The sequence below is a fragment of the Choloepus didactylus genome, chromosome 6 (genome assembly GCF_015220235.1).
Source record: "Choloepus didactylus isolate mChoDid1 chromosome 6, mChoDid1.pri, whole genome shotgun sequence".
Classification (NCBI taxonomy): domain Eukaryota; kingdom Metazoa; phylum Chordata; class Mammalia; order Pilosa; family Megalonychidae; genus Choloepus; species Choloepus didactylus.
In genome coordinates, this window is record NC_051312.1 from 1304504 (window position 1) to 1376233 (window position 71730).

The following is a 71730-nucleotide window of genomic DNA, read 5'->3' on the forward strand; positions in this document are numbered from 1 at the left end:
GGATGTTGTCTCCTGACCGGTGCTGTAACTGTCCACCTTTAATCAGGCCAGTGGCTTATGTGTGACTTGGTACGTGGTAAGGCCAGTTAACTCATGGTCATGAGCTCATTGCTCAGCTCCCTTTGCGATAAAACGAGTTCTCTGATGAGGTGCAGTACCATGTAGAATGCTGCGATGGTGGACACGCATTCTGCAAGTCCAGGAATGGTGATGCTGGCACAGGCATTCTGGCAGGGAATGCAAGTCCGTACCCAGAGTATCGCAGAACCACGGCTGTATGGAGAAATCTATGCCACCTCCATGAGGGATGAAGTCCAATGTAACCGAAATCCCACCAGGAAGCTGGCCACGCCCATCGGGAACAGAGGCACGTCAGGGGCTCGATGGTGGTCTCTGCCACCGGCCGATGAGGCACCCAGCAGCAGCATTACCAGGTCGGACACGCTGCTGAGCCCGTGGTGACCTTCCGTTCCCACCACCACGGCCACTTGATTCATGGGCCCGCTTCGTAAGCACTGGCTGAGGAAACAGGTGAATGACAGCCAGAGTGTGTCCACCTGTCCATTTGACGAAGAGTCTCCTCGGCAGTGGACGCACTGTGGTGGGGGGAGTCACATGAGATGCAAATGGCCTTCACTGTGTGCCCATTTAGAGGTCCATCACGTATCTCCTGTCCGGACTTCCTCGTCACCCACCTTCGGGCAATGCAACAGGAGTGAATGTTGAAGGAACCCGAGAGAACCGCTCATGCGACTTACTGCGCCTTCTGGATGTTCCGGGCTTGGTCTCATGGTCCATTTCCATTTGATGAGAGATGGTTGCAGCCCAGGCCCACCCTCATGACCAGGCGGGTCAGTCAGCACTCAGCACTGGAAAGCTCAGGCTGCATGGTCACTTGATGGTAAATGATCATTCAGTCTCTGCCAAGGCCCAAAAGCAAATCAAAAGCTGTTTCTCACATGGAGAATAGTTATCTGCAGAAGAGGGCACAGCTTTGCTCCAAAATTCTAGAGGCTGTTACTGAAATTCTCTTATTGGTGCTTGCCAGAGACTCCTTATAGCATCATTATTTGCCACAACCTCTTCAAGTGTCATTGGATCTGCTAGATCATAAAGCCCAAGTGGGAGAGTTGTTTTAATGCAGCCTGAACTTGCTGCAGAAACTTCTCTTGTTCTGGTCCCCATTTGAAACTGGCCGTTTTACAAGTCACTCTGTAGATGGGTGTTTCAGTTTGGCAAAGCTGCCGAAAAGCAGTATACCAGAAAATGGGTTGGCTTTTAATAATGGGGATTTGTTAAGTTACAAGTTACAATTCTAAGGCTGTGAGAATGTCCAAATTAAGACATCAACATGAGGATACCTTCTGTGAAGAAAGGTTGCTGGCATCTGGGGTTCCTCTGTCACATGGTGATGTCTGCTGGTCCTTCTCTCCTGGGTTCTGGTTTCAATGGCTCTCTCTCTCAGGTCCTGTCCTCTCTTAGCATCTCCAAGGGCATTTCTCTTTCTAAACTCTCTCCAAATGTCTTGACCTTTTATCCTCTCATAAAGGACTCCAGTAAAGGATTAAGACCCACCTTGAATGGGTGCAGGGTCACATCTCAATTGAAATAACCTAATCAAAAGGTCCCATCTACAAGAGGTCTGCCCCCATAGGAATGGATTAAAAGAATATGGCATTTTCTGGTGTACGTAACAGGTTCAAACCAGCACTATGGGTCAAAGTAAAATGTGGTATTAGTTATCTCATTAAGCCAAAAAGTCTACCAGTTTATGGTGCCTCATTTTTCGTGGTAGGTGGTGTGAGAAGGAACCACAGAAACCTCAGTGAGATGGTGGGCCCTGAATTTCTGTGGGGTTAGAAATCTCCCACCCTCTCATTCACATGTCTTGCTAAGCCAGGGTTTCTCAACGGCAGCACTACTGATGCACTGGGTAGTTCCTGGTTCGGCAGGCGGTGGGGGTGGAGGTGGGGGTCTTATGCATTGCAGGATGTTTAGCAACACCCCTGGCTTCTCCCCAGCAGATGCTAGTACCACCTCCCATCCAAGTTGTGACAACTGAAAATATCTCGAGACATTGAGAAATGTCCCCCCTCCGGGCAGGGGGTGGAGTGGGAAATCATGCCTGATTGAGAACGCCTGAACTAGGACAGCTGAAGAACTTGCTACTTCCTCTCATCAGACCCAATCCGCACAGTCGTCAAGGGAGCGGACCGTGTGATGTTCCGTGAGACGCCACGAGGGTGAAGGACTCGGTGGATACTGTGGCAGAGAGCAGGAGAGCTGAGGCAGCCCTCAAGCAGCATCGTGAGGCCCTTCCAAGGAACAGCCCACTGCCCCAGGGAGGCCCTGTAAACGAGCCAGTCAGCAGCTGCACGCCGAGCGCCAGGTGCTGTGACTGGTTCCAGTGAGGACCCTCCCGGGGACGCAGCTGCAATCGCAGTCGCACCTGACGACGTCTGCAGTAGCCCCCAGTCATTCTCCGAGACGCAGGTGACCTTCACACAGGCCGTGGTGCTGGTGAGATGGCAATGGGGTGGGCCCCACCACTCCTCCACCTTCCTCTTTCTTAGCGGCATTCATCTCTGTACCCCCACACCCGGGGTGCAAGTAATGGCCCTAACCCCACAAAGCAGCAGACCAATGGGGGGCTCTGCCAGCTCCTAACAGCACTATTTCAATCACACATTTGGGAACTGGGAAAAGAAACACGGGGTGGGACCCTGGGCCCAGAGTCTGGCCCGAGCTAAGATTCCACCTCTCGCCTGAGCACCAGAGGCCCTGCTTGGACTGCTGGGCCACAGAACATTCTGGATCCCTGCACATCAGCATCAGTTCACAGCACGTCTATCTAGCAGCCCTTACAAGGCACAGGCATCTACTTGTCCCCAGTGCACAAGGACCCAAGCAAACGGCTGCAGGTGTCTCTGGGGAAGGCCTGGAGTTAGACTGATGATGTGCATGTGCCCGTGTCCTGGCGGCCATGGAGCAGGGTTCCCTACCAAAGGGGCTGGCCTCCCTCCAACCAAGGGCTGAGTCTGTGAACTGCCTGGGGTGCGGAACGGTGAGAGGCGGTGACTTTCCACTGTGATGACTCTAGTCAGGTTTCTCCATTCTGAGACACTGTGATTGACTGGCCAGCAAGGATCCCTGCAGGCCTGAGCCTGCCGGTTTCCTGTCCCTGCTGCCCTGCAGTGCCCACCCCATCACTGGCAGGTAAGAGCTAGCCCGTGGTCTCCACGGCTCCAGGGCCCAACACCCCGCTGAAAGCAGGGAGCCCAGCACAGAGGCAGCAGCCCCCCGATTCCTCCCTGGCCCACGAGGGGCTGCCCTCCGGAGGCCTGTGTTGATGGAACCCGCTGCACATTTTATCTGAAATCCAGGCTGACATCCTGAGCTTTGGATCCTTCCTCCCATCACCCCAGCGGCCTGGCCATTGAGCCCAAGCTCCCGTCAACCAAGGAAGCCGTCAGAGCCTCCTCCCTGGGCCCTGGGGCCAGGCCAGCGTCACAGTCCACTCTCCTTAGAATCTCCCCGCTCCCACCCGGTCCCAGGTTCCTGTGATTCTTTGGGTGTGTAAATTGCTTCCTCCCGAATCTAAGCCTTGCCCCGGAGCATGGGGACTGGACGCTAGTGCAGCTCCAGAGGCCACGGGATGGCGTGGCGGGTTTCGAGGAGCACGGGCACACCTCTTCAGAAATAACGTGCTTTTGCGTCTATCAACCCGGGACCACATGAACACACTTCTCATCCTGCGGTTTCCAGAAGCGTGTGGGCAGTGTGACTTCAAACCCAGCACAGGAAAGGTCTGTGATCACGAATTCTCACTTTTCACGCTGACAGACCAGTGTCCTCGTCTCCTCTTTCCCCAGCAGGTGAGTCTTTTCCAGCCCACCCTTCCCAGGAAGGACCGGGCCTCACAATGCTCCTCGTTCTCAAGCCAAGGCCACGTCCCAGCTGCCAGGATTAAGGACCCAGGCGTCCCGGCAGCCAGCCCTCCGGCGGCTGAGCGCATTGGGCAGCTGCAGCTGCTAAGTTCCGGGGAGACCAGTGGACAGAAAGGCACATCTCCCTGCCCCGCGGGGCTGACACTCGGTACAACTCCCCCCACCTTGGGGATCCTCCCTTCCCCATGTGCTCAGCTGTGCATTGTACAGGTCCTCATGTGGTTTATTCCGGCATTTTTTGTATTTGGGCATCGAAGAGTTTCGAAGAATCAGAAGAAAATTACCTTTGTTTCTCTGCATCACACCCAGCACCATCACATGCACGATTTTCATCAGCTGTTTTGGGCAGAAACCATTTTAACAGAGACCAAGGGGCATCAAGGTCACCGTGGACTAAGTGCACCCTGCAGGCAGCAGCCCCGGGCGAGGCGCTGGGTGCCCTGTGGCTGACCAAGGCCCACGTGTGTCCACTCGAGGGGTGCGAGGGCTTCAGAGAGGTCAGAGCTGCACAGACAGCCACGTCGGTGACAGCTGTTCCTGCGGTAAATATTTGTTGAAGAAATGCAGGAAGACATGAGGCAACATGAGTCTGGAGCATCTAGAAGCAAGTGTGTATTGTATTAACTCGACCTACAGTGGAGCAGCCCCTGGACCTGTGTGGACTCACGTGCACGCACACGCTCGTCCGGGAGAGAGAGAATATCCGAATGTGTCCGCAGACATCCCACCAGCTGGCACCAGCCTTGGAAATGGGGGGGGGGGTCTCAGTTCCCGAATACGGTGAGCACGTGGCCACACCCGGTGTGACGCAAGGGCTTAAAGGTGAACTGCTGTCCACTCGACTTGCTTCCTGAGTGTGAGCCGACGACTCCACGAGGCACTCGCCCCAGGAAACAGGCCAAGGTGGACCTCCTGCGAGGGGCAGCAGTCCCCTTAGAGAGAGACACCACTTCACGGCAAAGGCTCTCTTCCCACTCCCAGGTCAAAATGGCCTGGAAAATACAAGTTAAATGGGATCACAAGGAAATGAGAAGACGAACACCGTGACTCCTGAGCCATATAACATCACTGAAATCCACAGCACCGGACTGGAGTCCCTGGGGCTTTTCTGCCATAGTTTTAAGTGGGAAAAACCTCACCTGGTACAAACAGTTAAGGTCAGTGCTCTGAATCTTCCCATTAGGTCTCACTTTCCCTTCCATTTTGGGATTTGTTCTACTTACACAACCTTGTCACTAGTTTTGTGAGGATGAGGTTAAGTTTAGCTTTCACACAGGACAGGTGTGCCTCGCAGGGTGGGGCAGTTAAGGAATTGGCAGAAAGTTAAAAAGACAAACTGTAATCCACAGTCAGTCCCCCTGCTTATCCGCCCACTATCCACAGTCAGTCCCCCTGCTTATCCGCCCACTATCTACAGTCAGTCCCCCTGCTTATCTGCCCACTATCTACTATACTTGCAAGGTGGAGACTCAGACATAGAGGTTCCCCAAATAGCCTCATAACTTGTTACCAAACTAGCCCAGACTGGCTCTAAAGAGGCCTGGGCATAACCATTACAGTCAGGGGTGGAGATTTGTTCCAAGGGTTCCTAATGTTGCAAATTTGCCCGGGGAAACATATTTCAAATGTTTCTAATTTGGGGGGGGCTGCATGTTTCAAATCTGTGCGGGCTAGTTAGGCTTGTGGAATAGAATGTCACCTCTGGAGTATCCAGCCAATGGAGAAACAGGGGAGGGCCTTGCAGTTAGGTGTAGGGAATAAATACGCTGGGTCTATTGTTCTGTGCGCCAACCCCCACATTTGGTTGGGTGCCCGCTCTTGCAAGATCGTGAATAAATTCTTTTCTTCTCCACAATCGCGTGAGCGTTTATTCCTTTTTAGGAACAGTGCTTGTTTCTCACAGTTTATTAGCAAGTAAATATATTTATTATGATTGATTCATTAACTCTGCATATTATGCACTTAAAACATACTCGGGAACAAAAAATGGTAAATTTTGTCTTCAAGGACATTAATTCTCTATTTTTATATGAATCATTTATTAAATCAGAAGGCTGGAAAGTAAAAATACATTTAACAATGAAAAAAAAATCTGGACACTGGACCCCAACAAAACCACCTGAAACTCCAAGTTCCATGAACAGGGGGGCTGCGGGCTGCGCTGCAGAGAATGTGGGGGGAATCCCAGGTGAGACTGAGGCCAGGGCAGATGGGACCAGCAAGGCCAAGCAGGAGCCTGCCCAGGCCAGGCCCACCGAGGGCAGGGGACGTGTCCAGGAGGGCCGCCGAGGGCACAGGGACGCGTCCGGGAGGGCCGCTGAAGGCAGGGGACGCGGCTACAGGGCCTCCATCCCCGGCCCCCAGGCTCCCCCCGGCTGTGGCCTCCCTGCCTCAGGCTGGGTGCCAAGCCTCTCCTCAGGAGCGTGACGAGCCTTTCAGGGGGAAATAATCCGACCCTAGCCAGGACGCAGGTGAGGGCAGAGGAGCGTGCGAGCAGCACCCCCGCCAGGGAGGATTCTGATGAACACAGCTTCAAACGGATGAACAAACACACTGCTTATGGGATAATCCAAACACGAAACAGAGCACACGACGATGAAAAGAACCTTAACCAAAGGCCATACGAAACGTGCTCTTTCTTTGCTCTATAAAAAAATAAAGTGTTCATGAAAAAGGAAAATAAGAGGTCACCGTCAGTTCAGAATCCTAAGACGACCCCTCCCCGTCTGACAGCGCCCTGGCCGCCTGGCTGGGTCACCACTGCCCAGCTGGGCCCTGCAGAGGGGGAAGGAAGCCCCCAGCACGCCACGCCCCCACCCCCACCTCCCCGGGGAGGCCTCGAGGCTGCGAGCTCCGGTGGTTTTCCTGTCCCGAGCTTGCTAATGTCACTAAGCAAAGAATCTAAAACGTTACCATCTTACTTAACATTTTCTCTCCCATTTTAGAAGAAATCTGCTGCACGGGCACAGTATCAAGCAGTCTGGAATGGAGAATGAGTGATCTACAGGAAAGAGAAGCTGACTGTTCAAAGTCACTGTTTGAATCGTACTTAACAGATGTCAATGACTCCTCCATGACATAAAACCTTTAAAACCCACAACTAAAGAAAAGCACTCGGTACAATATTAAAATGGTACCATCCGCTCACCACCAAAACCATCACTTGTTTCCCCAGGTTTACAAAAATAAATACCTTTCTGACTTGACCAAAAAAAAGGAAAGAAAAGAAAACCCCAAAAGGTGGCAGAATGCAGCGTTTTCCAGCTGACATTAAAACTTGTATTTTTAGAGAGGGAAAAAGACTGAAATTTAAGTACTAAGTTCCTCACTCTAAATCTTCCATACAAGTCCAGGCTGTTGGGGATTTCTGTTTTTGTCCACGGTGAAGTTTTGTACCAAAAGGCTGGGTGCAAACACACGGAAGGAAACAAAGTTACTGCAGCTTAATGCAGAACCGGACACACCACAAGCATGCAGCAATGCATATTAGGTTTTCAATGGTATGCGTATTATTTAAAGTGCATCACTGTTGAGAGAGAGACTTCTCAATTTTCTGATTTTCACAACTAGAGACCTGGTCGGTCCCTAAATTGAAGCTTGCAGTCTGCAACGCCACACGTGGCGGCCAAGTGGCGAAGAGCACACGCAGCCTCAGGCTTCTTGGAAAGATCTTACAAATGCTAATGTTGATCGGATTTCTATTTCTATCACCCAAACGGAATTTACAGTACTAGTGCACAAGTGTCCTTGAGTTACATCAGTAGTAAGCCAGTGGTTCCTAAATACCCTTAATAAACAAATACAAAACACTGTATCTACCATTTTTTACCCCTAACTTTAGGTTCTGTCCCAAGAGTCTATCGATGGGGCTGAAACCGCCCCTCGGGTTAACACCTCCCCAAGTGCACGAGAAACAGCGATCCCCCCACCAGCTGGGGCCGCCCGGATTTGAGACGCCCTGCGGACCCCAGGCCTCGCTCCTAACAGGATGGGATCTGCTCTGCGCTCACGCTGAAGTCCGAGGCCAGACCAGGAAGGGAGAGGCCAGGCACGAGGGCAAACCCGCTGGCCACCGACAGGAAACACGGCAAGGGCACTGCAAAGCAACGACCTGCTCCGCTCACCGAGGGCAAGACGACGCTGGCGTGAAGCCCAGGTTCACAATCACAGGAAGTTAAGGGAAGGGCACGAGTGAGCCGCTGGATGGTTCTAAAAATACCCCCGTCAACCGCCCACAGGTCCTGGGTGCCGTGAAGGAACAGATCTACCCAGTTAAGGAACCAGTCGCCACCCATAGCAGCACCAGGCTGTGCAGTCAGGCCCACGCCCAGCAGACGCAGGCTGCTTCCGCAGGAGGCACCGAGGGACCGGGGGAGAAGGAACGGCACACGGCACCGGACGACGCACGTCTCCAAGGGCCCCCCAGGTCTCATCATGTCCCGAAAGAAGGAAAAGGATGCAAAGCCTGCCCCTGCCCTCCACCAGGACCGGCGATCAAGGATGGCTGCTGGGAACGGGAACCCACATGCATTTGAAAAAGACAGGTGTGTGCAGAGACTCAACAAACACCTAAGGGGGTTACGCAAGTGTGCAGGGACTCAACAAACACCCGAGGCGGTTACAAAGGTGTGCAGGGGACCCTATAAATGCCTAAGGGGGTTTAACAGAAGTGTGCATGGGGACCCTGAAACACCCAAGGGGGTTTAACACAGGTGTGCAGGGGACCCTAAAACACTCAAGGGGGGACACAGGTGTGCATGGGGACCCTGAAACACCAAGGGGGTACACAGGTGTGCAGGGGACCCTGAAACACCCAAGGGGGTACACAGGTGTGCACGGGGACCCTAAAACACCAAGGGGGGTGGCGGGTTACACAGGGGGACTCCTTCACAGGAACCCTCAGGACATTGTCCCTGAGGGAGCCCTGGGTTGGCGAGTCCAAAGAGCAGGAGGCGACGAGGACAGCGCGGGGGGCTGGCAGGCAGCCTAGGACTCCTCGCCCATCTGCAGCAGCGAGTTGATGGCGGCATCCTTGTCCCCCCTCTGGGCCTCCAGCACGGAGCGGATCACCTCCTTGTCCATATTGGGGAACATGTCCTGGATGGCCTTCAGGTCCTCTCCGCTGCAGCGGGGCTGGGCGGCCGGCGGGGCCACAGCCACAGGCACCACGCCAGGGCTGCACACGGCAGGCATGCCTGGAAGCAGAGAGCGCAGGTGAGAACGCAGCAGGCACACGAGCGGGCAACGGCCACCCGCGGGCTCCTGGAGGGGCAGAGGCTCTCGGCCAGCAGGGAAGGGGCGAGCAAGCCCCCACCCTGGTTCCTGTTGCATTAACCCACACCACAGTCCCTGTGGAGTGTCAATGGGGCCACCACACCGTGCTGTCCGTTGAGGACTCACAGCTTATGCCACAGAGCTTAACACACTTCACCTAAGAACGAGACAGCAAACAGAATGCCAAACGCTCATTTATCCAAACACCTGAAATGCTCAAGCCTTCTCCCCCTGCCAGACGTCCAGATGCTCTCAGCCTGGCCAGTGCCGTCAGGGGCACACACCAGCCAACAGGAGGGAGGCCACAGCAGCCACTGGGCACCAGCGCTCACACCCAACCCAACACAGACCTTAAAGACAGAGTCACAAAACATAAAAGATCTAAGAGACTGGGGGGTGCATGTGGGCTGGTCGTTTTCTTTCCAGGGGTTTGAGTAGTGGACGGGACTGGGGACCCCAGATGCTCATACCCGTGGGTACAGTGGGTTCCTGGCATCGCCTTCTGGGGCCAGGGGGCTCCACTACCTCTCTGCGGTGCTGAGGGTCGGCAGTGACCGAGGAAGCTCCTCATGGCGTCTGAGCTGGCAGAAGAATAGCCAGGTGCAGGCTCCCTTGGCACCTTAACCGTCTGGGGCAGAGCCCACCCACGCAGACCCCAGACCACGGAAAGCGTTAGGAAGACTGAGCAGCTAACACGCTGCGGACTTCCCATTTAAATACCTCTCTAAAACAGGATTAAAATCACTAAGTATTTTGGATAAGAAAACAGTTTTAGGATATAACTTTTTCTTTTTAAATTCAGAAGATCCAAAAGGCAGGAATGCTATCTCTAACACTGGGCGAGATCAAAGGCACCAGAGAGGGTGGAGCCACCACTGCTGGGTTCTGCCAGCTGGCCTCGGCCCAGCACACTCCCTCCTACCCAGCACGTCTGCCTTCTGCCCTCACCCCGAGACAGGCTGTCACCCAACCCCCAAGAGAGCAAGGTCCTCCAAGGCCCTGGGGTGGGCAGACGACGGCATCCAAGTGCTCCCACCGCATGAGCTGGCTTTTGATAATTAAGAAAAAGGAAAACAAACCACGGCCCTATGGGGACGACAGATTGTTCTTGCTAAACTGCAAGGGTAGATGATCTTTCCTTTCTTTTTAACAAAGAGCTACAGACACTTACTACAGTGTTCACACTGTGTGACTGTGCAGCTGATATTCTTACAGACACTTACTAGAGCGTTCACACCGTGTGACTCTGTCCTGCTGATATTCCTACAGGTGCTTACTAGAGCGTTCACACCGTGTGACTGTGTGCTGATACTCCTACACTTACTAGAGTGTTCACACTGTGTGACTGTGCAGCTGATATTCTTACAGACACTAACTATAGCGTTCACCCTGTGTGACTCTGTGCTGATACTCCTACACTTACCAGAGCGTTCACACTGTGTGACTGTGCAGCTGATATTCCTACAGACACTTACTAGAGCGTTCACACCGTGTGACTCTGTCCTGCTGATATTTCTACAGACGCTTACTAGAGTGTTCACACTGTGTGACTGTGTGCTGATGTTCCTACAGACGCTTACTAGAGTGTTCACACTGTGTGACTGTGTGCTGATGTTCCTATAGACGCTTACTAGGGTGTTCACACTGTGTGACTGTACTGCTTTAGACGCTTACTAGAGCATTCACTGTGTGACTGTGCAGCTGATATTCTTACAGACACTTACCAGAGTGTTCACACTGTGTGACTGGGCAGCTGATATTCCTACAGACGCTTACTAGAGCGTTCATACCACGTGACTGTGCTGCTGCTGCTCCTACAGTCAGACTTACTGGGCTGTTCACACTGTGTAACTGTGCTGATATTTCAGCAAAACCAAATTCTCTCTGTATAAGCAGACAGAACACTACACAGAAGAGCTGATGCTTTAGCACGTGTGCACTCAGAACACGCAGCGTAAGGTGCTGGACTTTCACTTTGTTGTTCCTTTTGCAATCCCACCGACGTGACTTCTCTTTAAAATCTGGCTTGATGACACGACGATCATTTGGGCGGTGCTTTAGCCCCAGGAAAATTCCAAAGCACACCAGAGTGCCTGCGGCTGCCGCTCCCCTGAAAGGTGTGAGCAGACACCCCCTCCCAGGGCTGAGGAGGTGGCGCCCGCAGAGCGTGAGGTGCATCTGCACCCCAGGAAGGCAGCCCAGGACAGCCCGAGGCACGGCCGAGCCTGGGGCCAGGCCTTTCCACTCAGAGAAAGCGCGGCAGCCAAATCATCGCCAAAATGCTTCTCTCCTTTCTGCTCTGCAGTTTCCATTTAAAAAAAGAAAGAAAAAGAGCATCTTGAAGTTTTACATTTTTCCAGATGCTTCACACTTAGAGGTTTCTTTTAAAATTAAGAAAAAAACCCTATAATCATATGACAGTTATCAGCTAATTTTCTGAAATCTATTAAAATTCTAATTAATGTGGTAATCAAAAATGATCCTGTACAAAAAAAATCACAATAAACATTATCTCTGGATTCTCCTGATGGCATGGAAGCTTTAACAAATGAGTTCGTATTTTCTCTCCTCACCTCCTTCGTATTACCATGACAACCCATTGTGGTTTGTGGTGGTTATGCTTTTATGTTTCATGTTTTCTATCCCTATAAGCAAACTGGAAACAAAAAGCAAAAACCTGAAAGGAGAAACGCTGGCCGTCACCAGGGCCGTCGCCAGGGCATCCAGTCACTGAGTCACTCTGGGGGAAAGGAGGAGGCTCCGGCTCTACCTTCGGGGAAGTGGACAACCCCCGCAAGGTGCCCCCCGCCCCAGCCCAGGCCGCTGCTGCCCCAGCCCCTCTGAAGGCAAAAACCTGCCTGGAGGTCGCAATCACCAAAAAGGCAGCAGCCACGACTCTACACAGACACCGAGAGGGGCTTCAGGGACCGTTCCCACCGGAAGCCCAAACACACCAGTGCTCCGCTTCCACTCGTCCTGCTGGAGAACAGAGGCAGCCCACGCTGGTGCCGCAGCCCCTCCCTCCTGGGCAGCCTGGCGCGGCCCTGCGGGTGCTCGACAGGGGCCGGCTGAGCGCACGGCCAACGGAAGAGACGATGGGAGCCCCTCCCTGCAGCGGGCCCTGAGAACTGCGGGCCAGACCGCTCAGCTGGTCACCAACGCACGCCAGAGATGCCAGCGGTGAACTTCCACAGCAAAGAGAGCTTGAAAGGTAGAAACAGACCGTCAAATGTCAAAGACCAAAGCTTTGTGTTATCAGGATGGTAGGTGAGGAACCAAAAATACTTTGGTAAATATGACTTTCAGATTAACTTTTGAGACAGAAAACGCTGATTTAAAGACTGCAGGTACCACCCAGTTCAGCTGCAAAACAACTTCCCAGAACATGCCAGCAGCTGGACCTCCGGTGTCTCTGCAGACTGCACCTTCCCTCCCACAAACGAGCTTATGATGCGCTCTGGAAGGCTGGTGTTCCCATTGTAAGTACTCGGGAATTACATTACTCAAAGGGAAAATTTTTACGACATCAAATTTCAGTGATGCGGGATGCTTTCTTAATATTCCAAACAAGTTCCATCAAGACAATTAAAAAGCAGCTCAAAGACTCCTCAGAGCTTTTCTCCACCAGAAGGAACCAGGCTCCTTGCGCAGCGGCTGGCCCCGGACCGCGGCAGGAAACGTACAAGCCTGGGCATCGCTTACCAGAAGGCAACAAGATGCTCAAAGAATGATGGAGAAATGTCAAAAGGACAAAGAACTGAGCCGGAAGGGCTCCCATGGCCAAATCTGGGATAAATTAAGCAACAAAATAAATAATATTAGTGACAGATTAAAACCCACTGGCTGAAACAGAAAACCCCAGGTTCACACCGACGACGGTGAATCAACAAGTAAACAGGAGTCTGACAGGAAACTGGGCGCTGACCTGGTTTTAAAGCACCTCCACGCACGATGCTTGGTAATTCCAGAGGAGGGGCTGCTTCCCAGTGGAGGCCGGGAGACACCACCACGATCACGACCCCCCAGGACTGGGACAAACGGAAACCGGGGGCCCCTGGCAGAGGCAGACCCTACAAAATCACCGGCCCGCGCTATCGTAGCACAGGGGGTTGCAACCTGAGGCATTGTCTCAGGCTGACGGAACCCACCAACTGAAGCCACGAGCGATCCTGACCCAGATGCTTCTGCTACACAGAATCACCCGGGCAACCAGGACGCCGCTGGGGCCTGAGGACATGAGGGCACCAGCGGAGCCGGGCCCACTTCCCGGTCTTGACGGCTGTGCCCCGGCTGGTGGGAGAACACCCTCGTTTACAGGAGATGCACCCCACGGTGTGGGGGACGGGACAGGCAGCAATTTGGCAACCAAGTCTCAGAAAGTTCAGGCAGAACATTCTTTACTTGCTTCACAACTTTTAAGTTTGAGAATAAAGTTTCAAAATAAAAAACGTGTATCAAAAGAAAAACTTGTCACTGTTTATAGAGAAATCTAGTCTTTCCCAAAATAAACATTATAAGGCAAATGTAACGGCACTTACAAAAAGGAATTCAGGGGCCAAATAGCTCGAGCCTCTCTCCGAAAGCTGCCCTTCCACCCACCAAGCGCGTCCCGGCGTCGGAAACCTCTGCGGTCCCTCCCGGGCCCTGCTCCCCTCCTCGGACCGGCCGGTCAGGACGACAGGCAGAAGAGCACCCAGGCGGCAGGGGCGGGCTGGGGGGAGGCACCACGAGGAGCCCCGGGCGTGAGGCCCTGTCACGGCAGGCCAGGAGGGTGGAGCGGGAGCTGAGTATTTCTCACCCCAATTGCTTTATGTTTCAGTTTGAGAATTTCCATTCGGTTATTCTTAACGAGTTTCCATTGCTCTGCTGAGACTCCCTTTCTTTCACTTACTAAAACATTCCCCTTTAGTTCTTTGATTGTGGTCTTCTTAGATCTTTACCTGTATTTATACGCACTACGGTAACGCTTCAGGGTTTCTGGACGGTCGGGGCATTTCCTACGACTGGTCTTCCTGACTGTGGTGACAGCCCGTTTCTCTACTGCTCAGGGCAGATGTTACTGTGCATCAGACGCTGCGGATGGTGCACGGCACAACCCTGGATCCTGTCCCTCCCCTCTGAGGAGCGCTGCTTTTGGTTCTGGAGAGTAGTTTAGCTAAGGCCACTGTGAAGCCCTGCGGACGCCCTCCTAACTTCATCGGGCCAGGGCCTGGGCTCTGCTCAGTGGGTCTCGAGCAGGCCTTACTCCAGGGGCGGCCTTAAGCCTGGGGCAGGCCTTCCAGAGCCCCGGCTGGGTGCCTGTGTCGCTCAGTGGGTAACAAGGCCCTCTACCCTGGCCGGGCTGGGCGACCCTCAGCCCCTCCGCCCTGCTCTCCACAGCCTGAGCATGAGGAGCCCAGGGACCCCATGTGAATTCCTGCTGCCCCCACAGCCCTGCACACCTCTTTTCTCTATAGGGCCTGGCCCCACGGAGTCCAGACACTTCGACTACCCCAGACACGACGGGCCGCAGCTCCCTGTGCCCCAGGAGACAGTGTCTCCAGCAGACACCTGGGGCCACCATGGGGTTCACCTCGCTTCTTTCTCTCAGGTGTCGCTGCCCAGTGCCTCGGGTCCTCTGCCCAGTGTGATGGATGTTTGCAGCGGGAGGGTGGTCAACTACCAGGAGAGGAAGGGCATGAGGTTGACACTAAGATTTGAAAACTCAAAAGTCACGCCAGCTATAGTCCAATTTGACTCCACTGTGCTGCCACGGGCTGCTAATTTATAAAGTTATTAAACATGACAAACAGTAGTAGAGCACATGGTTTGCTTCATCAAACAGGAACATCATCTTTGACTGAGGAATTCCTATACTAGAATGTTGAGGAATTAAATCTCCACATCTCCAAAAGTTTCAACTCACCTCATTGTGCCAACAATTAGGGAAAAAACAAATCCTATTTTCTACATCCGCATACTAAAGTTCAAATGTAACACCAGACCCTCTTGCTTTTACAAGGACTGCCACGAAAAATCAGCATGTTTACATAAATTTAAACTGAGGTTAAATCCCTAAACCAGTCCTCAAAGCTGTCTGCCTCCTCCCTTCTCTGCTCGTTCAAGAAGGGTTTTCTGATACCATCAGAGGAGGGGCTGCCACACACCTGGGACGGGGCGGACCCCCCACGCCTGGGAAGGGACGGACGCTACGCACCTGTGATGGGGACGTACCCCACGCCTTGCTGGTACACGGTGGGCATCAGGACCACGGGCTGGGGAGGCATCACCATGGCAGCAGGCAGCGACTGGAACAAACCAGAGAGGACCGTGGCGTCATCACGAGCACACCACCCACCCTAGCCCTTTGCTTCCAGCCTCACGCCAGCGTCCCGAAGGAGCAGCGCTGGGTCACAGCTGGCTCCCAGACCTGAGCACAGGGCCCCGGGCGGCCGCCCCCAACACAACTTCCACCTCAGCCCTCCTGGGCTACAGAACCATGACAAACTGAAGTGCAGTGGGTGGGAACATGGTTTGAGAAAGTGAAGGAGAAATGGTACTTCAGGATCTGTTTCCTAACAGAAGCCACGTCAACGCCCTTCCACTACAGCACACCTAAGGTTTTATTCGAAAGACTTCTTACTTGTAGAATCTTACTAAGAATGACAGTGGCTTCGTGTGTATGTAAAATGTCTGCTGAAAATCATGATGAACTATTTATGAGTAAAATCAATCAAGCACCAAGATTTGCTTTAAAATACCCCTGCAGTGGGAGCCATTGGTGATGATGGCTGAAGCTGGTGATCAGCACACACAGGTTCACAAGGCACCACCACTCGGTGTGCTGGGAATTCTCTATATCGACAGCAAATCTGATTTGCTTTTAAAACAGCAAATCTGATGACAGTAACGGAGATGGCAGGAAACCAGGATCCTAGATTCCCTGATCCCTTCCCCCACTCTCCATCACCTTCTGGAAGTTTCCCAAGAGAGCTGCAGATGCACTGGGGCCAGCGTGCCCAGGGGTCCCCCTGCCTGGGCCCCCACAGGCCTCTTGCTCACAATCCAAGAGGGTGGACCGAGCAGCCCCTTCCCTCGAGCCCACACATCGGCTCCCAACCATGACGCCTCACTAGTTTACGGCAAGAAACTGCTGCTGCGAGGAAGAGCCTGGCAGACGGGAGGGTCCTGGGCAGCCCTGGGCTCTGAGCCGAGCCTCAGGCCCCCGTCCGGTGAGGCCGGCCCCCGGCTCCTGCACGGCTCCTTGCAGGGCAGGGTCTGGCAGAAGAGTGGAATGGCCTCGAGGACCCAGGACGGTGCAACGGAGAGCACACAGAGGGGCAGGGGTCCGCACTGCGGCTGCAACACACGACCCACGTGCAGCGCCCTTCTCCACAGACAAGGTCAGGGAGGAGGGCGTGAGGGGAGCGTCCACACCTGGACACGACTCACCCGATTCCTTCCTTCTGCCCTTGCAGCTCCGAGCTCTGGGGCTTACGGTCTTTGTCCTCACAGGACAAAGGCTTCCACTAGGCAACATGGCAACAATTCCACTCAATTATAAACTGAGGTTGCCACCTGGCCTTCTGGGGTTCCGGATGCCACTGGACCAATGACAAGAAGCTCCAGCCCACCAGTCGGGCTGCAGAGCCCCAGCGTGTGCATCTCCCCTGCGTCCCCGTTATGTGTGTCTCCTCCACATGGCTGTGGCTCCTCACCGTGTAGGACAGCACCAGGTTGATCATGCCCTCCTTGTCGTCGCCCTGCCGCCCGCTGAGGCTGTACCACTCGTCCTCCACTTTCCCCTGCTTCAGGGACTCAGGGATGGTGATGTGGGTCCAGGCAATCCGGTCATCCATGGAGAAGGCGCGCTGAGGACACGGGAGGGGCAGTGACCGCCTGACCAGGGCCACAGGGCCCACAGAGCAGGGACGAGGGCCGACCCCCAAATCCCCGGCCGCTCACAGGCATCCCCACGCAGCCTCCCTCCCTGCTCCCACCAGGCAGTCCAGGGCAGGGCGGAGTGGGCTTCAGGGGTCATTTCCAGGTGGCCTCCTGCCCCCCACCCTGGACTGAGCTGCTGCCATGAAGGACAGGAGGAGAATCCCACGGGCCTCCTCTCTTTTCAGCCCCAGCTCAAGGATGGACAGAGGTGAGGGAAGGAAAGCGAGCAGGGCCCTGGAGACGCCCCCCACTCCGAGGGACGCAGGTAGCTACCCCCTGCTCCACCTGCCCCTTCCCTTCCACGTGCCCCTTACCATTCTGGGGCCACGGAACAAGGAAAAGGGAGGAAAGGGCAGAAGGAGGGCGGGCGGGGACCCCTGCTGCCCCTCCTCGCCTAGGCCCCCACAGCCCCTGCAAGCTCCAGGCCTGCCCCAGAGGGGTGGAGACACAGGCGCCTGCCAGGCAAACAAGGAAAGCCTCCTGGCTTCCCACCCGAGCCCCCTAACCCGCGAGGACTCCACCGGGCAGCGCCGCGCCCCTCAGGCACGCCTGAGCTCCCTGCAACCCCCCCAAGAAGAGCCCACCCACTGTGATCCCGACCCACTTTAAGCCCAGCCTCCTCCCAGCCAAGAACCCGGCGGATCTGGCTTGGGGGGAGCAGGTGTGGGCACACTGGCTCCCTCAGGACGTTCTCTCTGTTACCTCCAGGCGTAAGGCTGCCCAAGAGCCTGAGAAGGACTTACAGTGCTCAAGGTGGCTGGGGAAACCAGAGCTCCTCTAATAGCGCGAATAAAACACCCAGCAGGAGGGCACAGCTAAGAGCTAGCCGACTCTGCCGTCACTGTGCCATCTGCGCCCGCTGGGACCCCAGGGAGAGCCGGGACACTCCCTCACCTCGTCGAAGATCTCCAGGTAGAAGGAGTCCACGCCCGGGGGCACGGTGCACTGAATGACCTTGTTCCAGCGAGGGTTCTTGGCGCCATTGTGGGCCGTGGGTGTCTCGTAGACGGCGTAGCCCAGGCGCACGCGGCAGTACGGGTCCATGCGGGTCATCCCGTAGTTCTTCGCCAACTTTGCCTGAAATGAAGCCCTTGTTGGAAAAACAGGGCAGGAGCTCCAGGAAGGAAGGACACTGCCTTCCAAGTCTGGAAGGCCCACTGGACATCCAGGAAGAGGCCACGTGGGCAGGGCCAGGGCTGGAGCCTGGCTGTCTGTGACCGCGGCCCGCACGAGCTGCTGGCCCTGGGGAGTGCCGGCTGGGAGAAACAGGGCTGAGGGCCGACCCAGGGCTCCTCCAGGCCCAGGAGACAAGGGGACAAGCAGCAAAGACCACGGGAAGTGGCCGGGGAGGGGCAGGTGGAGAATCAAGAGTGCCACCTCCTGGAAGCCGTGGGAAAAAAATTATCAAAAAGGAAGTGGAAAACTGAGGCCGGCACTACCAAGAGGCCAAGTAAGATGAGAACGGAGAATTTTTCTGACCACTGGACCCGGCAACACAGAGGTCTGGGATGCGCTCCCAGTGGAAGGGTGCAGAGCTGAAGCGGCCTGCGGAGAGCTGCTGTCCCGTGGGGAGCTGAGGCCCAGCTCTCAGGACAGTGAATTTCCTTGCAGGTTGGAGGAACTGCGATAGTGAGCAGAAGGAAGCAAATGTGCTATTTCAGACACCCAGGGGCGAGCAAGGGCTGGGAACGCATCGTGCTGGAAGGACGATCGGACACAAACCCAATGAGCACTCAACAGTGTTCCCAAGGGTTCCAGATTCTTACAGCTGAATTTATTCATGAGTCCAATACAGCGAGTGACTCTTTTGCTACGGAAGATATATCTATGCATTTCTAAAAAACTGTGTGGGTCACAGTGGTTTTCCTTTTCTCATGGTTTTATAGAAGGTTTTCTACACATTGTGTAATCTGATTTCTATTCTCGTTAGCACATGCAAACAGGTCTTGGTGTCACACAGAAGGGTCCTCTCTGGCTCCGGGACTCCCCTACTCCTCAGGCCGCGGAGGGTCGGGGGCCTCTCCTGTGCGGCTCCAGGACCAGTGCTCGGCATGCGACAGACACCAGTAAAGGTCCATCACTAATCTGTTGAGTTACTTTTGGCAGAAATCTGGGTAACTGTCAAGACTTTTCACATCTTTCATTTTCAACATTGTTATGTTGGGAAAAACTGGTATCAGGGAAAAATTCCCATTTGTCCACACAGAAAACGTAGTATAAAAGCTGAGATCCACAATTACACCAAGAGTGAGTGAAAGCTATTGTCATCTGTCTACCCAGCCTCTTACCCTGTCCCCATGGGGCCCCCCAACCTCCCCAAAAGTTCCCCGTCTCCCTGCCCCGCCCCCCAGAGCGCACCTGCACCACGGTGATGCTGAGGCGGCCCACGGTGCCCAGGGCCCCGCCGTACTGCAGCTGCTGGGCGGCCTGGGCGTCCAGCTGGATCTGCTGCTGCTGCTGGGTGGGCGTGATGCGGAGGAAGTCCTGTGGGAGCTCGCCCAGGTACACCTGCGGACGCCAGAAGAGGGCGCATGAGGCCAGCGAACCCGAGCAGGGCGACCAAATGCGGGGCAAGGGCTGGCTCTGCTTTGCTCTAGTGCTCCTGTTTACGGTGGGGCCTAGACCCAGCCCCACACCCTGCAGCTAGGTCCCCGGACCAGGCTGCCCGCAGAGTCGTGGGCTCCTGTCGGAGGCCTGGATCACCACCCGAGCCTCCCCACGGGACCTGGAGCTGCAAGTTAAAAAGGACTCAGACGTTTCAAAGGGTTCCTTGTTGGCAGAAAAGCAGCTTCTCCAGGCCTGAGCGCCCTGAACCACGGCCAGCAGGAGCTCGGCTGGGACTGCATGTCACTTGCCCAAACCGAACGATGACATGAACTCTGCACCTGGGGCCCAAAGGGACGGGAAAGGCTCTACTGAAAGTTCAAAAGCACCCAGGAGGGAAAATGCTAATAGATACTTGGACCTCCCCAGGCTGTCTCTCCTCGGATCCTCTGTCTGCTTGATGGCCTTGAGAAGGGGATGGAAGGATCGGCAGGAGCCGGCACCCTGCAGCGAGCGGAGCTGCCCAAACAAACAGCTGGGAGGCAACACAAAGGGAGCCCCTGGGGACTCCACAACGGGGCTAGACCCTCGGGGGCAGCCCCAAACCAGGACACCGAGTAGCTTCACAGCCAGGCAATGCCAGCGAGCACCCACGAGCCTAAGGCCCAACGTGGGAAGGCCGGGACCCAGAGCCGCCAGGGCCACCCGGGGGACAAGACTCCGCACCAACCCGCGGAGGGCCTGCTCGCCAGGAGACATCAGGCCAGACCAGCTGCAGCAAGGGCACCTTGTTCTTTCTTGCACCCGGCCGGGATGGAGCAGAAGAGTCACAGCCTCAGAAACGTCCGCCATAAATGGACAGCTGAGGGGCCCACTGTGCCGAAAAGTCACCAAGGACAGAGAAGCGGCGACGTGCAAGGGTGGGGCACAGCCCTGGAGTGGGGCGGGGTCACCGGCCGAGCAGCCACCCTGGACGCTCCGGCACAGACGCACACATTTGCTGCCGAGCGCTTTAGGGGCCCAAAACACTACAGAAAACCACAGACTTGTTTTGGCAAATGACATTTACTAAATACTGCCAGCAGCGAGAGCAATTCTGACAGCCCCATCTGTCCTCGGCCAACGTGCAGAAAGCGGAGAACCTTCCTGTCCAAACAGCTTGTGCCAACTGACCACTGACACCCTGGTTTCTGATATCCTGACCGTCTCCAACACGCACAGACAAGACGCCCCCAGCCCGTCTGGGCCGTGGCATCGGAGGTCCAGGAGGCACCACAATCGGCCCTGCCCGGTTCTGACTGCCCTTTCAGGTGTGCCCATTTGTGTTCATCACCGTTTCTTCCCCCACCAATTGGCTGCCTCGGGAAAGGTCTAGACGCCCTCCTCTGTCTCCCATAGCAGACGTGGAGAGCACACAAAGCCCTGGCAGTGGCAACCAACAGGAACCAGCAAAGCGGAGAGCATGCTGCAACTGAGCCGGTTTGTGTGGTTAAAACATCACAGCCCCCATGTAGCAGAGCGGCCCATGCCCCAGCCCACGCCCAGCTGATGCCCCAGCGGAGCCCGTCTGCCCACCCGCCTGTCTGCCCTCTGGTCGCCAGGTCCTGCAGTGCGGCCAGTCCGGTGGGTTCTACAATACTGAGAGGGCAACTTCACCTGGTGAAGCTGGGGCAGCACTGGGTCCCCAGGACAGAGGAGGAGATAAAAATAACAGATAAATCTCAGGGGGTGCAGTGAATGAGAAAATCTACCAGCTAATGGAAACCAAAAATACGCTGGACCTTATGACAAAATATGCTAATGGAGAAATTTTTGGTATTTCATCCAAGAGAAATCATAGCATGTGTCCTTCTGCGCCTTGATCATCTCGCCAATGCTCCTTTCAGGGTCCCTGCGTGGTGGCGGGCAGCTGAACCCCACTCCCCTTCAGGGCCGAGGGCTGCTCTGAGGTAGTCGCAGCCCCATCTGTCCTCGGCCAACGTGCAGGAAGCGGAGAACCTTCCCGTCCAAACGGCTTGTGCCAACCGACCGCTGAAGCCTGACCCAACCTTGACCCCAGAGTCTCTGCAGACGCCCCAGAAGAAAATCCCCAGAAGAGACCCAGCAACCACTCACCCTCCTCCTCGGAGCTGCTGACAGAGGGCCTCGGGGATGGGGGACACGGGCCTGCGCCCGGTGCCGGCTGCTCTGCCCTCCACCTGGGGCCGCCCCGGGGCAGGACCAGGAAGACCCAACAAGAAAGGCGACATGAAGAACCGCCGAGCTGAAGACCCTTCAGTCACTGCCCACGGTGTAAAAATGCTTCCAACCTGCACCCGAACGTTTTCCGTTCTGGAATCCTCTGCGAGCAGGTGTGGAAAGCCGCCTCGCCCCCTTTCTCCTCCTGGTGTCACAACCCCCCCCTCCATCAGAAGAGCCGCTCCCAAGCAGGAGTGAAAAGAGAAGGGCAGAGGGAGCGGGACACTGTGGTCTGAGGAAGGCTCGTCTTCCTCACAGGATGCAGGTCGGCCTGCACAGACGCGACTCCCCAGACGCACCCTGCCTGGAAGCTTCTGGAGAGCTCACATGGCGGGCAGCGGGCAGGTGGAGCGATGGCATGCAGATTCACGCCTCAGAACCAGGAGATGTGATCCAATCTCAGTGCCGGGACCAAGGTGTCCCGCCAGGAATGTTAGGATCACAGTGGGGCGGGAAGGGGGGTTTCTGTTGATCTGAGTCGTTTTCCTCCCTCAGATCTGCTTGTCCTTCTTTTCCACGTTTCCTACAATTTATAAATTACTTGAGTAGTTTGTCTTTCTGATTTCACTTAACTTTATTCTATTTTATTGACTGGTCATTACTCAGCACTTGCAAGTGTGCTTTGGAATTCTGAAGTCAATCATAAGAGGAGATCCACCGTTAAGAATTCAAAGTCAAAAATAGTGACAAAAGCAAAACTAGAATTTGGTGGGTTTATACCAAAAAGAAACTGTTATTGTGTTATTTCCATTGTCAGTACAAAATAAATGTATTTAAAAGAGGGAGGTGTCTGGACAGAAGCAAGGCTGGCGGGGGGGGCTCTGCCCCTCGGCTCAGGGAGCTCTGCCCAGCGTTGCTTCCAGCTCTGCGCCAACACCTGAAGAACGTGTTTGCTGCTCCCGCTGCCTTTTGTTAAAAAGCAGAAACAAATCTCTCCTTGCCGTACCCCACACCTGTCCCCTCTCGGAAGGGGGCGTGCCTGCAAGTTGAGGAGGGCTCCTGGTTGAGGACATCAGCTTTTATCTGATGCAGCCCCAAGCTCAGGGCGAGGGCCAGCAAGGGACTCCAAGCTCGCATTTGCAGCCTGTGCCTGCTGGCAAGGAGCAGGCACTCACGCAGCCAGGGGCTGCCAGAGCAGAGCCTGCAGCGCCCTTCCCAGAGGCCCTGCAGCACAGCCTTGCCTTGATGGCACTTCCCAGCTATGTCCCAGGGGCCCCCAACAGGCCCCAGGAAGTGCCCTGGAAAAGGACCCTGGCAGCTGCCGCTGCAGGATGCACACCCTCTGGGTCTCGGGGTGCAGGGCAGAGCTGCTGCAAGGCTGACGGGGTTGCAGGCAGAGGCGCCAGGTCCTAGTTCCGTCCCAATACAAGAAATGCTGGAGGGAGGAACCCGTGCTCATTCCCCACCTCCCACCCGGGCTCTCACCTTGGAACCCCCTTCCGGGTGGTACCCGGCAGCAGCCCAAACACGTGGGAAGTGCTTCCCATCGCAGGTTTTGTCTGCTCACCATGAGTGAGTCAGTTTGCAGGAACAGACTCATATTAACCTCGTCCATGGGGACTGATGTGCACAACCCAAATTCTAACCCATTTATTGAGAAATAACCACCTCCTCCGTACCAGGTGGCACCATAGTTCCGAGGACAACCACAGGCCTTGGCTTTTGTGGAGAGGCGTCCTGGAGGAGACAGACAGACAAGCAGGCAAACACATCCATGACATGAGTGCTCCAGAGTGACCTCATCGGGGCAGGGTGGACAAGAGGGGCGGGTGCTGGGGTGCACGGGGCGGCGGGAGGGGCCTCTCGGATGAGGCTGCAGCCCACAGTTTCCTTCGTTATTTTTATTGCTTCTCTGTCCCCCTTGGCTGGGTAATACTCTCATTCTTATTCTTCCTTTTCATGGTCCTCTTGTAGGTTTTCATTAAAGAGAACAAGGTTTAAGCTTCTTAAACATCCAAAGGTCAGATGGTCTAGTATTATTTTTCAATAATATTTCTCATGTTTTACAAATATGAAACATGGGCTTTTAACAACAGTGAGGCTAGAACGTGGAAAGGAGGGAAACGACTCTACAGTGGAGAAACACAGCGAACATGACTTTCGCCGGGGGCCAAGGGGTTTTCCTGTCGCCGGTGATGAGCCAGGTGGACGTCAGGTACCCCGAGACGATGCGGTGAGAAGGGCCTGCCACCCCTGGGGTCTTCTGCCCAAGGATCCAGACCCAACTGAGGTCATTCCACAGGCCCCCGATCGACCCCTCACACTGTGAAGGCCCCAAGGGACACGGCAACCAAAGGTCCCATGGTGTCCTGAGCCGGACCCGGGACAGAAGAGCCAAATACCACCTGGCTTTTACTTAGCAGTAATGCTCCAGGGTCTGCTTCTCAGCCACAGCAAACGTACCCCGGCGAGTAAGAAACTATCATCGGGGAAATGGCTGGGCTAGACGGGTACTGACCTCATTGTGCAACACTCTGTAAATCCAAAGTTATTCCAAAGTTTAAAGTTTACTAGAAACAATTCAACTTCACCCCCACAGCCCCCAACATTAAACAATGCCTCAGCCCATACCAAACAAAAACAAACTACTGCGTGTACAACCGCCACCGCCACTGCCTGCTGGAAAGGATGGAGAGGCTGCCTGCCCCCGCTGCCCCCGGTTTCTCAGTTCGGACCAAATTTGTCCAAAGGAGGCAAGATCCCTGGGCCTGAAGGAGCCAGCACTGTTCATGTGTGTTTCAGACTGAGACTATGAAAAAGAAAATGATTAACCCTGTATAGTAGGTATCCAATGGTTATCATTCACATGATTTTCCTTAAATTTACAAGATGAACACAGTAAGTCTAATGCTAACAATTGGTTTCAAACCGGAGTCAAGGCCCAGCAAGCCCAGTGCTGGGAATTAATCCCACGAAACCTGGCCCGGATGTGCCAGCCTAGGGCTGCTCCTGGCCGTGCCCCACGGCCAAGTGCCGGGAGAAGCTTGCAGCCGGCCACGGGCGCCTGGGCACACCCACCAGGGACCCCAGGACCCCACACCTGCAGCACGACAAGACCGCCAGGGCAGTCTGCAGGCAGGAGGACAGCGTGACCCACGGCACAAAACCCCAAACAGGTGGTATCTGCAGAGAGAAACCTGGATATTTGAGAATGGGAATCAGGGGAAACGAGGCAGGGCAGATGTGGTTTTCCTTTCTTTACACCTGTCTACCTGCTGGGTGCGTCATAAAACAGCAATTCTTTCACATGTACACAAGTAACTTTCATTAAAAAGAGGGGGGAAAGGGAGTAGAACTCATTCCCTCAAGATGAGTTTTGGCTTCTCTTAAAACTAAAAGCCATTCTCATAAACATTAGTCTGCTCTAAGCGTATTTTCAAAAAGGTAATTTATGATTTCTTAAAAATCACTGACTGGCCTGCCCCACGTGGCACTCACAGAGAGAATGACAACTGACGTCCTCATGGACAGTCATGCCCAGCTTGGCCTGGACCCCAGCCCGACCCCGCCACAGCGCTCTGTGCCCTTGTGAGAGAGGAGTCACAGAACACTCTTCGTCCATATTTTGATTTTGGCAAAGAAATAAACGTGCTCTGCATCATTCCAATCTCCTTGTGAGATGTGCTAAGCCAGTTTTTCTTGTTAAGCACACAAGTTAAGTAAGCACCTACTGTAATGCTCCCTTAATAAGAAGTTCCCCTCACCCCTTACACGTGACAAAGCACCTTCCCCGGCCGCCTCCTGGGCAGTCCCTCGCCAGGGGCTCTGCCGGACCTGGACTTCCAGCGGGAGCCCCCAAACCCCTTCTCCCAGTGCCCTCCACCCCGCGGTGCACTCGACAAGCAGAGCATCCGATAGGGCGGGACCAGCCTGGGACGGGGTGTCTCTCCAGCTCCTTTCCCTGTGACCTTTTTTCCTAATCACAGCTGTCCGTGACCCTCCCGCCCCACAGCCCCTGCACCTGCTCCCGTGCCGGCTACCTCTCTCAGCTACACAGAGTAAGGCAATGCTGGAACAACTCAGTTTGTAAAACTTGAATTAAAAATTTAACTTCATAATCATAATTGCTGAGTAACTTTTATGTAGTTTATTTATCTGTATAAATTGCAATGTATCAAATTACACATGGAAATTAGCAACTCATACAAATACCTAACAGCAATATAACTATTTTAAAAATCATTCAACTGTTATTTTTCCAGCAAGAATAAAACACCTGAAAAATTTTCTTAAAAATTACTTTTAGTGACTTTAGCTCTTAACTTTCACTTAGCACAAGAAAATATTTTTTAAGTTAACAAGTCGCTATTCTCTGGTAACTCCTGTGATGACTTTTCTTGAACCCCTCCCCAGGCCCGAGTCCCGCACACTGAGGCCAAGCACAAGGGCATCCGCCCGGCAGCCCAGCTCTGGGGTCAAGGTTGAGCTGTCGAGGGGAAAGCCCCCAGGGGTGTAGCTGCAAGTTCGCACCCGTGTTGGCCTGCGCACGTGTTATCTTCCACCAGCTTGATGTCAGAGCTCAGGTGATGCCCAAGAAAACCCAACAGGAGCAAAGAAATACTAAGGAATGAGATCTTGCCCACAAGAGTTGACCTCTGGAGGTCCACAAACCACGGTCATCTCTCAGGCTTTCGTCACCCCATCCAGGAATCACCTGCTTGGGGACAACCTCTGCCCGGTTGAGGCCGCATGTGTTAGGGTTCCTGGGGCACCACAAGGCCAGTCCAAGGAAACACTATCACAAACACAGCGACCCCTCAACCCTGTGACCCTAAAAGACCTCAGTCAACAATCCAGCTGGAGCTCCACGGTACTTGCAGGGTGGGAACCGTGAGAAGGGCTGGGCTGAGGCCGAAAGGGACAACACAAAAACAAATGCCAGGTTTGACACATGTGGAGCAGGTGGCGGTCACAGCCTTGCCGAGCCCCTCGGGGGACAGGGCACTCTCTGGCAAGGAGTGGGGATGGAGCACCTGCTGGTCGGGGGCAAGGTGGGAGCCTCAGCCCCCCACGGCCCCCGACACTCCCGCCCGAGGGAGTGGCTTGTGTTTATGTCCAGGGAGCCCAAGGCCCAGCTCAGCGTGCCCCGGCCGGCCCGAGAGACACCTCTCGACCAAAACGACTGCCTACCTGTGCTGCCGACGGCGCAGAGCCCTGGCGCAGGGCATGGGCAGGGACTGGGGTACCCAGGAAGGACACGGATGAGACCAAGGGACGCTGTGGCTCAGGTGGCTGCAGGGGCTGGGACACCTGTCCTCACGGCAGCCTGGTCACAGGAAGGAGACGTGAGAAGGAGCCGAGGCGCCAAGACAGACATGCTGATGTGGGTTTACCGACAGGCCCTGCACACCCTCTGCCCGCACTGGTGAGGCCCAGGAGACTGTTCAGGCCCCACAAAGAGCCCAGGAGGGAGCCCCGGTGAGGTGAAGGCTGTACCCACGTCCACCGGACTTTCATTCACATTTTTCTGTAAGTTTGACATTTTCAAAATGAAGCTGGGAGGAAAAATCCAATTTGCCAACTACATTCGACCTGCATCCAGGCAGCTAAATGTGGCTGGGGAAAAATACACAGCCACGCTGACGAGGCTCCCTTCACATTAACCACCCCAAGCTCCTGGGGCCACCGCGACCCCACTACTCCCTAGTCAAATCTTGCTCACCCTCCCACACATTTTCCTCTTTCCCCAAATCTCCAACACTCCCTCTCCCCTCGTTTCCAAGGATGGCCTTGTTTCCTGCAATGGGAAAAAAATAAAAATCCAAACAAAAAACCGAGCCGCAATCAGAGAGGCAGGTTGGGCCCACCGCCCCGGCACGGCCCGCAGCCCCCGCCGCCCCTCTGCCCTCGGCAGCCGGCGCCACGCTGCTCTCTCTGCGTCAGCAACGCCGCCCCCCGGGGGCACCACCCGCCCAGAAGGAGCAGCTCCCGGGTGAAGAAGCAGAATTGAAACAGGACCACCAACCTCCTCCGACCCCACGTCTCCACCCAGCTGCTAGCTCATTCGTCCACACCCCCCAGAGCAAAAGCCTTCGAAGGGGGTTCTGCGGTCACCGACTCCCACGGCCTCCCACCAGCCCTCTGCACCCCGCTTCCGCAGGCTGCGGCCCCCAGCACACATCAGCACCCGAGAACCGCTCGTCGGATGAAGGCACGGCCTTCGCACAGCGCGGAGCCATGGGCGTCTCCCGCGTCCCCGTGCCCCCTGCGCCCGCCGCGCCCGCCCCACAGCGACAGGACGCGGACCTGCGCTGCGCTCTGCAGTCCCCCGGAACCGAGGAGCAGTGCCTGCTGCCCGCCCCTGACCCGGGCCTGGCGGCCTCACTTCTGCGGCTCGCGTCCAGCCCCCGCCCCGCCCCTCGGAGCCTCTCCCATGAATCCCGCCTCAAGGGACGACAGTTAATTTCCCCTCTTCTTTTCCAACCTTTCCCAAGGCTTCATCGCGATCAAGACTGGCCTTTCCTGGACGTCAGCTCTCTTTTCCCACTCCTATCACTCCCACCCTCCCTTCTTTCTCTTATTATTCAATACAGGTGCTTCCAGGCCAAAACGTTTGGATGCCCCCAAAACTCTGCTGAAGCGTACAAGTATGTGCTACATTCTGGGATACTGATGAATGCTTACATGCCGATCAGGGGATAAAATGAAGGACAACGAGGATAACCACAGTTCCCCAAAGGGTAGAATGAGTTCCTTTAAATGTGCCTCCACTGCAAATTCCACAGCACGTGCCGAGGGCCACACAAGCCAGGCCCCGGGAACCCATCAGTGAGTCAGAGACACAGTTCCCCGTCCTTGTTACACCAAGACAAGGCAATAGGTGCGTGGGAACCCTGTGCAAGGCAAGCCTGGCAAAGTGCTGACAGCAGATCCGGCGGTGGGCCCAGCACTGCGCTGTAAATGTTCTTTGGCTCTGCCATGGTGCTTACATTTCAATGAAAGGAAACCGTGAGTAAACACCAGTAAATTATACTATCTCTTAAGGGAGGAAGCAGAACATAAAACATGATGGGTAAGGTGGCGCGGGCCCATGTGGAGGGCGTGAGGGTCAGTCACTCGGAACCTGGGGCACGGGCGCCTCGGGCAGAGGGCCCAACACTGCCCAGCAGGCCAAGCACAGCAGGGAGGTGACATGAATGGACAGGACCAAGTGGGGGGGGGTGGACAGGTGAGGTCGGAGGCGAGGGTGGGCAGCTGGAAGTGGGGGGCCTCGAGAGCCCCTGGAAGGACTCTGGGGACCGTGTGCAGTGGTCCGATCACAGCTGCTTCTGCTCAGAGCCTGGCTGCAGTGAGAGCAGGAGGACCAGTCAGGGAGTGGGCAGGAATCTGGGCAGAGATTGAGAAACAATCAGATTCTGAGACCATCTGGAAGGGCAGGGAACTCCTGCTGGATCCAACGTGGAGAGTTCTGGAAAGAGGCGACCAAGGCCACATCACGCCTGCTACCTGCAGCCGAGAAGGTGACAGGCCTGGGGACGGGGACCTGGGTCTGCACCGGTCATGCCTGGGAAGTCCAGAGCATTCTACCTGCTGTCGCAAGGAGCAGCTGAACATACGAATCTGGAGCTTAGGAAAGAGGCCTGGGGAAGAAATCTGGGTGTTCTGGTCACATGATGGGGTTTGAGACTGACCCTGTAGCAGAGATCCTGGAGGGAGGGAGCACAGGAGAAGAAAAGAAGGGGAGAAAACGGCCCGGGACGGAGGAAGTGCGCCTGTGGGAGGAAAACCAAGTATGTGCCCTGGAAGACAAGGGAAGCCACAAGGCGGCATGGGGAGGGCCTGTGGGGCAGCTCCTGCAGGGCCCAGAGCTGCAAGGGAAGCCCCTGAACACGAGGTGAGCAGCTGCCGTGCCCTCGCAGGTGTCCCCTGCCCTCCGCCTGGGGCACCGTCCACACATCTCCACAGCCACCCCCTCTGGTCCTTCCCAGCAAAGTCAGCAGCACCCTGCCCCCCCCCCGTCCCCCAGAGCTCCCACCAGCCAGCTGGTGTTAGGGCAAAACTCAAAGATGGAAAGGCACGGAGATGGCAGATGGGACACACCAAATCCCCAGCAGAGCCGGCCACGGGGAGGGCAGAGGCTCTGAGAGATGGGGACTCGCTCCCACAGCACGAGCAGCTCACGCTCTTGGGGAGTCGTGGACACCAGGTCCTGGGGAAGCCCTTCACACCTGGCAACTCGGTCCAGCCTCCCGGGAACCCCACGAGGAGGGCACTGCTGCCACCCCCACTGTATATGGGAGAGACCAAGCACACAGAGGCTAAGCGACTGGCCCAAAGCGAGAGCTGTCAGCTTAACTAAAATCTCAAGTAACTCACACGGAAACCTCAAAGGGCAGATCTAACAGACAGTAACAACGGGAGAAGCCGCAGGCTAGGAGGGGGTCAGAAAAGAGTGCTCAGAAAGCAGCCCGGAGAATCGCAGGGGGGAGGCAGGAGGGAGGCCGGGGAGGAGGCAGGGCCACCGCTGGGAGCTGGGAGCTGGGAGCTGGGAGGCAGAGCAGGAAAACACCATCACCGTCAGTGTCAGCGTCCCGGGAAAAGTCACGCCAACCACAGCTCCACAGACAGCAAGAACGTCCTTCAGGAATCAGAAAAAGGCTTTACAAACAAAAAACATATACACGTGTCTGGTCAGCCCAAAGCAGGCAAGGAAAGAAAGCAAAACAAGAAAAGGTAAGACAAATAAAAGCAGCAAAGAAAACATGAAAAATGTGTATGTGACTTTTATCCAGTGTATGGAGAGATGAGCAGAAAAATGGGGACAAAGATTAAATGAAAGATAGGGTGGGATGGGGGATGGAATGCTTTGGGTGCTACTTTTATTTTTATTCTTATTTTATTTTTTTTTTTTTGAGTGAGGAAAATGTTCAAAAATTGACTGTGATGACGAATGCACAACTATATGCCATGAACAGCTGAATGTACACTGTGGATGGCTATAGGGATGTGACTATATCTCAATAAAACTGAATTTAAAAAAATGGGCGTATGTGGATGTGCGCGCGCGCGCACGCGCACACACACACACACACACACCTATGATACCCTAATAAGTTCCAGTTAAAAGAAAAAGCTCAGATGTCATTTTTTAAAATCTAGCTCTATGCTGTGGATGACAGCCCTATTTTAAACACAAATATCGAGAAAGATGGAAAGGCAGAGAACAGAAGAAAAACCCGCCAGGCAAACACTATCCCAGAAGCTGGAGCATCAGACAAAAGAGAGGGTGAGACACTGGGCCAGAGCCCGCTGAGACGCTATCCTGCGAGAACGTGTGCCCGCAGGATGCAGCAACCCCAAAGAGAAGGCACCTGACGACCAGGCCTCGGGGAATCCAGGGCAAACGTGAGCAGCCAGAGAAGCTGGCCCACCACCACCAGAGGGGACCCAGGGCCGGCCAGAGGGGCTCCCACGGGTCGCATGCTCATCCCATCTGGGCTGGAGCTGACGTGGACACATCGGTTACATGGGCCCCGAGATCCGCAGGTTCACAGGGAAACCGCAATCCTGGTTCATAAACGGAGGACAAGGGATGAAATCCAAAACCCGCCCCCTGGGGTCCCAGTGAAGTCGCTGATCAAGCAGCAAAAGGTGGTAGAGGGCAAGGCTGATAAGGTCACCCCAACTCACCCAACACAACGCCCGCCACCCTCGAGGGAGGAGGGGCTTTACCGAAGGAGGCACCGGCCGCCACCACCCGACCCGCTCATCAGCAGCGTCCCCAGAGCAGCACGAACAGCCCGACCAGGCCTGGACGCTGCTCCTGCCGCCATCCGGGAGGGGGGCCGAGGGCTGAGCTGCGTCTGTGGGCCAGCCTCCCAGCTGACACACACCCCGGCTCCAAGCACGGTCTGCCATCCTCTCCCTCATTCCAGCGGGGCAGGCGGGTACCCCACAGGGAGTCCCAAGCCAGTGGCAAAGGGGAGAGAGCACCCTGCACCCAGGCAATGACGCGGAGCTGGGAAAAGGGGTTCTGTGGGAGACTCAAGATTCAGCAACCAAGTGGAAAACCTAACTCTGCCCTCTCCCAGACTTCATCAAGGGTTGGTTTCAACCTGGAGAAAAAAATGCAATCTACAGCTCAACCCAGAACACAGATAAAGACCTACAAGCACACTGTAAAACATGAAACAATACGTGGCCTCAGGAAGGGCGATAAAGCACCCTGTTTTCTAGCCTATTCCATTTCATTAAAAAATAACTGGGAGTGCAGCAAACCAGAGGCCATGACCTACTAATGGCTGCAAGCTGCCGTGTGGAAAGCACTGCTTCACCCTCTGGTTCTAGAGAAGGGGCCCCACTGCCCAATCCCCACCTGCTGCGCCCCGTGGCCCCAACCAGGTGAAAAGCCTCTAGCGTATACAGAAGCTACATCCTCAAGGAGGACTCTCCAAAGGCTGCACGAGACCTCGGGCCTCTCTCAGGTGAGTGCAGTTACTCCCCAGATGCTCTGTAATGATTTGTGCACTAGACAGAAACACTGGATAGGAAAAGGGTTATAACTGCAAAATGCTCGCATTTTTAAAAAGTGAGGTGAGCACAGCACAGGACTGTGGCCTCCCTGAGTGGCTATTCAAGGAAACACACTACTGTGCAATATAAACACTGCATCTCCCGAATTCAAGCAAAAACTATTCTGGCTCTGCTGAAGGGAGGAAAGCACAGAAGTATTCTTCCTGAATAACCAGGTTTTACACGTAGCCCCACCACCCTCACCCTGTGTCTCCCCTGCTCCCTTAGGCTCCCCCTACACAAGGAAAAAAGACTCCCCTGCCCCCCCAGATCCCTGCTGCTAGAACTCCCTTCCTCCCTTACATTCCCTCAGGACTTCACTTGTCACTCTTCCTTGCCAGTGCGAGGGGACCTCGGACCTCGGTCGGAGCCCTGAGTTTGAGGCCAGGCCCCAGGCTCTGAGGCTCCCCAGCTGAGGGACCCTGGGGCAGTGGCCTAACCCTCCCACGGGGCTGGCGTTTACTGGGTGCAGCAAAGCCAGGCCCTGGCAGGGTCAGCTCCCAACGCCCCCGTGTAGCAGCACCGCATGTCACAGCACCCGTGGGCTCACCACGACCCCTCCTGCCCGAAAGCCCAGCACCCAGCACATAATAGCGATGGAGAAATTCAACAAACATCAAGTCAGAAGGCCTTGCAAAAGCAAGAGTTCTTCTACTGGACTCCAGTGACTGGCAAAAAGGCCCTTACAAGCACTAGTTAACCCAAGTGGAGAGGGCTTGGTAGAAACGCAAGAGGCTTGTGCCTGGCAAAAATGATTTTTAAAATGGTATACTGTGGGGACCTGATAAATCTCTCGGCCAAGGGTCAGATCCAGCCCTCGTCGAGGTCCTTCCGGTCTGGAATGGACAGCCTGTCCACAGTCCACCCAGGCCACGCCCGTCTGTCTCACACACAGGCACACACATGCGCCACCGAAGACCCCTCTGGGGCTGCCCGCTCCCTTCGGGTCCAAATCCCTTCCCGGGCCACCATCCCCAAAGCCCCACCAGCGAAGGGGGGCCCCATACTCCAGGCTCGGCCCGTCTGGCCTCCCTTTACCTCCGTTCGCTTGCCCAGCTGCTCTCCAGCTCCCGGCCCCCAGGGATCTGCTCTTGGCTTTCAACACTCTCCCCTCTCTCACCCACCCCACAAATCCTGTTCCTTCTCTCCGAGTCTCAAGTTAGACGTTACCTCCTCAGAAAAATGCTTTGCCAACGCTCATGGCACCTAACTCTTGGGTTAAGGTAAAGACCCACAAGTCTTATCACGCCTGTACCAGTCCTCTCATCTGCTGTCTGTCCCCGTGCCACACTGCGAGATCCCTAACGGCAGGACCCTTGGCACGCCTAGCTGGGGCCAGCACCCTAAAACCATGACCAGCAACCCTGGCAGAATCACACTCCATGGCTCCAGCCCCAGGAGCTCTACTACAGCCCTAACGTTACTGTGGGGTGACAGATCACTGATGGGCCCCTCACAGGGTGCTCAGCCCCTCACGCTGCACACCGGGACACGGACAGAAACCTCAACTGTGTTACACTAGAAACCCAGCCAGGAAGCACAAGACGAGGAGCAAGACCAAGACGCCAGTCCTTTGACGTCACTGAACCCACACGGCTGAGTCTTTTCTGAAGCTCCCAACTGCTCATGGCAGGGTGTAATGTCCATTTTATACAGTCCCCGGCACCTCAGTGACAGGAAACAAGAGCTTTAGTGATGATCTATGTCCTCAACCGGGTTCTCAACCAGCAGCACGAGGGGTGGTGGATGGCTGTACTCTGCACCCCCAGAGGGTGAGCACCCTGCCCGGGCCACGCAGGGAGGAGGGACTAGTCAGGAGCCCCGCGGCGGCGGCAGGAGGCAGCTCCACCCTCCTGCACCCTGCTCTCCAGGAGGAGCCGAGGTGGGAACCGCTCATTTGAAAGGGACGGCTGCCTGGCTTCTCTCACCAGCCTGCTGCGTAAAAACGAGCAGATTGCAACCATCAGCAATCCGCAGCAACTCACTGTAGTGCGGCGAAGACAGAGATGGCAACGCGGAGGCCCCCTGCTGACCCTGGAGCGCTCCCACACCTCCGGGCACTAAGTGTGTCTGCCCGGTCACTTCGGAGCCCGCTGCAAAAGCGCCCGCGTCCAAGGGGGGCTGCTAACAAAACCTGGGTCTTGGTTTCAAAACGGGACGGAATGTTGGATGAGAAGGCTCGACCCTGGTCAGGGAAACGCAGGCAGGATGCGTCAGTGCCCAGAGGCCCGGGGCTGCTCAACCCGTTCCCGGCGCGGAAAACCCCCCACTTCTAATCGGAAGGACCCAAAGGTCCGCCTCCTGCACAGCTTGCTGCTCAGCACAAACCGGCCGCCTCGCTCTGTCCCCGGCGCAGACCAGGAGCTGCGGGAGCGACCCTTCGCGGCCAGTCCCCACCGCATCCCGCAGCGCCTCGGAGGAGACCCCTCGCTACCAGAGACCCTCCGCCCCCAGCCTCCATCTGCAAACGGAGGCCTGCGAGGCGGCCGCCCCCGGGCCCCGGCCGGGCCCTGCGCGGGGTGAGAAGCCGGCCTGGGCCTCGTCGCCCCGCGAGGCCTCCGCTGGGCCCGCCCCGCCTTGCCGCCCCCCGGCCCCCGCCCGGAGCCCTCACCGGCCCGCGCTGCGTGCTGACGGTGGTCGCCATGGTGCTGCGGGCGGCCCCGGCCCCGCCGACCCCACTCGAGCCGCCGGCCGAGCTCTTCCGCCCCCGCCGGAGACCGCGACGCCGACGGTTGTCCCGCGAGATCGCGCCGCGGTCAGCTGACTGCCAGCCCCGCCCCCAGGCGCGGCCCCACGGCGCAAGCGCGGCACGCCGGGTGTGCCTGCTTCCGACCCTCGCCTCGGACGCATGCGCCCTGCCCAGGGCAGCGGCGGGGGCGGGGTAGCCTCCCGGCGTGCGCCTGCGCCGTTGGCCTCTCCGCGAGCCCAGACACCTCGCGAAATGGCTCCTGACGTGGCTGTCTGCGCATGCCCGAGCGCGGGCGCGCTCTGCGCGGCAGGGCGGTGTGCTTCAGAACCTCTCTCGCGCGGCGGTGCTGAGGGCACTAAAACCCCCGCGCGGAGGCCTCCTCGGCCGCCCGGCTCCCTCGGCGGGCCTCGGACCGTCCCTCAGTTGATCCTTCCCGAGGCGGCCCCCAGGCGGAGCCCTGGCCCGGGCGGGGAAGGGCCCTTCGTGTGGACCCGGTGGGGGGCCTCGGGGCGAGGGGCACGATCCGCGCAGAGGCCGTGAGGCTCGGGGCCCCGCGGCCGCCGGCCTGAGGGATAGCCGGAGCCAGGCTGCCGGGAGACGCGCCCATCCCGGGGCAGAGCGGGGGTCTGACCCCGCGGGCGGACGGCCCGTGCGGAAGCGTGAGCCTTCGCGGAGGAGAGCGGTGCGGGGCGCGGAGCTGCGAGCAAACCAGACGGCCACCAGGCAGCTCCCTCTGCACGCCCGCGCCTCTCCTCCAGCGCGCGCTGCCTGGCAGGAGCATCTCCCTCCCGGCCTCCTCCTGCCCCGCCGCCCCCAGACGCCGCAGAGCCGCGCTCGGGGGGAGACGGGGCAGGCGGGCACTTCGCGGGCCTGGGAAGATGCGCCGCGCAATGAGGGAGTGCGGTGGGAGGTGTTCCGCAGAGCGGGAACCTGAGGCCACGCTCCGTGTCGCTGTTCTTCGCTGCAAGACTCCTCGAAGAAAAGGCGCCTTCCCCATTTTCTCCGAAACCCAATGCAGCCCAGCCTCGCCGCGCCCTGCCCGGAAGCGCTCCCCCGAAACCTCTGGTCGAGTCGGTCAGTGATCTCCACTTTCAGCATTCGTCTATTTGAGCTACAGCAGCGCTGATAAAGTCAGTCACTCCTTCCTCCTGAAAACACTTTCTTCACTGGGCATTCAGGACACCCTTTCCTCGTTTTCGTCTTTCCTCGTAGACCGGGTCTCCGTCCCCAGGCTCCGTCCTCCCGCACCCGAGCGGTCTCGCCAGGGCGCTGCCTGCAGGGCCGTGTGTGTGCGTCTCCATCGCGGACCGCCTGGGAGCACCGCGCTCAGCTCCTGCACGCCCGTCCCCGGTGCGGTGGACGGACCTGAGACCCCGGTTCGCGTCCTGGAGCTCGCGCTTCCGCACGAAAGAGCGTGGAGAGGCGATGGGACGCCACTCTCACGGGGTGTGGGTTCCAGACTGCGGCTTGCAGTTGACTCTAGAGTGTCCCATTTGTGGCTTTGAAGAAGCAAGTTGCCATGAATTCTGCACCGCAAGGAAAGGGATTCCGCCAACAACGCAGTCAGGCGGCCAGGGGGAACGCAGCCCTCAGCACCCCCATTGCTCCGGTGAGGCCCTAAGCGGAGGAGCCGCTGAGCTCTGCCCGACTGCTGACCCACGGGAATGCAGCAAAATTGAGGGTGTGCTCTTTTAAGCCGCTGAGTTTGTGGTGGTTTGTTACGCAGCACTGATAACTGGTACACCCGGATATCCAGATGGCTCAGTCCCTGACGGTCAAGGCTGCTCAGATCTTCCTCTCCATGAGGCCTCCCCTGAGCACCCTGTTTAAACTACACCTGCCCGGCACTCTGCCCCATCACCTCGCTGACTCAAGCTTTTCTTCCCCTGCAGAACTGTCTTCTAACAGAATGTGTAATTTACTATATTTACTTTATTGTTTGATTTCTGTCTTCCTTCTCCCCAGTGTGTGTGCGTGCGTGTGTGTGCACACGTGTGCACTTTTTTCACTGTCTCCGTGAGCACCTAGAACAGTGCCTGACAAATGATGGGCTCTCAGTAATACTAATATATATGTTATTCTTACATATGTTTTCTTGATATATGTTTTTTATTGTCACTACTGTTATTTGTGTGTTCCTGCTATATAATATTCCAACACCTCAATTTGTCACAATGTTATTCATTCTAGTGCTAAGGGACATGGGCTTTTCTCCTCTGGGGACTATTACAAACAAAGAGGCACGCTTCACTTCTTTTACTGTACTCCAAGCTTTATATTTGGAGAAGTAGAGGAATAATTTGAGGTCTAGACTTTCTCTTTCTCCAGAGGAGTTTCCTTTTGCTTTGGCCAGGTAGTCTTGGGCTCTAACAACCTAGGAGCTTAATAAAAATACCAGGGGGTTGAAATGAGAGGAGCTGGGCTGCCATCCCTGGGAGGGCTGAAACAGACTTGGGGGTCTCAACCCAAGCCACAGAGGCGTTGATGAGCCCCGCTCCTCCCCAGCCCCTTGGAGGGCTCTGCACAGCAGTCCTGTGTCCCTAGTTCAGAGCAACTCAGAGTTCCCAACCAGGTTCTCTGTCTCCTCTGTAGGGATCAGCAAGTATGTCCAGGGGAGACATGAGGGGTTACTTCCGTTTCTGTGGATTTGTTTTTCTCCTGGATGTTGGCCTGGTAAATCTTCGCTGCTTTGCCAGCTCTCTGAGGCCTTCAAGTAGATTTTTTTCTTTAATATTGTAGCCAGTTTGTCTAGCTATCCTTGGCTCCCAACAACAGCAACTTGCTAGGTATATGAAAAGGCAAGAAAAGATAATTCAGTGCCAACAGACAAAGCAGTCAACCAACTCAGAATGACACGGATGTTAGAGCTGTTGGGCAGGGCATTTAAAATAACTATAATATGTTAAAGGTTCAATAGAAGAGGCAGATGACATATGCAAGATCAGGTAATTTCAGCAAAGAGATGGAAACTACAAGAATCAAATGAAAATGGTGGAGATGGAAAACACAATGACAGAAACAAAGACTGCTTTCAATGGACTTCTCAATAGACTTGACAAAGCTAAACAAAGAATCTGTGAACTTCATGATAAGTCAATAAAAATTACCCAAACTGAAAGACAAAGGAAAAAAAGAAGGAGAAGAGAGCATCCAAGAGCTGTGAGACAGCATTACATGATTTAACTTAGGCATTATTGGAATTTCAGAAGAAAGACAATGGGGCAGAAGAAATATTTGAAGGAATAATGCTGAGAATTTTCCAAAATTACTGATAGGCCTCAAACCACATACCCAAGAATCTCAAGAGAACCCCAAGCAGGACAAATAACAAGCAATCAAACAAAAACCTTGTCATATTATAGTCACATGGCTGTAGACAAAAGTCAAAGAGAAAATCTTGAAAGCAGCCAGAGGAAAAAAGATAAGAATTACAGCTGGCTTCTCATTAGAAACCATGTAAACCATAAGACAAGGAAGTGACATCTTTAAAGCACTAAAAACTGAAAACCATCAACCCAGAATTCTATCCCCAGTGAAATGTCTTTCAAAATATTTAGAATATAGAAATCAGAGCAGTGGTTGTCCATGTATGTGTCTGGTGGGGGGAGTGGAGATTGACTTGACAGGCCCTTGAGGGAGCTTTCTGGAACAGCGGGGGAAGTGTTCTGTATCTTGATTGGGGTGGGCTGGTTATACACATGTGAAATTTATCTGATTATAAACTTAGGATCTGTACATTTCAGTCTGTACATTTGATCAGTCTGTACATTTGATTTCAAGAATAAAAAATTTAATGACAAAACATTTTCAATATATATGACAGGGTTGGTTGTCTTTATAAGAGGTCTTACAAATTCATAAAAAGAAAACAGCAGAGCACCAGGCAAAGGAAGAAAACTATATGTAAATATTATGATTGTCTACATAGTGAAACCCCAAAAGAATCTACAGTAAATTATTAGAAATAAGAATTTAACAAGGTGGCTCAAAAATGTGTCATTCAGAGTGAGGGCAGAGATCAAATGTCACACTTAAAAGAATAATTACAGATATTTTAATGAAAAGATCATTTACAGTCTGGGCAGGGTTAAAGTAACCCGCCAGGCCTGGCGGAGCATCAGGGACCAACAATAGCTGGCAGGTACCGCACCCCTGGGCCCGAAGGTGAGAAAGGTGGCCGAACCTGGTGAGCAATGTCCTCCTGACAAAAGCTGAGACACAAAAACCCAGCAGCTGCCACACTGCAGAGCCAGCGAGCCAGCAAGCCCAGGAAAGAAATAGATAAAGAGAAAAGTGCCGTGGTCTCCTCCACCATCTCCTTGTCTTCCTGCCAGTGCTGCGTATTTGCTGACCCCAGCAGGAGGCCAGGAACCCAGGGACCCTGGTGGTGTGGTCTGTGGGGGCCAGGATGGAGAAGGGGGTGGCAGTTATCTTTTGCCGTATAAATTACCTCCTCCAAAATATAATGGTTCAAGCACTTATTTAGTTCACGCTTTCCCTGGGCAGTTCTGGGCTGGGTTGGGTCCAGCTGACCTCGGATGGCCTCCTTCGTATCTTCAGTCAGTTTTCTCGCTCCTGTGTCTGATTTTGTCTGTGCTGATGGGGTCGAGGCAGTTTTCCTGAAGCTACCGCGCATGTCTCTCATTCCCAGCAGCCTGGGCCGGGCCTCTTCACACGGCACTTGGATTCCAAGAGAAGCAGGAGGACAAACCCCCAACGCAAAAGTGCTTCCCAAGCTTCTGCTTTTGTCATATTTGCTAATGAGACATGGCCAAAGCAAGCTGCATGCACAATCCAAATTCAAGAGAAGAAGAAATAGACTCTATCTCTTTATAGGCAGGAAAGATGTGTGGCAATGTTGCAATCCACCACAGCTGGAGAGTGGATTTGGGGAATGTGAGAAATGAAAAAAATAGAAATGAAAAAACGCAATCCAACCCTTTTCCCTCAGCGTCCACTCTCATTCTTTTTTCTGTCAAAAAAATCTTGTGTTCCCAACACAGAAGAAACACAAAGTCCCATCCATTATAATATTTTCATGGATGATGTCAACTAAGTTATATTATCACCTGCAGCAAGAATTGAAATATTAGCTATGAACAGTGTTTTGTTACAAAAAATTATAGACTCAAATGGCAAATGCAACTGCTATGTCTTCCATTTCTGTGATGGTTATGAGACCTGACATTCTTCCATCGTTTCATATCTCCCTTGTTCTCCATCAAGCACCTGGGCCATATCTCCCCTGAAGCCACCAGAGACGAGGCTGCCGGGAGACGTGCCCATCCTGGCATCCCAACCACGACACAACCCAGGACAACAAGTCACACCGTGGTTCCACCACTCTCGACCCCTTCAGTGATGCCCAGTTCTCCAGCTACACTCACTCCAACCCACCCACAGACCACGTCTTCCACCACCGTCATTCCAACCACAACACAACCCGGGACAAGTCACACCATGGTTCCACCATTCTTGACCTTTCAGTGACGCCCACTTCTCCAACAACAGTCACTCCAACCCACCCACAAACCTCCTCTTCCACCACCATCGTCCCAACCACGACACAACCCGGGACAACAAGTCACACCGGCGTTCCACTAGTCTCGACCTCTTCAGTGACGCCCACGTCTCCACCAACAGGCTCTCCAACCCACCCACAGACCTCCTCTTCCACCACCATCGTCCCAACCACAACACAACCAGGGACAGCAAGTCACACCATGGTTCCACCACTCTCGACCTCTTCAGTGACGCCGACTTCTCCACCAACAGTCACTCTAACCGACCCACAGACCTCCTCTTCCACCACCGTTGTCCCAAGCAGGACACAACCTGGGACAACAACTCACACTGTGGTACCACCAGTCTCGACTTCTTCAGTGACACCCACATCTCCAACAGTCACTCCAACCCACCCACAGACCTCCTCTTCCACCACCGTCATCCCAACCACAACACAACGCGGGACAACTCACACTGTGTTTCCACCAGTCTCGACCTCTTCAGTGACGCCCACATCTCCAACAGTCACTCCAACCCACCCACAGACCACCTCTACCACCACCGTTGTCCCAACCACAACACAACCTGGGACAGCAAGTCACAGCATGGTTCCACCAGTCTCGACCTCTTCAGTGACGCCCACATCTCCAACAGTCACTCCAACCCACCCACAGACGTCCTCTTCCACCACCATCGTCCCAACCACGACACAACCCAAGACAACAAGTCACACTGTGATACCACCAGTCTCGACCTCTTCTGTGACGCCCACATCTCCACCAACAGTTACTCCCACCCACCCACAGACCTTCTCTTCCACCACCGTCGTCCCAACCACAACACAACCAGGGACAGCAAGTCACACCGTGGTTCCATCAGTCTCGACCTCTTCAGTGACGCCCACGTCTCCACCAACAGGCACTCCAACCCACCCACAGACCTCCTCTTCCACCACCGTCATCCCAACCACAACACAACCCAGGACAACAACTCACACTGTGGTTCCACCAGTCTCAACTTCTTCAGTGATGCCAACTTCTCTACCAACAGTCACTCTAACCGACCCACAGACTTCCGCTTCCACCACCGTTGTCCCAAGCAGGACACAACCGGGGACAAGTCACACCGCGGTTCCACCAGTCTCAACCCCTTCAGTGACGCCCAGTTCTCCAGCTACAGTCACTCCAACTCACCCGCAGACCACCTCTACCACCACCGTCGTCCCAACCACAACACAACCTGGGACAGCAAGTCACACCGTGGTTCCACCAGTTTCGACATCTTCAGTGACGCCCACATCTCCAACAGTCACTGCAACCCACCCACAGACCACATCTTCCACCACCGTCATCCCAACCACAACAAAACCCGGGACAAGTCACACCGTGGTCCCACCATTCTCGACCTCTTCAGCGACGCCCACTTCTCCAACAACAGTCACTCCAACCCACCCACAAACCTCCTCTTCCACCACCATCGTCCCAACCATGACACAACCCGGGACAACAAGTCACACCGTGGTTCCACCAGTCTCGACCCCTTCAGTGACGCCCACTTTTCCACCAATAGTCACTCCAACCCACCCACAGACCCCCTCTTCCACCACCACTCCCAAGCCTACGGGCACGCTTCCTTCTACCACAGTCATCACAAGCACAGGAACTGCCCCCACACCCACCACCTCGGCTCCCGTGACGACCAGCAGTGTGAGCAGCCCAGCCCAGAGCACCATCAGCACACTGAGAACCTCAAGCTCCTCAGTGTCACATCCCTCCCAAACACAGCACCCCGAGTCCACATTGGCTCTGCACATCACCACCCTCAGGACAACCAGTAGGGGAACCGGGACCCCAGTGGCCGAGACCACCTCGTCCACACCCAGCAGCCCTCACACGACCTTCACAACTCACTCCGCACCAACGGTTTCTGTCTCCACGTCGTCACACACAACCGCACCGCCTTCTGCGCCAGCCCTCAGCATGACCGTCATCACTCCCACGCCAGCCAGCAGAAGCCCTGGGACCCCAGTCGCCCAGACCAGCTCGGCTCCCTCCAGCAGCCCTCATACACCTTCCTCGACCTACACCTCACAAATAGCCTGTCTCCACAACTTCACACGCTACATGGAGCCCTCCTGAAACATCCCTCAAGACCACCACCGTCATCCCAACCACGTCACAACCCAGGACAACAAGCCACACAGTGGTTCCACCAGTCTCAACCTCTTCAGTGACACCCACATCTCCAATAGTCACTCCCACCCACCCACAGACCTCCTCTTTGACAACCGTCGTCCCAACCACAACACAAACCGGGACAAGTCACACCGTGGTCCCACCATTCTCGACCTCTTCAGTGATGCCCACTTCTCCAACAACAGTCACTCCAACCCACCCACAAACCTCCTCTTCCACCACCATCGTCCCAACCACGACACAACCCGGGACAACAAGTCACACCGTGGTTCCACCAGTCTCGACCCCTTCAGTGACTCCCACTTCTCCACCAACAGTCACTCCAACCCACCCACAGACCTCCTCTTCGACAACCGTCGTCCCAACCACAACACAAACCGGGACAAGTCACACTGTGGTTCCACCAGTCTCGACCTCTTCAGTGACGCCCACATCTCCAACAACAGTCACTCCAACCCACCCACAAATGTCCTCTTCCACCACCATCGTCCCAACCACGACACAACCCGAGACAACAAGTCACACTGTGATTCCACCAGTCTTGACCTCTTCTGTGACGCCCATATCTCCAACAGTCACTCCAACCCACCCACAAACCTCCTCTTCCACCACCATCGTCCCAACCATGACACAACCCGGGACAACAAGTCACACCGTGGTTCCACCAGTCTCGACCCCTTCAGTGACGCCCACTTTTCCACCAATAGTCACTCCAACCCACCCACAGACCCCCTCTTCCACCACCACTCCCAAGCCTACGGGCACGCTTCCTTCTACCACAGTCGTCACAAGCACAGGAACTGCCCCCACACCCACCACCTCGGCTCCCGTGACGACCAGCAGTGTGAGCAGCCCAGCCCAGAGCACCATCAGCACACTGAGAACCTCAAGCTCCAAGAAAAGGGCAAAGAGGAAGACGAGTGTATTCATAGAAGAGAAAAGCAAGTCAATAAATTTATGAAAATACACCCAACTATAATTTATCTAAGAGATGCTAATGAAACAATGAGATGTTGGTTTTCACGCAGAGGACTGGCAAAATGGAACTGCGAGGCAATGACAGATGTTAGTGAAGGCGGAGCCAAAGGAACCCACCCACGTGGTGGGGGCAACCCGGTCCCACCCCTGTGCAGAGCAGTTTGGCTGCGTGTTGTAAAGATGGAGGGGTGCACATCCACTGCTCGGGAATCCTAGTCTGAGTATGGGCCCCAAATGAACCCTCACTCATGTGCACAAGGAAACAGGCTCCGGAATGTTACTGTGCACTGTTTGGGCCAGTAAATGGAGTCCGACAAGAACAACACGTGAAGATTTGAGAAACCAAAAACAGGTTCTTTGAAAAGACTAACTAGACTCGCTTTCAGCAAGAGTGCTCAAGGGGGGAGGGAGGAAGAGAGGGGAAAATGCAAATAAAATACACAATTGAGCAGAGGAATAGCCACAGGAATCGAGATCAAGAAAAAAGAATATTATGAACATTATTTTAATATATTTGACACCTTCAAGGAATGGATAAAATTCTGGGAAAACAGTGTGAAATGACAAATCAGCATAAGAAGAAATAAAAAACTTGAATAAAACCAATGACCATTAATGGAGTTAAAAATGACAAAGCCAACGGAAGCCCATGCCATGACAGTTTCAGAGGTGAATTTTACTAGTTTTTCAAGGAAACTTTAATCTCTCTTGTATTCGCCCAGAAAAGAGGTAAAGCAGCCAAGTACTTGTATCAGTTTTCTGTGGCCACTGCAAAAACATTGCCACGAGCAGAACAGACAACAGAAATTCATTCTTTCACAGTTCTGGAGGCCAAAAGACAAAAATCAGTGTTGCTGGACTGAAATCAAAGTGTCAGCAGACTCGTTAAATTGTACTTTGAAAGATATCACCTTCCAGCATGTATGTTATATGTCACAACAAGGAAATAACCAAAACTGTGGATCTGTAACCCATAACATTCTTTGACATATGCTCTGTAACTGCTTGTTAACTTGTACTTTGAAATGTTCTGTATATATGTTAAAGTTCACAATAAAAAATGTAAAAAAAAAATAGCATCAGGGGTCCGCGCTCCCTCCAGCAGCTTGTGGGGAATCTGCTCCTGGTCTCTTCCAGCTACCGTGGCTGCCGGGGCCCCTTGGCTGCTGGCCGCGTCACTCAGTCTCCACGGTGACCTGCGCAGTCACCCTGCCTGCTCATCTTCTCCCTCTGCTTCTCTCTTACAAGGACATTTGTGAGGACATTCGGGGCCCACCCGAAGACTCCAGAAGCATATCCTCAACCCAAGATCCTCAACTCCATCATATGTGCAAAGACCTTTCTTCAAAATAAAGAGACATTTATAGGTTCCCAGGATTAGGATGTGGTATCTTCGGGGCTGTTTTTAGCCTCTGGCCCCCAAAGATTCACGTCTGTCCCACACGCAAAATACACTCACCCCTTCCCAACATCCCCCCAAAGAATCAATCTTTTATAGCACCAACCCAAATCCCAGCTCCCATCTAAATATCATCATCTCAAAAGTCCCAAATCTCATCATCCACATCAGATATGACGTGGAAATGCTCCTTCCTGAGGCAAAATGCTTTTTCATGTGTGGAACTGCGAAACTGGAAAACAAGCTCTCTGCTTCTAAAATGCTCACTGCTCCTGCCTCCATTTAGCAGGATGCTGGAGTCTCTGGCCAAAGCTATAAGACAGGAAAAAGAAATACAAAATATAAGGATTGGAAGGGCAGATCTAAAACTACATTGTGTGCGGATGATATAATTGTCTACGTAGAAAGCCCAACCAAATCAAGAGACAAAACTATTAGAAGTAATGAGGGAGTTGACAAGATTGCTAAATACAGGAGAAATTTACAAAATCATCAGTGAATTTGTTGTTACAAACATACCAATAACAACCAATATATAATAAAGATATAATACAAAATAATGCAAAGTTTACTATAGTTACAAAATTATCAAGTATGTAGGAATTAAACAAAGAACATACAAGATGGTACAGAGGAAAATTTTTCAGCTCTATGAAATGATACAAAAGAAAATCTGAATACAGGGAGAGAAATACAATGTGGATAGATGGAGCAGCTTAATATTGTGAGGATGTTTGTTATGCCAGTTTGGATATATTATGTCCCCCCAAAAGCCATGTTTTAATCCAATCTTGTGGGATATTTGGATTAAGTTATTTCCATGGAAATGTTACTCACCTAACTGTAGGTGATACTTTTGATTAAATTATTTCCATGGAGCTATGGACCCCACCCATTCAGGGTGGTCTTAATTAAATCACTGGAGTCCTATAAGAGCCCACAGACAGGAGGAGCAGAGAGCAGCTGGGAGAGACTTTTGGAGAGATGCTTGGGAGCTGACGCTTAGAGATGCTTGGAGACATTTGGAGATGCTAGCCCAGAGTTTGCCCCAGAGAAGCTAAGAGAGGACCCCTAGATGCCTAGAGAGAAATGCCATGGGTGAACAAGAAAGGACACACAGGAGCTGAGAGAGAGAGAAGCTAAGAGAGACAAGCCCAGAGACGTTTTGGAGAAAGCCATTTTAAAACCAGAACCCAGGAGCAGCAGACACCAGCCATGTGCCTTCCCAGCTGACAGAGGTGTTCCGGACGCCATTGGCCGTTCTTCAGTGAAGGCATCCTCTTGCTGATGCCGTAGTTTGGACACTTCTATGGCCTCAGGACTGTAAATTTGTAACCTAATAAACCCCCTTTATAAAAGCCAATCCATTTCTGGTATTTTACATAAGACAGCATCAGCAAACCAGAACATTTGTTCTCCCACATCAATCTAAAAAGTCAGTATAATCCCAGCTGGATTTTGAAGAAACTATTCTAAAATTTATTTTTTTTAAAAAAGGTCCATAAATAGTTAAGTCAATTTCTTTAAAAAAGATGAGTAAAGCAGGGGAGCTTACCCTATAACATACTACAAATCCACAGAGGAGAACAACTAAACCAAAACAAAAATATGGTTAATGCAGGAATAAAGACCAATGAAACGGAGGTAGAACTCAGAAATCAACCAGGATGTTTTATATGGTAATTTGGTATATGATTTTAAAAAGCAAAGTAAAAATGAAGTCTAGGTGAGTACATAGTGTTGAGAAAACCGACTCGGCTTATATATCTAAATCTCTATCTCTATATACCTAATTCTCTTTATCTATATATCTCTAGCTCTAGCTCATCTTTATAAGAAGTGGAGGAAGACCATTTAAACAAGAAAATAGCCCAAACCTTAAGGCAAAGATTAATTGGTTTGACTATATCTAAACGAAGGACACTATAGTTAGATGACAGATTAAACTATTGGCAATGTCTAAATCCAACAAGTGATTAATATCTACAATATACACAGAACCCTTAGAAATCAAACATTAAAAGGAAACCAGGCAGATAATTGAATAGATTCGGGAGTTCAAAGGGGGAAGCCCAAATGCTTGAGCACTGTGTGCAGGGGTTCTCAAACTCACTAATGAGATAAACACGTAAGAATAATAAGAGAAATGAAACGACAGTGAGAAGCCACTTCGCATCTAGGCAAAGTGGACAAAGGCAAAGGGGTGAGGGGACCTGGTCTGAGCGAGAATCGCATTGCTGACGGGAGGGAAACTGCCAGAGGAGCGAAAAGTCACGCGGCTGCTGCTCAGTGAGCCCGACGATCCCCAGGGGCTCCCTCCTGAGAGTGCGTTCTGGAAGCTTCCACAGGTTCACCAGGGGATGCGCTCAGGCGGTTTGTTGCCCGGTTGTTTGTCTAGCAGAAGTCGGCAGCTCGTTATTCCTCCTCAGGAGAGTGAATAAATAAAATGTGACGGGTGAATACACCGAGGAATACTAGGTAGCAGGGAAAACAAAAAAGCAGATGTTCACGGAACAATTTGTATAAATGTTTAAAATCCAGACAAAATACATTAAACAAGTTTCCAAGACATCGGACACCTGGCCAGGAAAGCCAGTGATCCCCGAGAGACGGGACGGGGCGAGGGGAGCCTGGCCGCCTCAGGCAGTGGCCTGGGAGTGTTTCTGGGGTGCTGGGCGGGGAGGGGTCACCCAGCGAGGAGCAGTGGCCCCCCGAGCCGAGGAGCACACCTGGGACCCGCGGGAGGCCAGGAAGGCTGCGTCTCGGGGCACAAGGGCGGCGGAGACGACAGGAGGGCCCCTCATCGGCTGCGCAGAGAGGCACCCCCGGGAGGCTGGGAAAGGACCACTTCCAGGATTGCAGGAACAAGCCGGGAGCTCACCGGGGCCAGGAATGTTTCTGAGTGAAAAGCCACACAAGTCAGCGGAGCCAAGGACAGTACCCAAAGGGGTGTGGCCTCAATACAGTCAGAGACAAAAGGGGTTCGTTTCATAACAAAAGGGATAAATTCATCAAGAGGACACAATAATCCTAAAAGTTGATGTGTCTAGTTACAGAGCTTCGAAATACATGGAGCAAAAACAGGTATCACTGCAAGGAGAAATAGACGAATTCCTAATTATAGTCAGAGCTTTCAAAATACTCTCCCAGTGTTGGACAGAAAATCAGTAAGGATTTAGAAGACTTGAAAACACTATCAAACAACTCGACCTGCCCCGGAGCTATTAAAAGTTTCCGTGCGCTGCTGCAGCGTCCACCCCACTGTGGCTGAGCCACTGGCCTCCGTGCTGGCCCTTGGCCTTTTGCAGCCCTGGGGCATGAACCCCCCAGAGCCCAGACCCAGCCCACCCACACGCCTCCCCAGAACCCACAGCTGGTTCCTAAGGATAAACCATCCCCGCCACCCTCAGACCCCCAGTCCCTTCACTTCTCACACACATTTGCCTTAAACCACAGGAAATCTACTGTCCTCCACCCCCCGCTTTACAGTAAGGGCTCAGCCCCCGGTTCCCTGTGAGGTGCTCCCCGCTCACTGGTTGAGCCCCCCGAGCTGATCAGGCTTCCATCGACCCCTCATGCCAACCCCACCCCCCACTGCCTCCCCGGGACCTGGGAGCATCACACTATCTTGTCTATGCATTATGGCCTCGGTTTCCCCTTGTGTCATCCCTGACCTCCACCTGGACCTGAGTTTAAATCCAACGTAACTAATTCAAAACAACCTGAGTGATATTTATAGAACACTACCCCAAAATATTTTTTATTGTGGTAAAATACATATATATTTTTTACATTTACATACATATTTTTGAATACATATTTTTTACATTTACTTTTTATTGTGGTAACACATATGTAACATAATATTTGCCATTTTAACCATTTTTAAGTGCACAGTTTTGTGGCATTGATCACATTTACCATGCTGTGCTACCATCACTGCTTTCCGTTATCAAAACCTTTTCATCGCCGCGAACAGGTGCTCTGTGCCTATAAAGCAAAAACTCCCCCTCTCCCTCCCCGCCTGGCCCCGGGTGCCTACTTTCTGTATCTGTGGATTTGCCTTTTCGACAAACCTCATACAAGCAGAATCACCCTCTATTTGTCCTTTCGTGTCTGGCTTCTTTCACTCAGCATAATGTTTTCAAAGTTCATTCACATCATAGCATGTATCAGAACTTTATTCTTTTTTTATGGCTGAGTAATAATATTCCATTGTACATATCCACATTTTATTTATCAATTCATCTGTCGATGGGCCCTAGGGTTGTCTCCACTTTGGCTGTTGTGACTAATGCTGCTATGAACACTGGTGTGCAAGTATCTGTTTTAGGCCCTGATTTCATATATTGTGGGTCTATACTTGGGGATGGCATACATACCTTTAAGTAAACAATGAACATTTACTCAGCCAGAAAACAAGTCTAAAATGATTCCACCATACAAAGTATGTTCTCTGACCAAAATGAAATTAAATTAGAAACCAATAAAAAGATATCTTGAAAATTCTCCAATATTTGGGGGAAGAAAACGACGTACATCTAAATAACCTATGCCTCAAAGAAGAAACCAAAAGAAAAATTAGTATTTTGAACTGAACAAACATATCAAATTTTGTGGGATGTGGCTAGAGCAGTATTTAGGGGAAATTCATAGCACTCAGTGCCTACATTAGAAAAAGAAGGAGAGCCTTAAATCACTAATGTTAGCATTTGTCTTTTAAAACAAGGCAAAGGAGAGCAAATTAAATTCTAAAAAGCAGAAGAAATGGAAAAATAAAGGTTATAGAAGAAATCAATGCAGCAGAAAACAGAAACACCACAAAGAAAATAAATGAAAACAAAAGATTGTTTGAGAAGTTCAAAAAAATTGATAAACCTCTAGGTAGACTGATCAGGAAAAAAAGAGAGAAAACACAAATTCCCAATATCAGGAATGACAGAGATAGCATCACTACTGACTCTACAGATGTTAATACTAAGGGAATATTATGAGCAACTTCATTTTAATCAAATTAAATGAAAGCTAAATTCCTTGAAAGACCCTGTGATGGTTAGGTTCATGTGACAACTTGACCAGGTGATGCTGCCCAATCTCTGGTCAAGCAAGCACTGGCCTAACCATTACTGCAAGGATATTTGTGGCTGCTTAATAAACCAGAAGGCTGGTTTACTAAATCATCAGTCAATTGGCTGCAGCTGTGACTGATGACATCAATGAAGGGTGTGTCTTCCACAATGAGAGAATGCAGTCAGCTGGATTTAATCCAATCAGTCGAAGACTTTTAAGGGAGAGACAGAGAGGACCTTCACTTCTTCTTTGGCTAGCCAGTGAAGCGTTTCCTGAGGAGTTCATTGGACACCTTCATCGGAGTTGCCAGTTCGCTGCCTGCCCTATGGAATTTGGACTTGTGCATCCCCACAGTTGTGAGACACTTCTATAAAATCTTATATTCACAGATATCTCTTGTTGGTTCTGTTTCCCTAGAGAACCCTAATTAATACAGACCCTAAAGCTCACTCAAGAAGAAATAGATAACCTGACTAGCCCTGTATCTATGAAAGAAGTTGAATTTGTTTAAAACCTTCCCTCAAAGAAAACTCTGTGGCCAAATGTCATTAGTGAATTTTGCTAAATATTTGATAAAGAAATAACCACAATTCTGTACAAACTTTTCCAGAAAATAGAAGAAGGTGGAACACTTCCCAACTCATCCTACGAGGCAAGCATTATGCTGATACCAAAACCAGACAAAGACATTACAATAAAAGAAAACTGCAATCAGTATACCTCATGCAACTAGATGCCAAATTCTTAACAAACTTTCAGCAAATTGGATCTAGCAAAATATAGAAAGGATAAAGCAAAATGACTAAATGGGTCTTTTCTGAGAAATTTAAGAGTTAACATTTGAAAATCATCATACAACGTAATTTACCATGTTAACAGACTAAAAAAGGAAAAAAACACATGATCATTTTAATAGAGGCAGAAAAAGCATTTGACATAATCCAAACTCCATTCCAATTATTGACTCTGCAAATTAGGAACAGAAGAGAACTCCCTCAATCTAATAAAGGGCATCTACAAAAATCCCACAGCTAACATTACAGTTACTGGTAAAAGACAAAATGCTCTCCCCGCTAATATCAGGAACAAGGCAAGGATGTTCACTTTCACTCCTTCTATTCAACACTGTAATGCAGATTGTAGCCAAAGCAATCAGGCAAGAAAAAGAAACAAAATTATGTATATTGAAAAATAATAAGTAAAACTATCTTTAGTCATAGGTAGAATGATTGTCTATGTAGAAAATCCTACAAAAACTGCCAGAAAGCTACTAGAACTAGTAAGTGTGTTGGGCAAATTTTCAGGATTTAGATAAGTAAACAAAATCAACTGTATATATGTTAGCAATGAACAATCAGAAATAGAAATTAAGAACAATATCATTTGCAATAACATCAAAAAATTAAATCCTTAAGCATAAGTCTGACCAAAAAAATGTGCAAAAGCAATATACCAAAAATTATAAAATATTGCTGAGAGAAACTGAAGACCAAACTATGTGGAAAGATATGTTGTGTTCATGAATGTCAAGACCCAATATTTTTAAGATGTCAGTCCTGCCAACATTGGTCTACAGATTAGCACAATCCCAGGTAAAATCCCAGCAGGCATCTTTTAAGACAAGAATTGACCAATTGATTCTAAAATTCATATAGAAATGCAATGAATCTAGAGAATCCAAAGTAACTTTGAAGAAAAACAAAGTTGGAGGAGCTACACTACTTTAATAAGGTTACAATAATTAAGTCACTGTGGCATTGTCTCCATAAAGTCAAATAGATCAATGGAAAAGAACAGAGAGTTTAGAAATGGATTAACACATAAATGGTTAATTAGTTTTGACAAAGTTGCAATTTAGTGGACAAAGGACTGTCTTTTCAACAAATGCTGCTGGAACAATTGAATATCTGTATGGAAAAAAAAATTAATTTCAACCTCCATCAACATCTTGCACCACATAGAAGATGAACTAAAAATGTATCATACCTAAATGTAAAATGTAAACCTATAAAACTTCTAGAAGAAAACTGGAGAAAATCTTTGTAATTTTGGATTAGGCAAGGATTTCCTAGATAAACTCCAAAAGCACAACATATAAGATGAAAAAAAATTGATAAATTGTAATTCACTAAGTTTAAAAACGTTTGCTCTTTAAAGGACACTGTTAAAAATGAAAAGACAAGCCACAGCCAAGAGAAAATATTGGCAAATCACAAAACTGGTAAAGGATTTGTATTGAGAATATATCAAGAACTCTAAACTTAATATGAAAACAAACAACTTAATTTTTTAAATGGTCAAAAGGTTTGAATAGACACTTCACCAAAGAAGATATCTAAATGGCAAATAAGCACATGAAAAGGTGTTTAGCATTATTAGTCATTAGGAAAATGGAAATTGGAACCACAATGAGGTAACATGTCATACCTGTTAGAGGGCTAAAATGAAAATGATTGGCCACACCAAGCGTTGGAGAGCATGTGAAAGAACTTGAACTCTCACATACTACTGGTGAGGAAGCAAGATGGTACAACTATTTTGGAATATAGTCTGGCAGTTTCCTAAAAGGCTAACCATATACCTACTATATGGCCCATCTATCCTACTCCTGGGCCTTTACACAAAAGGAGCGAAAGCACATGTCAATACAAAGAATATTCATAGCAGCTTTAGTTGTGATAGCCCCAAACCAGAAATAAACAAAATGTGCCTCAACATGTGAATAGACAAAATGGTGGCACAGCCAACCAACGGAATACTACACAGCAAGGCAAAGGACTGAACTATCGATCCATGCGAGAACATGGATGAATCTCAAAACAACTGTGCTGAGCTAAAGGAGCTGGACAGAAGAGAGTACATGCTGTGTGATCCCATGCATTTAAAATCCTGGAAAACACAAATGAGTCTCTGATGACAGGAAGCAGATCAGCACTTATCTGTGGGAGAGGCAAGGGGAGGGTGGAGAGGGATCGGAGGTCGGGGGGCCCTTTGGGGACAGGATCTTGATTGTGGTAATGCTTTCATGGTTATATACAAAAATCAACATGTGCAGGTTATTGCATGTCAACCACATCTCAACAAATCTACTTTGAAGGAACATACATATCTACCAACAAAACCACTATGTATTTCACAGAGATGCAAACATTTTTAAGGACACACTCCATATACCCCAAGCAAGTTGTAGGATATGTATCTGGGTTTAGGAGAATAAAATTGGGACCAAAGGCAAAAATGCAAACAAGAGGTGCTGTCAAGCTGGCCAACAGTGAAGGCAGAAACGAGGAGGGAAGCTGGCCCTGCTGGAGCCGCCGGGCACTGGTCCACCTCCTCCTGACAGCCCTTCTCATTTTAGCAAACTGGGTTCCAGGGCTCATTGCACACTGTCTGGCACTGAAGGTCTTCCGTTACTGCTGATGACGCAGTCACCTGGGTCCTCAGTTCTCTCAGCTCTGGCCCTGCCCAGAGGGATGAGGCACCTCTTCCCTTCTCAGAATCCAGAGAATGTGACCCACAAACCCATAACTCTGGTTCAGGGTTGTTCCAGCAGCTTCTTCCCAGACTGAGGTATCAGTGGGCAGCCTGAAGCCAAGAGCTGAGCTTGTGCTTCTCTTCTCCAACCAGGAAGAGGCCCTCAGTTCTGCCAGCCAGTGGGAGCATGTCCACAGGCCACCCTCCCTTCTGACCCCACCTATAGGATCGGGGTCCCCAAGAGCGAGAGTGTACTGGAATGACTCCTGGAACTCACCGAAAGCTCTCACACTCACCTGCCAGTTTACAGCAGCTGAAGAATACAGGTGAATATCAAGCCAAGGGAAATTGCTCTCACTCCGTGGATCCTGGAGGTGCCGCTTCTCCAGCACCAACGTGTGACCCCACACACGGACAATGCCAACCAGGGAAGCTCGCCCGAGCCTGGAGTCCAGACTATTTACTGGGCTCCATCACGCAGACCCAGTGGAGGCCCACATGGCTGACCCCAGTCTCCAGCCCCTCCGTGGTCAAGCTGACACCATGGGGCCCAAGGCCCCCACCCCAGATCACCATTAGGCCTTCTGGTGACATGAGACCCCCAGCAAACAAAGGCACTCTACCAGGCAGGGCCCCCAGGGGCTGATGGCAGGGGCCAGCCCTCTCTTTGGCAAGGTTAAACGCTTTACTCACAAGTGCTGTATGCTTCGGTTGCTTGTCTGTGTGTGTTTTTAGTTCGATACCGACTCTGTCTGGCAGGCAACGCTAAGCCCAGCAGAGGTGTCTCTCTCAGCAACATGGTGTGAGCACACTGCTCCCCAGCCAGCATGTTTTGTTGGATCAACAGGTCTCTTTTCACTTCACCAGGGACATTCCCAAGCCCCAAGATCTCTTTGGAGAAATGTCCACGTCCATTTTTTTAAAATGGAATTGTCTTTGCATCGTAAAATTTTACGATTTTTTTGCATTGTAAAATCTCTTTATATATTCTGCATATTAATCCCTGTGGGGGTTTGAAGCCATGTGTGCACCAGAAAAGTATGTTCTTAATCTAATCCATTCCTGTGGGTGTGCAAACACCCTAAGTAGAATCTTTCGATGAGGTTACTTCGGTTAAGGGGTGACCCACCTCATTCAGGATGGGTCTTAGTCCTCTTACTGGAGTCCTTTATAAACAGGGTGAATACAGAGAGAGAGAGAGAGAGAGAGAGAGAGAGAGAGAGAGAGAGAGAGAGAGAGAGAAAGCCTTGGAAACAAGAAGCTGAAAGCAATGAAACCTGGAAGAGAAGGGACAGACAGACACCACCACGTGCCTTGCCGCAATCACACAGTCACACCATGTAAGCTACGCAGGTAAGCAATCGTCTTCAAGAATCAAGGCTACTGGGTTGCATTTCCACAGTTTCAGGTATTTCCTTCTAGCTATTTAGATACACTAAAAACTAAAAAAGGATATCTATACAGTGCATGACTACCCTCCAGAGTGACCTCTCAACTCCATTTGAGATCTCTCAGCCACCGAAACTTTATTTTGTTTAATTTCTCTTTCCCCTTTTGGTCAGGAAGGTTTCCTCAATCCCACGATGCGGGATCCAGGCTCATGCCGGGGAGTCATATCCTGCATTGCCAGGGAGATTTACACCCCTCAGAGTCAGGTCCCATGTAGGGTGAAGGGCAGTGAGTTCACCTGCAGAGTTGGCTTAGATGGGGTGGGGCCACATCCGAGCAACAAAGAGGTTCTCTGGGGGAGACTCTTAGGCACAGTTATAAGTAGGCTCAGCCTCTCCTTTGCAGTTACAAGCTTCATGAGGGCAAGCCCCAAGATGGAGGGCTCAGCCTACTAAATTGTTAGTCCTCAATGTTTGTAAGAATATCAGTAATAACCCAGGTTTTACTGGGTTATTACTGATAGCCTGCATCTACTGAGATATCCATGTTTTTTCCCCCCTTCAATCTATCAATGTGACATACTACATTGATTTTCATATGTTGAACCACCTTGCATTCCTGAGATAAATCCCATTTGGTCATGGGATTTCTGCATTTTTCCCCAGTTCCTCAGGGAGGTCCTGCAAATATATTTTTAGTCTCTGCCCAAATTACTTTGGGATGTATCAGGATTTCGCACTAACCTGTACAAACCTACCAGATCTCACTTCCTATTCAAAGTTCCATGTAATTATGGTGTTTGAATAAACTGACCGTACAAGTTAAATTATTTAGTGTGCTGCAGAAAATATGGATCTTGCACCAAATAAACATCTGTTCCCTTGGTCTCACACAGAAGTTGAAGTTTTAGAACACAGTCAGTATCATCCTTTACCCTTTGGCCTGATTTGCCAATCAGGCCAAATGAAGATCTGTTTCATTCATATCTCTAATTGAAGTCTGCACTCTTTTTCAGCTTTTTTTTTTTTTTAAACAGTTTTCAGCAGTCTTTTGTAGTTTTCAGCATACAAGTCTTTTGTGTACATAAAATTTTTTCCTAGGTATTTTATTCTTTTAGATGTTACTGTAAGTGGGATTGCTTCTTAACTTCCTTTTAAGAAATTTACAAACAATCTTAGGATTGTTCATTGCTGGTGTGTAGAAACAAAATTGTTTTTTTGTATGTTAATCTTGTACCCTGCTACTTTGCAGAATTCATTTATTAACTCTAATAATTTTCTTGTGATTTGATACTTTTTATTTCTTTTCCTTGATGAATTACCCTGGCAAGAACTTCTAGTAAAACACTGAATAGTGGTGGTGAAAATGGGCATCCTTGTCTCTTTCCTGATCATAGTGGGAAAGCTTTCAGTCTTTCACCACTGAGTATGATATTGGTTGTGAGTTTTTCATAAATGGCCTTTATCATGTCGAGAATTGAGATGCTTCCCTTCTATTCCTACTTTTATGGGTGTTTTTTTTGGTCAAGAAAAGATGCTGAATGTTGTTAAATGGCTTTTCTGCATCTACTGAGATATCCCTGTTTTTTGCGCCCCTTCATTCTGTCTATTTGGTGTACTACACTGATTTTTGTATGTTGAACCACCCATTTGGTAAATCCCATTTCGTCATGGGGTATAATCTTTTTAAATATGCTGTGGGATTCAGTTTGCTAGTATTTGGTAAGGATTTTTGCATCTATATTTATATGGGGAATTAGTCTGTAATTTTCTTTTTTTGGGATGTCTTTATCAGGCTTTGGTATCAGAGTAATGCTGGCCTCATCAGTTGAATTAGGAAGTGCTCTCTCCTCTTGAGTTCTTTGGAAGAGTTTAAGGATTGGTGTTAATTCTTCCTTAAATGTTTAGTAGAATTCACCAGTAAAGCCATCTCTATAGTGATATCACCATTTTTCTTCCTGATTTTAATTATTTACATCTTTTCTCTATTTTTCTCTATCTTTCTAGCTAAAGGTTTGTCAAATTATTGATTTTTTTCAAAGAACCTTTTTTTGTTTTGTTTATTCTCCCAATTGTTTTTCTATTCTCTCTTTCGTTTATCTTTGCTCTAATCTTATTTCCTTTCTTCTGCTAACTTTAGGTTTACTTTGCTCTTCTTTTTCTAGTTCCCCAAGATATAAAGTTAGAGTATTAATTTGATATTTTTCTTTTATAACATAAATATTCATAGCTATGAATTTCCCTCCAAGCACTGCCTTTGCTGCAGCTTTACTCATTTTTAAGTTGGGTTGTTTGTCCTTTTATTGTTGAGTTGAAATATTTCTTTACATATTCTCTCTCCCTTTATATATTCTGGATACTAAACTCTCATCAGATATATGATTTGCAAAAAATTTCTCCAATTCTGTGGGTGGTTCTTGCACTTTCTTGATGGTGTTTACTGAAGCACAAAAGTTTTTAATTTCGATGAAGCCCATACTATCTATCTTTTCTTTCATTGCTCTGCTTTTGGTGTTCGTTATATCTAAGAAAACATTGCCTAATCCAACATCATGAAGATTACTCTTATATTTTCTTCTAAGAGCTTTATCGTTTTTGCGCTTACATTTAGGTTTTTGGTCTGTTGTGGTTAATTTCTGTGTATGGTCCATTTTTAGTGACCACAGCACTCCTGCCTGTCTACAGAGGTGGTTCCCAATTCCTCCACTGCAAGTCCCCCACCACCACCTTCTGCTTGGAAGACCCCTACTCATCCATCAAGGCTGAGCCCGGAGCCACCTCCCGGGCCAAGGCTCTGTCCATACTCCTGAGTGGACTCCAAGCCAGTGGCCATGGGCACATCAGCTTTGCTCCTCTTGGTCAGCTCTGAGTCTGGTGGGACTGGATGTCACGCCGTTTGATGGGCACAGGGCATTGCTGTGTGAGGGCTGATCACACAGATGACATTTCTAGTGATTACAGGGGCAGACTCCGTGAGGCCTTCACTGCTTTGTCACAGGAGCTGTGCTGGCCCACGTTACAAAGGGGAAACTGAGGTGGGGAAGTTAGGCAGCTTCTGAGTGGAAGAATGGATGAACGGATGAGTGAATTTGTAAAAGAGGGATCCATTCTGTGTGATGAGGTGGAACTGGAGCCCCAAATTCTCTCTTAGACTCCATCAGCATATTATAGGGGTGCCCAAAGAGGTACAAACAATTAGACCTTTGGGGCAGGGCATGTCAACCACTAAACTGGTACAACAGAGAGTGATGTGGTGCTCTCACGAGAGTGTGCAAAGACAGAATTCCTTCAGGTAGCAGCTCTTGCAAATCATTGGGTGTTAGTTTTCAAAGTGTGAATGAATTCAGAGATGTTTGGAGGGCAAATGGTTAAAAACAACACAATCTCTGGGAACAAACTCCCTTTTAACAAAGCCCTGGTTTTTGTTTTTTAATATATGTTTGAGATAGAGCTGAACCTTTCTGCATTTTCTGCAGGCTCCTCTTCCGCACGTCCCCACCTGCTTGAGGTGAACAGGTGGGCCCAGGGTGAAGTTGGGCAGGTGAGGGGTTCTGCAGGGCTCCCTCCCACCCCACCCCACCCCTCCTGCCCCAGAAGCCTTTCCCAGCCCCCCTCACTCCTCCAAGCCTCTCTCTACCATCGGCTTCAGCCCTGTGGTTCCCCAGGCACAGGGCGGCTCATCCCCACCCACCCCCAGTGCCGGCCTCTGCACCCCCTGGCAGCTCCCCCTCCCCTGGTTCCCAGGCCTGGACTCCGGTTACAGGTGGCATTTAAGATCATTTAGCACTGGCCTTCCTTACCGGGCAACCCGCAGCATCGCCTGTTGCCCCTTCTTTCTTCTTCCTCGGACAGCGGGTTCTCGAAATACAGCCAAGAGGCTCCTGATGCAGTCACCTGGGGTTTCAGCAGCCACTGCCAAAGAAAATCATTCAGAAATAAGAATAAAACGTCCAAGACACTGTACTGAAGATCAAAGGGAAATGAAGTTCCGTTTTCCAGAGAACTGCCCTCAGGGGAGGTGGCGCTAGTCGGTCCGGGAGTCCCCGGTGGACGGCACCTGGACCCCGGGCTCGCTCCTGCACGTCTCTGCCTCAGTTTCCCTGTCAGTAAAACAGGTTCGATGTGAGGATTAAATGGAGTAAAATACGGAAAGTGCTTACCCACGTCAGTGCCATGCGGCTCACTGCTGTCACCTCACATACCGCCGTGGGTGTGGCTGCTGTTCTATCATCAGTGGTTGCACCTGCCACCCTGTATTAGGGTTCTCTAGGAAAACAGAAGCAACAAAAGACATCTGTAAATATAAGATTTTATACAAGTGTCTCACGCAACTGTGGGGATGCACGAGTCCAAATTCTGTAGGGTAGGCAGCAAACTGGCAACTCCGATGAAGGTGTTTGATGAACTCCTCTGGAAACATTTTGCAGGCTAGCCGAAGAAGTAGTGAAGGTCCTCTCTCTCTTCCTTAAAAGGCTTCAACTGATTGGATTAAATCCAGCTGATTGCATTCTCTCCTTGTGGAAGACATCCCCTTGGTTGATGTAATCAGTCACAGCTGCAGCCAATTCACTGATGATTGAATAAACCAGCCTTCTGATTTATTAACAAGCCACAAATGTCCTTGTAGCAATGGTTAGGCCAGTACTTGCTTGACCAGACACCTGGGCACCATCACCTGGCCAGGTTGACACATGAACCCAACCATCACACACCCCCTTCTCCGGACCCAGGCATTCGGCAGACCTAGAACCCCGTTTAGGGCCGGCGCGGCTGGGGGCACTTTCCTGCCCGGGGCCTGCACTCTGCACCAGCCGGACGGTCTCCCTCGAGGGTAATCAAACCCGGAACCCAATCACGGTCCCGGGGATGCTGGGTCGTGCGCAGCTCCTCTGGCGGCACCGAGGGCCCTGGGGGCATCCCCTGAGTCCCGCGGGCACCCCGCCTGGCGTGCCCCTTGCACAGCGCCGGTCCTGGTACAGCCCAGCTCCTCACTTCCAACCTTCTCGAACCAACCAACACTGCCCCGCCCCCAGGACAGGACACCGCACCCCTCGGTAGGAGCCTGCACCCCCTCTAAGGCGCTGCACCCCGCCAGGGCCCTGCGCCCCGCAGGTGCCATCAGTCAGGTGGTTGCACGTAGGCGGCTTTAAAGGCCGTTGAAGCCGGGAGGGTGCGCGGGGGCGCCGGGTCCGGCAGGCAGGGAAGGGGGGCTCCGTGCCAGCCCCGGGGCCTCCCGGGTCGGAGAGCGCGTGGAGGCGACGAGGAGAGCAGGCGGAGGAGGCCGGGGAAGAGCGCGTTCAGGAAGAAGCGGGGACCCCCCACCCCGCCCCGTGCTGCCCTGTGCTGCGGGTGCGGGAGCAGGACTGAGGCCGACCGCGGGCGTCGGTGCGAGGAGCCCTAGGGGCCTCGTCCGGGGCAGCACGGACGAGCGGTGTGGACCGACCCGGGGCAGCGGATTCGGGAGGGAAGGGGCGGAGAGGGCCTGAGAGGGAGAGAAGGGGCGCCTGGATGCGGGGGCCTGTGGGGGGCTGGGCTGCGGAGGAAACGGCCCAGAGAGGCGGCCCCTGACCCAGGGGAGACGGCAAAGCGAACTTCCCGGGGGAGGTCCGGGGGAGGGGCGGGGGGGGTGAGATCCTCGGGGAGGGAGGTCCCGAGGGGAAGGTCTCGGGGAGAGGGTCCCCGGGCCCCAGCTGGTGGCAGCCGCGCCTGCCGGGAGCCTTTCTGACGGACTCCGTTTTCAGTGCTCGGGAAGACCGCGCCCTCCTCCGCTCGGAAGTCCCGGGCCTCGAGCCGTTCCCCTCCTGCTGCCTCTTCCCCCGGTCCCCGCGGCGGGATGGGCCAACAGGCCCAGGGGCTTGGCCGTCCCCTCTCGGCGTCTCCACTGTGCCGACGCGCTCCTCCCTCGGCCCCTTGCCCGTGAGCCCCGGACGCTGGTGTCGCCTCCCACCTGCTTTCCTTATTTTCAGTTACGGACAGACTTCAGAAATTCTGTGAGCAATAGGACCTCAGCATATTCCAAAACTAATATCCAACTCACAAAGAAAAGGCTCGTGTCATCCACGAAGAGCGACGTTCTGCCGCGCGTCGTTCGCTGCCCTTGTAAACAACCTATCAGCCAGCACTGGCGTTGGAATCACACTCGTTCATCGGTTGCAGCCGTCGGTTGGCAAAGACGCAAGACTAAAGCAAAAATCCACTCGCTGCGTGGAATTTACAATAAAGAGTACTCCATGTATTATGATTATTTGTAAATTGTGTGCTACACATCCTTTACACCTGTGAAATTAAAACACACACGCGTGCCTGCCTTTTTAAAGAAGAGCCTGATTTAAACACCAGCAGGCCACTAGTTCCAAGGGTGAAAAGAAATAAAATAGAGCTGCTGCCGCCGGGGGCTTTAAAATGGAGACCGGAGCCCGTTCCGGGAGCTGCTCCGAGGCGCGTCTCATCCGAGATCACAACTGCCCGGGTGTGCACAGTCCCCCAGGACATGCGGACGCCACCTGCCCACCCAAGCTGCGGACCCCGGGGGGTGACTTCCCGGCCCCGCCCTCCGTCCCGCGCTCCGCCTTTCCTGACCCCATCCACGCCCTTCCAAGCAGATACTTTACTCCATCCATCCTCACTTGATAAAAATAATGAGAAATGTTTAGAAGAAAGGAGCCGGAGAGCGGCAGGGACAGAGAGGGAGGGGGCCTTGGGACCCCTCCCCGGGGACGGCCACCAGGTGCGCCCTCCAGGTGTGCCCTCCAGGTGCGCTCCGCACGGCGTCTCGGTCGCCACCTGGCGGCGGCTTGGGGGAAGCGCGGCCCGGGAGAACCGCGGCAGCCAGGACGGACGGACCCATGGACCCACGCACGGATGGACTGGCCGCCCTGGAGCAGGAGGCGAACGCGCCTCCTGGGGAAGGCGAGAGACCAAGCGTCGGACAGCGAGCGCCCAGCGGCCTGTGACCTGTTTAAAGGGCTCAACAGCGATTAGAGGACCTCACACAGCAGTCAGTTGAATTTGGGGGGCCAAAGCTTCCAGGCCAAGCTGTCCCCAGTCTCCTTCCCCATAGCTGTCCCCCTCTTTCCGCCCTTTGTCTGCCCCTGAGCGCCCCATTGCATTTGCCTGTCAGGTCCCCCTCGGATCCTTTCTTCACAGCTGCCTGCCCTCCGTCTCCTCCCCCTGCCCTCTGCCTCTCTGTATCCCTCCACACACCCCCCATCTCATTCCTCTCTCCCTCTCCCTGTCCCCATCTCTCTTTCCCTCCCTCCGTCTGTCTCACTCCCCTCTCCTCCGCTCCTCTCTCCTTCCCTGGGTTTGTGGCCCGCGTGTTTCTCCCCACTCGCTGTGGATCTTTTCCCAGCCCTTTGCCCATGCCCCAGGGCCCCCCTCGTTCAGCCCCTCAGCCCTCCTCTCAGGGGGCCCCAGGCTGGGATGGTCCAGCAAAGTGGGCCCGTCACCGCCGCTCAGCCTCTCACAGGAAATGACTTCTGAGGACTTCAGAGGCTGGGGAGCTCCCACTACACCCTTGGGTGCATGGTGCAAGCCCTGCACGCCCAGCACAGGGATGCAGTAGCTGCGAAAGGGGCCGCGGGGCCACCAGAAGCTAACCCTGAAGCCAAGACAAGATACACCAGAGGGGGTGGGCGCTGAAGGAGAAACTGAGGCAGGCAGGGGGCAGGGGAGAGAAGTGTGTGTGTGCATGTGTATGTGCATTTGTGTGTATGTATGGGGTACGTATGTGTGCTTGTGTGTAGGCATGTGTGTAGCTGTGTTGGTGCGTCTGTGTGTAGGTGAGTGTAGACGTGTGTAGGTGTGTGTGTAGGTGAGTGTAGATGTGTGTAGGTGTTTGTGTATAGCTGTGTGTATAGGTGTGTGTAGGTGAGTGTAGACGTGTGTAGGTGTATGTAGGTGAGTGTAGGCATGTGTAGGTGTGTGTGTAGGTGAGTGTAGACGTGTGTAGGTGTGTGACTGTATAGCTGTGTGTGTAGGTGTGTGTAGGTACGTGAGTGTAGACGTGTGTAGGTATGTGAGTGTATAGCTGTGTGTGTAGATGTGTGTGTGTAGGTGAGTGTAGACGTGTGTAGGTGTGTGAGTGTATAGCTGTGTGTGTAGATGTGTGTGTGTAGGTGAGTGTAGACGTGTGTAGGTGTGTGAGTGTATAGCTGTGTGTGTGTAGGTGTGTGTGTAGGTGAGTGTAGACGTGTGTAGGTGTGTGTAGGTGAGTGTAGACATGTGTAGGTGTGTGTGTGTAGGTGAGTGTAGACGTGTGTAGGTGTGTGAGTGTATAGCTGTGTGTGTAGATGTGTGTGTGTGTGTAGGTGAGTGTAGACGTGTGTAGGTGTGTGTGTGTGTAGGTGAGTGTAGACGTGTGTAGGTGTGTGAGTGTAGACGTGTGTAGGTGTGTGTGTAGGTGAGTGTAGATGTGTGTAGGTGTTTGTGTATAGCTGTGTGTATAGGTGTGTGTAGGTGAGTGTAGACGTGTGTAGGTGTATGTAGGTGAGTGTAGGCATGTGTAGGTGTGTGTGTAGGTGAGTGTAGACGTGTGTAGGTGTGTGACTGTATAGCTGTGTGTGTAGGTGTGTGTAGGTACGTGAGTGTAGACGTGTGTAGGTATGTGAGTGTATAGCTGTGTGTGTAGATGTGTGTGTAGGTGAGTGTAGACGTGTGTAGGTGTGTGAGTGTATAGCTGTGTGTGTAGGTGTGTGTGTAGGTGAGTGTAGACGTGTGTAGGTGTGTGTAGGTGAGTGTAGACGTGTGTAGGTATGTGAGTGTATAGCTGTGTGTGTAGATGTGTGTGTGTAGGTGAGTGTAGACGTGTGTAGGTGTGTGAGTGTATAGCTGTGTGTGTAGGTGTGTGTGTAGGTGAGTGTAGACGTGTGTAGGTGTGTGTAGGTGAGTGTAGACGTGTGTAGGTGTGTGAGTGTATAGCTGTATGTGTAGATGTGTGTGTGTAGGTGAGTGTAGACGTGTGTAGGTGTGTGTGTGTGTAGGTGAGTGTAGACGTGTGTAGGTGTGTGTAGGTGAGTGTAGACGTGTGTAGGTGTGTGAGTGTATAGCTGTGTGTGTAGGTGTGTGTATGTAGGTGAGTGTAGACGTGTGTAGGTGTGTGAGTGTATAGCTGTGTGTGTAGGTGCAGGTGTGGATGTGCCTTCTGTGGTGTGTGTGTGTGGCTGTGTGCAGAGGTGGTGTGTGTGGCTCCCATTGTGCATGCGTGGGTCCCCCGTTGGCATTTCAGGGGCTCCGACGGTGTTCTGGAGGAGACAGGAGCACCGGGTCCTGAGGGGTGCTGGGGCCCCACCCGGGTGCAGGCGTGAGAGGATTCACAAACGCTGACAACCGGCCAGCCGTCCGGGCATGTGGCCCCCGAGCTCTGACGGCTCTGAACAAGGTCTGTGGGAAAATGAGTGGGGGTGACGCTCCTCGGCAGCCCCCGACCCCCGTATGCCGCAGGGGACTGCATCCCAGTGTGGAGAGAAAACGCCTTTCAATTCTCCATTAAGATGGTAACTTAGGCAGCCACCCGGAGAAGAGAAGTAGGGCGCAGAACTTCCAAAGCACCAGCGAGATAAAAATGAAACAAAGAAAATGCAATCCTGAAGGGGTGTGTGTCACAAAACCAGAAAAGTTGGAAACACCAAACCAGGCAAATAGGAAACACCAAACCACATGGTAGGGACAAATGCGAAGCTACTGCAGGTTACGGAGAAGTATCAATGTGTGGAATTCCTGTTAGGACTCTACCAGATTTGCAGGTGGTGGGAAGGGGGGTCGATAGACAACAGGCCGTGTATAATAGTCACAATTGAAAACAAAGAATCTTTACATAAGAAAAAGACATTATGCAGAAAGCAGACCAGCAGAAAACAGTGGCAATATTAGAGCTAGGTGTAACTGTGAGTTCGAGTAAGAGTCCTGATTAAAAGATTTAAACAAGAAAAAGAGGAATCTTTTATATTGACCAAAGGATTAATTCTCCAAAAAGGCAAAACAGTCATGAATCGCACGCTGAAAAACTTACCTTTGAGACATAGAAAGCCAAACCTCTTAGAGCTTGAGTGCATCCACTCCCACGGCGAGACACGTCCCGCAGAAGCTGTCAGGTTACACAGACAAAAGCCAACAGCTAAGGGCTGGGCCACCTGCTCGACAGGCTCTGCCCGATGTGCGCGTTTTCTCAGCCACCCCCACCCCCCACGAGCAGTGGGTTTACTTGACATTGTTGACCACCACAGAGAAAATCTCCCGAAGTTCCCCAAAGCAGAGAACAGGTTGACCATATTCTCTGCACACCATGCAATAAAATTTTAAAATCAGTGCCCTTGACATTTAAAAAATTTCTTTCTGAATAACTTTCTGGTTAAAGAGGAAGTGAAAACCTCAATTACCAGCTGTTTAGAAATGATCAGTGCTCCGAGTTCTCAAAGCCAAACCCCCAGAAAGTCCCCAAAGTGCAGCCCGGAGGCGACTGGAAGCTTTTATTAGAAAATAAGGAAGATTAAAAATGAAACGATTCGGCTAGAATAAGAGCAGCAAAATGCACCCAAATAAAGTAGAGGATGGGGACTACTAAAGGCAAAATAGAAATTAATACAACAGAAAGTAAAAAAGCAGATTTGCTCTATGAAACCCAAAGTTGGCCTTTGAACAGAGCAAATCTGATTAAGAAAAATCAACAACTGTAGGAAATAGAAAATGGGGGAAAATGATAAATACCAAAGAAACTTGGAAATTATAAGAGAGTTTTATGGACAAATTTATACCAAGAAACTTGAAAATCCAGCTGAAACCAGTAATCTTCTAAGGCAACATAGGGTCTTAAAATGGCCTCATTCATTCATCCCTCAACATCTGCTGGGCACCTGCCTTGAGCCAGGCACTTCCGCAGGTGCTGGTGAGATGGCCATGGACAGACGGACAGCTGGACCTGCCCTCATGGAGCGGCTGCTCTCAGGGCACCCAAGGAGAGGCAGAAACCACGAGGGTGACATGAGGTGGTTGGAGCTCAGGTTCCCAGAACACGTGGGAGTCCCCCAGGGCAGGTCCAGCAACCTCCGGGAACTCGCCGTGCCTCCCCCAAGTCCATGCACACACCTGCCCAGCTGTGCACACACACAAACGCACACGGTCACAGACACACACACACACAGGTGCACACGATCACAACACAGCCACACACAGTCTCTCTCACACACACAGTCGTGCACACGAAAAGAAAAAGAACAGAAAAGAGAAAACCACAGGACAGGGTCACATAAGAACGTGCATGAAAAATCCCAGAATGCTCCTCTCCACAGTTTATTTTTCTACACAAGTTGCACACAAACACCGTGAGCATGCGGCGAATGCTCGCATACCCCCTGACTGCTGCCTCGGGCCCCAGCCCTTCCCTCCCTGCCGTGTTAACTGCTGTTTCATCATTTGTAATTATATACTCTGTTACATGCAGAAATATTTAGTGTTGTCTTGTGCTTTTCTAAATAGAACACTAGCAAGTAGAATCCAGTCAGGGATTACAGCAGCAGCTCCTCCTGACCAAGCCAGGCTCATCTCAGCAGGCAAAGGGTTTCGACGCTGGGAAGCCTATTAATAAATTCAGTACATTCTGAGCTGAAAGTTGAAAATTCTCGGGAGATCAGGAGCAGAAAAGAACTTCCTTAGCGTCACAAAGGCTGTGGACCAGGTCCTATGGCGTCTGTCCTGCTTGATTGTTAAGCGTTGGAGGCAGGCCACTGAAGTCTAGAATAAGACACGGATGGCAAATTAGGGGAGGATGGCAGCCTGACAACCCGGAGCCTTTCAATCGGTAAATAGGGTGCATTTCTCCATTTTAAATTCCCTGCAGACGTCATCTTTACAGTCATCTTACACATCTTCTGTTAGATTTATTAATAGGTCCCTGATATTTCTGATGCTGCTATAAATAACCAGTTTCCAAATTCAGTTTCCAGTGGTTGGTTGCTGGCATGTAAAGTGATTGATTTTTGCATGTTAATCCTGGATCTAAGCTCTTTGGGATTTTCTGTGTAGCCATTTATGTAATGCGTGCGTGCCGTTTGGCCTTTTCCTTTACTTTTTCCTTCTTATTGACTGGTTGGGACCCCCGGGCTGAAACACATATCCACAGGCAGCCCAGCTTGCTCCTGCCCTCAGAGGCGCAGCTTTCGACAGTTCATCATTAGGGAAGTTTCCCTCAAGTCCTCGTTTACGCGTCTGTTTGTTAATTTTTTTAAAATCAGGAATTAATATTGGATTTCATCAAGAGCCTTTTCAGCATCTATTGAAGTCACCCTATGACTTTTCTCCTTTAATCTGTGAATGTCGTGAATAGCACTGACAAAATCTCAAGTGGTCAGTGGTCATTTGCTCATGACGTGCTGTATTTTATGAATTCTCAGGCAGGCATTTTTTCACATCTTCCCCTCTATGAAGTCGGATGAGTCTTGCAGTTGTCATTGCCTTGCTGTGGTGACTCGACAGTCACTTCTGCTCACAGGCACACGGTGTGACCATGTGGTGACTTGATTGTCACTTCTGCTCACAGGCACACAGGATGACTGCACTGGATGGACTGCCCAGCTGCAGCCCCTCCACAAGTGCCAGACAGAAAGTCACGTGAAGCCCTGTGGGGAAGGAACGCGAGACCTGGGTGCTGTCCAGAACCCTCTCTGACACTTTCCAGTAGATTTTTTAAAGCACTAGTGTCAGAACTTACAAAACTGGTATCACTAGCTTCAGAGAAAACCTGGTTGATGGGAGTGGGACGACTTTAGGGAAATGCTGCCGTGAAGCCTGTGTGGGGAAAGCTTTGAAACCCTCTTGAAAGGTACAAAAGTGGACGTGGGTGAAAACCTAAACAATCTGATAAATGAATTAGATTTAACAGACATATACAGGACATTACATCCCAAATCACCAGGATACACATACTTTTCTAGTGCTCATGGAACTTTCTCCAGAATAGATCATATGCTGGGACATAAAACAAGCCTCAATAAATTTAAAAAGATTGAAATTATTCAAAGCACATTCTCTGACCACAATGGAATACAATTAGAAGTCAATAACCATCAGAGACTTAGAAAATTCACAAATACCTGGAGGTTAAACAACACACTCCTAAACAATCAGTGGGTTAACGAAGAAACAGCAAGAGAAATTGCTAAATATATAGAGACGAATGAAAATGAGAACACAACATACCAAAACCTATGGGATGCAGCAAAAGCAGTGCTAAGGGGGAAATTTATAGCACTAAACGCATATACTAAAAAGGAAGAAAGAGCCAAAATCAAAGAACTAATGGATCAACTGAAGAAGCTAGAAAATGAACAGCAAACCAATCCCAAACCAAGTAGAAGAAAAGAAATAACAAGGATTAAAGCAGAAATAAATGACATAGAGAACAAAAAAACAATAGAGAGGATAAATATCACCAAAAGTTGGTTCTTTGAGAAGATCAACAAGATTGACAAGCCCCTAGCTAGACTGACAAAATCAAAAAGAGAGAAGACCCATATAAACAAAATAATGAATGAAAAAGGTGACATAACTGCAGATCCTGAAGAAATTAAAAAAATTATAAGAGGATATTATGAACAACTGTATGGCAACAAACTGGATAATGTAGAGGAAATGGACAATTTCCTGGAAACATATGAACAACCGAGACTGACCAGAGAAGAAATAGAAGACCTCAACCAACCCATCACAAGCAAAGAGATCCAATCAGTCATCAAAAATCTTCCCACAAATAAATGCCCAGGGCCAGATGGCTTCACAGGGGAATTCTACCAAACTTTCCAGAAAGAACTGACACCAATCTTACTCAAACTCTTTCAAAACATTGAAGAAAAGGGAACACTACCTAACTCATTTTATGAAGCTAACATCAATCTAATACCAAAACCAGGCAAAGATGCTACAGAAAAGGAAAACTACCGGCCAATCTCCCTAATGAATATAGATGCAAAAATCCTCAACAAAATACTTGCAAATCGAATCCAAAGACACATTAAAAAAATCATACACCAGGACCAAGTGGGGTTCATTCCAGGCATGCAAGGATGGTTCAACATAAGAAAATCAATCAATGTATTACAACACATTAACAAGTCAAAAGGGAAAAATCAATTGATCATCTCAATAGATGCTGAAAAAGCATTTGACAAAATCCAACATCCCTTTTTGATAAAAACACTTCAAAAGGTAGGAATTGAAGGAAACTTCCTCAACATGATAAAGAGCATATATGAAAAACCCACAGCCAGCATAGCACTCAATGGTGAGAGACTGAAAGCCTTCCCCCTAAGATCAGGAACAAGACAAGGATGCCCGCTGTCACCACTGTTATTCAACATTGTGCTAGAAGTGCTAGCCAGGGCAATCCGGCAAGACAAAGAAATAAAAGGCATCCAAATTGGAAAAGAAGAAGTAAAACTGTCATTGTTTGCAGATGATATGATCTTATATCTAGAAAACCCTGAGAAATCGACGATACAGCTACTAGAGCTAATAAACAAATTTAGCCAAGTAGCGGGATACAAGATTAATGCACATAAGTCAGTAATGTTTCTATATGCTAGAAATGAACAAGCTGAAGAGACACTCAGGAAAAAGATACCATTTTCAATAGCAACTAAAAAAATCAAGTACCTAGGAATAAACTTAACCAAAGATGTAAAAGACCTATACAAAGAAAAATACATAACTCTACTAAAAGAAATAGAAGGGGACCTTAAAAGATGGAAAAATATTCCATGTTCATGGATAGGAAGACTAAATGTCATTAAGATGTCAATTCTACCCAAACTCATCTACAGATTCAATGCAATCCCAATCAAAATTCCAACAACCTACTTTGCAGACTTGGAAAAGCTAGTTATCAAATTTATTTGGAAAGGGAAGATGCCTCGAATTGCTAAAGACACTCTAAAAAAGGAAAACGAAGTGGGAGGACTTACACTCCCTGACTTTGAAGCTTATTATAAAGCCACAGTTGCCAAAACAGCATGGTACTGGCACAAAGATAGACATATAGATCAATGGAATCGAATTGAGAATTCAGAGATAGACCCTCAGATCTATGGCCGACTGATCTTTGATAAGGCCCCCAAAGTCACTGAACTGAGTCATAATGGTCTTTTCAACAAATGGGGCTGGGAGAGTTGGATATCCATATCCAAAAGAATGAAAGAGGACCCCCACCTCACCCCCTACACAAAAATTAACTCAAAATGGATGAAAGATCTCAATATAAAAGGAAGTACCATAAAACTCCCAGAAGATAATGTAGGAAAACATTTTCAAGACCTTGTATTAGGCGGCCACTTCCTAGACTTTACACCCAAAGCACAAGCAACAAAAGAAAAAATAGATAAATGGGAACTCCTCAAGCTTAGACGTTTCTGCACCTCAAAGGAATTTCTCCAAAAGGTAGAGGCAGCCAACTCAATGGGAAAAAATTTTTGGAAACCATGTATCTGACAAAAGACTGATATCTTGCATATATAAAGAAATCCTACAACTCAATGACAATAGTACAGACAGCCCAATTATAAAATGGGCAAAAGATATGAAAAGACAGTTCTCTGAAGAGGAAATACAGATGGCCAAGAAACACATGAAAAAATTTTCAGCTTCACTAGCTATTAGAGAGATGCAAATTAAGACCACAATGAGATACCATCTAACACCGGTTAGAATGGCTGCCATTAAACAAACAGGAAACTACAAATGCTGGAGGGGATGTGGAGAAACTGGAACTCTTATTCACTGTTGGTGGGACTGTATAATGGTTCAGCCACTCTGGAAGTCAGTCTGGCAGTTCCTTAGAAAACTAGATATAGAGTTACCATTCGATCCAGCGATTGTACTTCTCGGTATATACCCGGAAGATCGGAAAGCAGTGACACGAACAGATATTTGCACGCCAATGTTCATAGCAGCATTATTCACAATTGCCAAGAGATGGAAACAACCCAAATGTCCTTCAACAGATGAGTGGATAAATAAAATGTGGTATATACACACGATGGAATACTACGCGGCAGTAAGAAGGAACGATCTCGTGAAACATATGACAACACGGATGAACCTTGAAGACATAATGCTGAGCGAAATAAGCCAGGCACAAAAAGAGAAATATTATATGCTACCACTAATGTGAACTTTGAAAAATGTAAAACAAATGGTTTATAATGTAGAATGTAGGGGAACTAGCAATAGAGTGCAATTAAGGAAGGGGGAACAATAATCCAAGAAGAACAGATAAGCTATTTAATGTTCTGGGGATGCCCAGGAATGACTATGGTCTGTTAATTTCTGATGGATATAGTAGGAACAAGTTCACATAAATGTTGCTATATTAGGTAACTTTCTTGGGTTAAAGTAGGAACATGTTGGAAGTTAAGCAGTTATCTTAGGTTAGTTGTCTTTTTCTTACTCCCTTGTTATGGTCTCTTTGAAATGTTCTTTTATTGTATGCTTGTTTTCTTTTTAATTTTTTTTTCATACAGTTGATTTAAAAAAAGAAGGGAAAGTTAAAAAAAAAAAAAAAGAAAAACAAGGAAAAAAAGATGTAGTGCCCCCTTGAGGAGCCTGTGGA

The 71730-nt window shown here is 51.2% G+C and overlaps 1 protein-coding gene across 1 annotated transcript; it reads right to left on the bottom strand.

The window, feature by feature from the left end:
- Window positions 1–5850: 5850 nt before the first annotated feature.
- On the bottom strand, window positions 5851–35182 carry LOC119537836 (toll interacting protein). Its single transcript, XM_037840415.1, has 6 exons — window positions 35050–35182; window positions 19503–19652; window positions 18039–18221; window positions 16919–17071; window positions 15418–15508; window positions 5851–9142 (listed from the first exon to the last, which is right to left on the bottom strand). The coding sequence occupies exons 1-6, from the start codon at window positions 35080–35082 to the stop codon at window positions 8934–8936; spliced, it is 819 nt and encodes a 272-aa protein (XP_037696343.1). The 5' UTR covers window positions 35083–35182; the 3' UTR covers window positions 5851–8933.
- Window positions 35183–71730: the final 36548 nt, after the last annotated feature.

What these genes read in the sequence shown, in the direction of transcription:
- LOC119537836 (XM_037840415.1), bottom strand. Translation starts at nt 35,082, where the DNA reads ATGGCGACCACCGTCAGCACGCAGCGCGGGCCG. An exon ending in ACCTGGAGATCTTCGACGAG is followed by an intron (nt 17,072 to 18,038) that starts GTGAGGGAGTGT and finishes CCGTGTCCTCAG; the next exon opens with CGCGCCTTCTCCATGGATGA. An exon ending in GGGGTACGTCCCCATCACAG is followed by an intron (nt 9,143 to 15,417) that starts GTGCGTAGCGTC and finishes CTCTGCTTCCAG; the next exon opens with GCATGCCTGCCGTGTGCAGC.